Genomic DNA, 72,089 nt, shown 5'->3' with positions numbered 1-72,089 from the left:
CATGTTCAGCTGGTTGTCAAGCAACACCCCCAGGTCCTTTTCCACCAAGCAGCTTTCTAGCCACTCTTCCTCAAACCTGTAGCATTGCCTGGGGTTATGTGACCCAAATGCAGGACCTGGCACTTAGCCTTGTTGAACCACATACAATTGGCCTCAGCCCAATGATCGAGGCAGTCCAGATCCCTCTGTGTGGCCTTCCCACTTTCCAGCAGATCAACACTCCCACCTAACTAGGTGTTGTCCAGAAACATACTAAGGGTGCACCCAATCCCCTTATCCAGATCATTGATAAAGATATGAAACAGAACTTGTCTGAATACTGAGCCCTGGGGAACACCACTCGTGACCTGTCACCAACTGGATTTGACTCCATTCACCACAACTCTTTGGGCCCAGCCATCCAGCCAATTCTCTACCCAGTGAAGAGTATGCCCATCCAAGACATGAGCTGCCAGCTTCTCCAGGAGAATGCTGTGGGAAACAGTGTCAAAGACTTTACTGAAGTCTAAGTACACAACAGCCACAGCCTTCCCCTCATCCACTAAGCAGGTCACCTTGCCATAGAAAGGAGATTAGGTTGGTCAAACAGGACCTGCCTCTCATAAACCCATGCTGATTGGGTCTGATTGCTTGGTTGTCTTGTATGTGCCACGTGATGGCACTCAAGATGATCTGTTCCATGACCTTCCCCAGCACCGAGGTCAGACTGACAGGCTTGTAATTGCCCAGATCCTCTTTTTGGCTCTTCTTGGAGATGGACGTCACATTTGCCAACTTCCGGTCAATCGGAACCTCCCTGGTTAACCAGGACTGCTGAGAAATAATGGAAAGTGGCTTAGTGATCACCTCTGCCATCTCTCTCAGTACCCTTGGATGGATCCCATCTGGTCCTATAGACTTGTGTGTGTCTAAGTGGTGTAGCAGGTCACTAACCATTTCCCCTTGGATTATTCGGGCTTCAATTATCAACAGATATTCCTCTTTCCTTGGCTACCAAACTTTACCTCCTAAATTTTTACTGCTGCTTAATGTCTTCACATAATAAATCATGGAACATACATCAATTACATTATTTTGTAAAGTATTTTGGTGAACTTTGTGCCTCCAGGTTTTATTCTACTTATATATCAAGAAAACAGAAATATCTGCAATACCTGGATACGAAACGTCCCAAAAATCAGGGTTCTTTACCCAGTGTGCATAAAAATGAGCCAAATTAGCATATAGAGATGAGATACTGTGTTTATTACAGAGTTGCACAAGTCTGGATGCTGGAATAAAGCCAGCATCCCAGCAAGAAAAGTAAAAGGCATTATGTACAAAATCTTATCACTACGTTCACACCCTCAGGACAAGTCCTAAGAGTCAATTGCTTACACATTTGCATATTGCATTACATAATCCTTTTAGCATATAATGAGGACAATCTTGAGATATGTGTTAAAGCAATACTCAACTAATTGTGCGGCCTTCAAAATGTCTAAAGCTGCAAGGTCAGTAGTGTCTGTAGTTTGTGATTAGGTGTTTTGCAAGCCACTCTTTGTTATATGAGCAGATCGACCTAAAACTGAAAGGATTTATATATCTTTAGGTTATCAATTGCAGACAGGATTCATTATTTTAAGAGAGGATAACAAACATATACAAGCCTCACAGAAACAGGCCCATAACAAATACTTTGTACCCACTCAGTCTGGATACAAAAAGATTCTTCCTTTATTATTTCGTACTTGACACATGCCACAAAATCAACCTCTGTCACTTCACAAGGGTCTGTGGCTTCCTTCCCCTCACTCTTACAACCACTTCCTTTTCACCTTTTCACAAATATTCACCTTCCTCCAAAATACAGAGAAGAAATCATGCTCCTAGTCAGCATTCCTCATGTTTAGGTCCAAATTATATTTAAATCTTGCTTTGGCTTTCTCTTCCTGGCTTGATTCCTTTTAGGATCCTGCCCAGTGCTCCATGCTACATTTGGATACCTGAGCTCCAGGTATTCCTGGTTCCCACAGATGTCAGGCATTTTCAGTACTGAGGTCAGCAGAGGTAGGAGCTTTACCCATGTTTTTCACCATATTTGGAAATTCCCTTTCACCTAAGTTGATATAGCCCATTTCCATCCCCTCTTTTTTACAATCCTTTATGAAAATGAAGCTTGTGGATCCCATCCTGCTGATACTCACCCCTTGTGCACAATGACACTACTGAAAAAAAACAGAGAATTAACAGGAGTTGAATTAAGCTGCATGATTCCATTGCACTGCTTTTCATTACTGCTTTTTTACAAGCTAGGTCACAGTCTTATCCTGCAAAGATTTATACGTTATTTGTGTTTATAATGAGTCAATAGTCTGAGTATGAATTCCCTTTGAATTTGGATTTAATATCAAGAATACGTTTTAAATAACCACCAGCAGATTTCTTATCTAAAAAAATGATTTAATTGCGCTTAAAAAATTATAAACATGTTTAAGTCCATTGTTAAAATAAGAAAGGATGATTAAATAATTAGCATTAAAAATATTCTAAAGGTCTTTCGGTAGCAGAAAAAAATCTTGTCTTTTCATGATGTTAAGGAATTTTCTTTTCCCTACGTTTCCCGTAGCAGAGACTCTGGCATGGTTTCCAGAAATTCTTCTAAAATAAATAATATATTTTCAAGGTACAGCATAAAGCAACTCAAGTTGGGTACCTCCTGAAGAGGGACCCTCAGTGAAAAAAACTTAGACAATTATATCCCCACAATCCAAGCCCCTACCCCTTGTGTGTCACTCTGGGCAAACTGCAAAATTAGAGCCTAGGGTCTCCCCGTTCTTCATCGGATCTCTTCATTTTTGTCAGGTGGGCCGTCAAATTTCTGACCTCAGTTGGTATTTCGCACTTGCAGCTGGAGAAAATAAGTTCTTGGTAACAGCCAAAACATTCTTCTCTTAGATGCCATTCTGTTCCTTTACTTATCTCCAGGGATGCAGCTCCCCTTATCTTCTAGCTTGAAGACACTGAGGCCTTTTTTACTTAAAGAAGCAGAAAGTTCAAAGGTTCACAGCTTACAGAAGTTATGCTAAGCAAACTTACTTATGCTAAGTGAATTCTATGTGAGCAGTTTCTAACCAAGTTCTATAAGGAGCAGTATACCAAATAATTAAATAATCTAAGGCAGTCTCTTCCCTAACAATGATTTTCTGTTATATCTGATCCAGGTAGGCATGCCTCCTTCAACTAACTGCTTGAGGCTGCTCAGGGGCAGGATGCATTCAGCCTTTTGCAGAGAGTGAATCACTTGGCACTGTTGTCAACCCCACAGGAAGTTATCACACCCTGACTGGTGAAAATATGACTCCACAATAAATGCATTATTATGTGCATATAATTCCTGTAGTTATCCTTTATGTTATATGCATAAATATACACAATGTTTACAATCTCTGCTGCCACAGCTGTCACTGGTAGGCCTCCCATGCCCCAGGCAGCCATCCTCATCTGTAGGAAGTTGGCCTTGTTCACCAGTACAATGATGAAGGAACGCATCCCATAGAAGAAAACATAGAGCACCTTGGGCAGCAGCAAGGGTACAGCCTGCCCAGAGCTCATGGTAAGCAGTGTCATGGGGGCAGGCAGAGTCCAACCCCAGGGAACAGAAATGCAACCAGAAAGGCCTTGGCCTAGCAGGAAGGGCTGCCTGCACAAGCAGCAGATGCCAGCTGATGCTGGCGGATGCTTCCTGGTGGCACGGGCGTGGTGATGGCTGAGCTTGGAGAAATTGCCCAGGGAGGTATTTGGCTCTGCTTCACAATGAGTTTAGCAGCAGCAGAGAAACCTTTGAGCTTTAAAAGCAGATTTAAAATGGTTTCCTACAGATGTTATTTTAATTAAGTTGCTGGATAATTATGTGAAGTCTAGGAGTTATTTGCTACATTTTTCTTCACACCTCCAAACTTTTAAAAGGTAATTTCCACAACACTGTTTTCCTTCTACTACATTTTGCCACCCATTGATTTTTTTTATGTACCCACAATCAATAATCTCAGCAAAGAATTTTTTCTCAAAATCTGGTACTATGGTTCAGTTTATTTTTAAACTAGCATGTGGTGGTCCTGACCAGAAGACCATTGTACACTGAAGGATTAGTGAACCACATAAAAGTTAACCTACTTAGGCCCAGGCCTATGCCATGCTGTACTGCATGTAAAGCTCGGTCTGTGTTGGGCTGTGCATATATATACATTGGCCACAGAATAAACTTAGCTTGTTGATTGTAACAGAGGAACCTGCAGGTAGCTCCCACTCAGTACTGCTAATTACATCACCTGTGTGACCTTGCCTTTATCTGAAAGTGCAGCAAGAAGCTCTTATGCAAACATCCTTCCTGTTTGATGGTAGAAATAGTGAACAGAGTTGTTATCTTGTAAGAAAATCCTAGAATAGCTCAAATGACCAAAATGGAGTAACCCTTCCATGGATGTGATCTACATGGCATGGGATCATAACAAACCAGCACCTCCTGGCACAAATCACCAGTCTCACCAGAAAAAAGTTCTCAGTTATGAGTAGATGGGAATTCCAGGATCTATAAGCACTCACATCGTGGAAATGGAGAAAAAAAAAATGCTGCAGATCTGTACTGAGTGTAAGGCAAGGTTTTAGTAACAGGGGGGCTGCAGGGTGGTCTCTTGAGAGAAGAGAGACCGGGGACTGCCCTGCACTGAACACAACCAGTTCCACATGGCTTGGCACTGGAACCTATCATAATAGGTACTTGCAAAGGATTAAAATACTGCATGGAATAAGTAATCATACTGACAATCGAGGGGGGGAATCCTGTATTTTTATATAGAGGGAAGAGAAAACTTTGGCAGGGGCACCCAGCACCAAGGACAGCTACACTCCACAGATTTGAGTATCCCGGACCTTTTTTCAAGAATTCATTAAAATGAAAGCAAATGTGGCAAGATATATGCGAGGGCAAAAAATCATGGACTCCACACAATCCAATGTGAATTCAAGCAAAGCCAATTTATTACAGAAACAAGCCTTCTTATATATGCAGTTATTTCCTGATCACACGTCCATGCTCCAAGTATGCATTAACTGACTGGATATTGTCTATGTTCATGAGCTGTCCACGTGCCCGAGTCTCACTGCTAATAGGTCTGTTGATTTACGTTGTGTTGCTGCCTTGTAGCTACTGAACTGTTTTACTTCCACAGCAGATCCCGTTTTCAGCTTTCCAAGGTGGTCTTGAAATTCCTTTGGGCCTGGCTACTTCAATAACAAATCTCCATCTAATAGAAACCCATCCAAAATTTCCCCTTTTTGTTCTTGAACCAGCCAGGCCTTGTTTACAGCGCGCTGAATCATCTTTGAAATACACTACAACATAATTACAATTACATATAATGCAGTTAAGCCTTACTTCATAAGATCAAACAACTACCCACCTATTCCCAAGCTTTTCAGCCATTTGTCAAACCCTAATTCTACTATGACAATCTTCTTGATGTGCTGTTTTAGTTTGTCTAAAACACTATGAATAGATTCAGAATGATCAGACAAGTTCATAACCATGACCTAGTGTTAAAAGTAAAAGATCTATAACTGTACGATTTTGTAGAGTAGCATGCCTAATACCATCAACATCTACTATTAATTTAGTATCTCAGAAGTTAGATTAGCCTGTTTAAAAGACCAATAGCTTAACTTTGATATGTCTCCTAAAGCTTTATCAACTGCTAGACTAGGGAGAAGGAGTGCAGTAGATACTATGGTAGGAACGTCTCATAATTTTACCTCATTTTTGCATTGACTATCTAAGTGTAATATCGCCCTTTTGACTCTCCTGCTGTTTGTTCAAATTGCCATTCTCCACAGAAGGTACACCACCTACTTGCTAATAGGTTTCTAGATCACCAGGTCTGTGAGCATCTATAACACTGAATTAGGATCCACATTTTACATCTGAAACAGTCCTCACAACTTATCTCCCTCCTGTCCGTCTGCATCCACTGAATCTTTGTTGTCTTTATTCAGTCATGGCTTGACCCATTTCGCGGGAATCCACTTCGATCCTTGGCCTGTAATGACACAAGCATAACCCTTTCCCCAAGTTATTAAGTGGAAAGGACCTTCCCATTCAGCTGTAACACCATTGTGCACTTTGACCTGACACTGATTTTACCTAAGGTCTGTCAGATGGCCTTTTAAACTTGTTCCATGGCGAATCATAGGTGGAATATCGAACCCTTTGAGGAGGTGTAAAAAGTTCAAAACATACAATGTTTTGCTCAGTCTGTCATATGGAGTAGTGCAGTCACTTCCCCCTTTTTGGTTTTTTTTTTTTTAAAACAAAAAACAGTTCGGAATCAGATACGTGCGTTGGACCTTGACTATGTGCTCAGAATCACAAATCAAATTTAGAGGTTCCTCCTTAAAAAGCTCTAAGTAATGTAAAGCTGCACCAAGTTCTGTTGATTGGGTTGAACCTTCAATAATTTTTACAGAATGATGCCAATTGTTATCTTCACACCAGACCACTACAGCTTTATGGGACTTCCCAGAACCATCAACAAAAACTGTGCAAGTATTTAGGATCAGACCATACAAGTATGGTCTGTGACCTGATGTTAAAGACTTGCAGGTTCTGCAGCAATTTACATTTAGGCATGCCAAAAACTGTGCTGTTAAGAAAATCAGCTAGTGCAATTTACAAAGACATAGATTACAAATAAAAAAATCAGAATCAAATTTCACAAATGGTACATATATGACAAAAGGATCATGGCCTATTAAGACTTAAATTAATTCCCTGCATTTCTTGATCAGAGTAACAATCGGTATATCAGTCTGTTAGCATTCTCATCATACCGTCCCACAATAGCCACAGGTTGTTTCTGTGTTGTAGCTATAAATAGACAAATCTGCAAGTCCAATTGAATGCAGTTAGCTTGTAAGGTTTTAATAGATTTATTCATCAAAGTTTCTAACTCCATTTTAGCTGTCATATTTATTGGATATTGTTTTCCCTTACCGGAAAGTCCTGTTTCAGGTCTATCAGTGTAGTGTTGGCTTTATCAAAACATTGTCTGCCAATACTAATGGAAACACAGCATTCAAAATTTCCTTGGAGATTTCTCACTTGAAGCAAGCAGATCTGCACCCTCCAAGCAGCTTCTTATAGGACATACAACTAAACAGAATTCTCAGAAAACATTATTTGAACTTACAATTTACTTAACAAATCTTGACCCAAGAGAGGTATAGGGCTTTATGGCAAATACAAGAATTCATGTATTAAAACTTTGTTCCAAATTTGGCATTCTATTGGTTTCAAAAAAGAGCCTTTCTTTCGTTCTCTCCCATGACCTCAAAAACTAGCACAGTGAATTTACTAAGAAGTCTCTTATGACTAGTTACCACAGAGTAAGCCAATTAAAAAAATTTTTAGTTTAATTTCCCAGTTTCATTAGAACTACAGATCTGCTAGGGATGCTTTTAAATTTCACCCTCAGATTGCTCCATTCAGTATTACAACATCGCTGCAGTGGAGGGGAGACAAAACCCTCCCTTTTGCCGCTTTAAAAGCGGACAACCAGGTTTTTCCATTTTTTTTTTTTCTTTCTCTTCTTGCTGCAGTTTAGATATAGCCAAGGCCACACAGCTGGCATAGTTGCTGGTACGAAGTAGGAAACTCTGGCAAACTCCTCAGTTACAATGAGTTGAGTTTATCTTGCAGCTTGACACAGGCCTGAAATTGATGTTCAATCACAGGCCTGGGATATTTTGCTTTTTTGTTATGATACAGTTCTATAGGTGTCTTCAAGCCTAGACAACATGATTTCACATTTTTCTTCTGGAGTTATACATTTGCTGTTTCTTCTTTCTTCTTGTTCTTTTAGCAGCATCATTTTATCTAAGTATGGCAGTGGCCCTAAAGGCATTTGCTTTGATAGAGCTGTCTCAATAAGGTGTTTAACAAGTCCTCGGACACACCATATGATGCAGCATGCTATAGAAATTAGTGCTTCTGCTACTATGATTAAAGAAGTAAAACCAGATACTAAAATTTTTTTCCATTTTCCAAACCAAGATTCTAACAATCCCATGAGTGGTCTTTCTATACCTGAATTATGAGCCAATTCTTCTGCTAAAGTTGTGAGTCCTTGCAAAGCTGTGGTTACACATACATCACCTTTTTCTGCCACCATCAGATCTAGAACCATATTATTTTCCCATGCCATTCTACTAGTAGCATCTAATTGTTCGGTGATTCCTTTAACTGCTTGTCTAGTATAACTTATAAATAAATGTTATTTATCCAGTCTACGTTCTTGTTTATAGTTACCTACCAAAACAAAAAGGACTCAAAACCCGCAGCTACTTGATTTCTTGCTTTGTGTTCCTTGGGGACCCCTCTGGGGACCCCAATCTAATTGAAATAAACTCTGTCATCAAAGGAAAACCCTAAACTCCTTTTTCTGTTGCCCTGATGAATCACAGTGTTCAAATGCCAGGGTAAAAGGAATTGCCAATTGTACAATGTCACAGGTACCTTCCCAGTGGGGGATAAAATGGAATGAAGTGTCATCTTCCCACAGTACCACCAAAGATCCACTCAAGAAGCATTTGAGGACATATGAGGACCAACTTCCTGTGTCTCTACACACCTACACATGTTCCTAGGAACTTGGTATCATTCCTGCCCCATCATGAGAGACAGGCAGCATGATTTCCAATTATTCCTGAAAATGCCATGGGAATTTTGATATTTTTCCCCGCAAGGTTGGAAATAGCAGGGAAAGAGTATGACACGATTTATTTCCCCATGCCGTAGAGTCTTGGTATAAGGCTAAGATGCACTCCAACCCCTGTCAATCTTCGCTCCATCCCAGAGGGAAGGGTACCACTTGGGCCACAGGCCTTTCTGGTGCACAGGCACAGCAATTGCTTTGCACCATATATTTGATCCATTCTACCCAGGCATTTGTATCTCCATATATTTTGAACCTTCCCAGGGCATCTTTCTACTAATGTCTATTCGTGATCCATAAACCCCACTTCCTGAATCATCTGCTCCCTATATTGTAATTAGCAAAGGGTTGCACTGCAGGGACTCACATCCCGGGAGAGATCGTCCTTTAGATAGGGTAATTTTTCTTTTCAACTCTATAACCATTCATTGCTCACTGTCCATCCCCTAAACTCTGTGGTCCAGATAACACTGTACCAGGAGGGGCAATGAGAGACAACAACAAAAACTGTGCATTTATTTATATCATCCTTAGAGTCAGTCCCTGTGGACACGTGTTTGTTTTCATAACTCAATTCTCTTTAGCTCTGTACATCCCCACAATTAAGGATCTGGCAATCATCTACTCAAATTGTTAAGGAACCTTTAGTTTCAGTGATGTTTATGTTAAGTAACCCATTTGTAAATTCTACATAATACAGGATTAATAATCCCCAATAGTTCCATTTCATTTTCATCTCTGTATCTTTAGTTGAAGGGGGTCATTGGTTGTCAGTACTTGCCACTCTTCACTGTCCTTTGGAGGTTCGATTTGCTCTTTAATCCATGTGTAATGAGTCCACCCTTTCTCAGTTGGTCGTACCGCTGTCTTGGTGATCAGCAGAACTTGAAATGCTCCTTCCCAATCTTGCTGAAGCTTAGTTTCTTTCCAGGATTTGACCAGGACCCAGTTTCCAGGCTGAAACTTGTGAGCTGCAAACTCTAAAGGCAGAGTTTGTGCCAGAAGCCCTTGATGCCTGAGAGAAGATAGAAAAGACAACCCGAGTATACAGTTTTTGAGAAACAAATCCTTAGTTTCAAACTGTGGAGGTCCATCCATTATTTCACTTTTGCTACCACTGCCGCCACGGCAGTGCTCAGGGGGAAAGCTTCTCCCCACCTGGTAAGGTGATCAACCAGCACTAGTATGTATTTAATTCGACCAGCTACAGGTAAATCAACTTGAATATTTTGAAAGAGTTGTAAACTTGGACTCCGCCCTCCTGCAGGCTGCTTTTTAAGTCCCTTTTTATTTATTCTTGTAGAAACCACCCATCTTTCACAAATTTGCTTGGCTATAGAATGAATTCCAGTACTATGTCACACATTGCTTGTGTTCCCCAATAACTCTCCTGATGTAAAATGGCTAATACCTCCCTCATGATTTGCTTATTTAACATTTCTCTACCATCTGGGAGTACCCATTTCCCACTCTGTTCCCTGGCTCCTAATTCTTGGAGGACTTCTTTTTATTTTTCATCAAAAACGGGAATTTCCTGCGGGGCCAGGACCTCAAGGGTGAGATAACTTACAGTTATTACTTCAGGTTTTAAGGTTGCTTCTCAGGCCATTTCATCTGATAACCAATTTCCCCTGACACAAAAGGAGTTTCCCCTCTGATGTCCATTAACATGTACTACAGCCACTTCTATTGGTGACATCAGATTACGTAACACTTGTCCAACTAGTTCTTCACGAACCAATTCTTTCCCTTTGCTGTTAATTAGACCCCATACTTCCCAGATTTTCCCAAAGGTGTGCACTACTCCAAATGCATATCTAAAATCATTACAGATGGTACCTTCTTTTCCTTCTTCATTTGCAGTGCCTGATTGACAGCTTATAGCTGGCATGTTTGAGCTGCCCAGGCAACCTTCCCGTTTCTTATTTCACCACACACACCTTCAATGATGGCACACCCATTGTGTCTTTTCCCCTGAATTACCCTTGAAGACCCATCTATGAAGAGTTGCAGCCCATTGTCATCTCTCCATAGAAAAGCAGCAGGGTTTAATTTCCTGCTTGCTTCCACCAGAAGAGCAGTTACTGCTGCAGTTTGCACACACTCTGGTCAACCTGGGTCTAAGAGCTTAGATAAGTGTGCCACTGGCTGTCACTTCCCCCCCAGCCCACTTGCTGGTGGAGCAGTGTGAGAGGCAGAACAAGCCTCCACTCTGTGCAAGCATTGCTCAAAAATAACAAAAACATCTCTTTATTATCAACACTGTTTTTAGCACAAATCAAAAAACATAGTCCCATACTAGGTACCACAAAGAAAATTAACTCCACCCTGGCCAAAACCAACACAAACTTCCAGGTAATATAACAGCTTTCAAACTTTATCCTTGCCACCCCCCAGGCAATAACTGTGTTTCCACACCCAGAGCCTGTAAAAGATTTCTCTCTAATAAATAAGCTAGGGAATCTTCCACTAATATATTCCTTCCCCATACACTTTTAATTCTTACTGTCACAAATAGGAATTTATTTATAATTGTCTCTCCTTCCCCCCTGCTACCCCATTTATTACAACTCTTTCTTCAGTTTTAGATCTTCTTAGGGTAGAATTTAGAAGGGATAGGGTAGCTTCCATTTTTACTAAAAACTAGACCACATTACCTCCTACTTTACCAATTATATGCCCTTTTTGCGATTTAAACAAGTTTCCCCTGCCAAAAAAAAAAAAAAAAGAAACAGCAAAAACATTTTCAGCCCCTCTGATTTTACAAAGTGTATTGAGTTTTCTTCCTTTAGTCATTTCTAACAGTTGCCATCCTAGGGGTAAATATCCCAGATTTCCACAATAATAGCATTCCATTTTCTCTCATTCTCTCACTTTTATCACCGACTTCAGTCTAAATCTTCTGCGGTTTTTTTCCCTTCCAATCTTTATCTTTCACTTGCAAATTCCTAGCTAAAGCTGCTGCTAACAAATCAATTTCCTTCAACTTTTCACTTCTCTTCCCGACCATCATACACAAACATGACCACACTCAGAATTTTTGCAAATTCTTCCTGCCAACCTGGCACATGCTCTCTGAAGTACTTCCGTAGATGCACAAACACACTTTCTACCAGTTCATTACAAAGCCTTCCAAAAAATCTTCCTCAGTCAGTGCTCCTCTGGCTTCTGTCTACATTCCTGCACTTCAGTTCAATTTACCCTTATCTCCTCAAAGGCTTGAAAGCTTTTATCAGATTTTTAACCACTGTTTGGCAATTATCTCTGTTTGTTTGATTATTATAATCTCAATTAGAATCACCTTGGGGCCAGACAGTTTCCCCCTGAAATAAATAACTTATGCTTTTTCTATGGATTAAAAAAAAACGTTTAATCCAATTCCTTGTATTCCTTAAACATGTGTTCATTAGAGCATAAGCAAAACAGTGCTGGGTGCGCGGGGGATTCACTCCGCCCAACACGCACACCTTTTAACAATAAGAAGTGTGCTTAAATACAGTAACGTATTACATATTCATAATGACCCCAGGAATGCCTATACATATTCATAAAGTGAGTCTCAGATAACCATTTCCATAGTCCCCTCCTTGACCCTCCCCTGTTTCGCCTGCGCAGTGTCACTTGGTGATTTTGAGGAGGGGTCTTTGGATGAAGGCTCCTTCAGCTTCATCACAGTGAACTTTTTACCTTTGGCTCATTATGTTGAGTTGACTGGGACCCAAGCTGCCAAGTCGATTGAAACCAGACTGGCGCCCCCTTTTACTGTAAATCTTCGTTATCTTGTCTCCTCAAATTTACAGCTAGGTGCAGTAAAACTTCTTATCTTGGCATTCAATGGGGTTTTGTTTTTCTTAACATAAGTTTACATAAAGCTCTAAACTAAGCATTTATTGTGTGGCTAAGCCTTAAAGTGTTAGTTCCTTAGTAGACACCCATTATATGTTTAGTTAACCCTTAAAATGTTAGTTCCCTCTGTCAATATAACTTCATAAACAAGTTTCATAACTTTTTACATAGAACTTAACCACCTTTTCCTTTTTCCAGGTTCAGAGCCCGTGCCTCATTTGGTTATATCTGTAAACATTAAACATTTCAGCACGAATCACAACTGCATTTCTCACAATTCCCCCTTTTTCTTTTTATCCTATTGGTTTGTGCTTTGGCTTCAAAGTTAGCTAGCACTTGCCTAGCGGTGGCTAGGTCCAGTTTGGTGTTATCTTTTAAAATCATTAATTTATACCCCATTCTTTTTGTTGCCATTTCAGGATCTATAGGCATGCCTGAGAATTGTATGCCTTGGACTACTGAATGTATTAACCGAATAAAGCACGGGATCATACATGGCACAAACAGTAAACCCCGAAATGCACATACTATCATGAACTCTCTTTTCTTCCACCAAGCTACCATTTTGAGACCAATATCCATGAGGTGGACCTGGGTACCAAGTGGGAGGAATGGAGGTATTTGATGAATTTGCCCGCAACACTAACTTACAAGGGGTTCGTCCAAGGTATTCAGTCATTTGAGATCCCCCACATATCCAGCATGAGGTGACATTTAATTCCTGGGCTATCTTTTCCATAAGATCTATAAACAGGTTTTTCCCTACTGTTGGTAATTGTAATCCCTTGTCTTTTTGCCTTATTTCTTCATGCCAATCACTGCTTTTCTGTACCAATTTCTGTTTCTCTTGATTTCTTTTTAATTCCTGAGTGTCACTCTTAACTAACTCCTCCTTATACTGATCTTGCACTCCCCCTCCATCTGAATAACCCCACATACCAGCTTGTGTAAAACAGATACTCTGTTCTCCCCTAGGGCAGGAGACAGAGCCTACACCAAGTCCACCTTTCCCTAGGTTAGTTGCTACCCATAATTTCTGCCCTTGGATTTCACACTTCTCCAATTTCATTCTATCATAACATCCAGAGTTAATATGAGCGTGATAGTTTAGAACATATTGGGTTAGTCTTCCTATTCTCACACGCTCGTAGCACTTGGTACAGGGATTAGCCAGGCTAAGTTGGGAACAATAAGTCGCCACTCCTAGCAAGAGGATCAGGTCCGGGTTTCTACACCCTCTGCCTCTCTGGTCTACCAGGTTGCAGCCGGCAGCCGAGTTCGTCATCTTCTCGGCAGCAAGGGTAGTGTCCCCGCCTTTCCTATTTTTGCCGTTAGCGTGGCGACTTCTTATCGTTTCCCAACTCTTGGTCTTCACTTCCTAGGAACAACAGGAGCAACACAGAATTTGATTTCTCTTTCTACACTCTGTTCTTCTCATCACTGGTGGACTCTCTAAATTCTCATTCACCCCTTCAGTAAATACCTCCCACCATTCCTTGCTATTCTTTTTCTGTTCTTCCAGTGATGACTAGAATCCTCAACCTAGCTCTGGTTTCCTTATCTTCTATTCTTAGACATTTATTACGCAATCCTGTTGGTAAGTTCCCTTTGTGGATATGCTTATACCACAGTCCAATTACAACCTAAACATCGAATATAAAAAGAGAATTACATATATAACTTGGTTCAACACATTTAACTATTAAACCATTCTCATTTTCATTTATACTGGCCATTCACATTAATACTACTAATAGTAGTTACATCACCGATCCCGTGTCAACTTCAATTTCAGTTCCCCCGGTTCCTGATTACTTTCCAGGTTCTTTCGACCATCAGTGGTCCTTTAACTCGAGAGACATGTGTCCATCCTTTCTCTGCAGTCCAAACAGCTGTTTCTGTAGTTAACAAAACAAGAAAAAGGCCCCTCCCATCATGGAGTTGGAGTTTCTTCTTTCCAGGTTTTAATTAGTATTGCCCCCATATCTACCAAAAATTCTACTTGTTTTGTTCTTTTGGGTTTCTTCTTATCAATGCGGTAAGCACCACCCAGGCTGGTCACCCATAAGGACTAAAAGGTGATTGTGAAAAATATAGTTTTCCAGGTTGCACCTCGGTTACCCTCCATGGTGTTTCACAGGCTTTCTTCACTCTAGAATGATGAATCCAGGCATTCTGTTCTCTAATATTGGTAGCAGTGAAGGATATCAGGAGGTCTTGAAACGGACCTTCCTATTATGATTCCAAAGTTCTCTGCAAAAGACTTCGCATACACATAAATAAAATGTGGCCCTCTATCAGAGGATGTAACAGCTGGAACTCCAAACCTTGGTGTTATTTCATGTATCAATGTTCTAGTCACCTCCTAAACTTTTGCTGTCACAGTATCACAGTATCACAGTATGTTTGGGATTGGAAGGGACCTCAAAAGATCATCTAGTCCAATCCCCCTGCTGGAGCAGGAACGCCTAGGTGAGGTCGCACAGGAATGTGGCAGGGAATGCTTCTGGCCAACCTGAAAAAGTGTCAGTTAATACCAACAAATATCGGTACCCCCCTTTTCCTGGGAGTTGTGAAAACTCAATTTGCCATTGTGGTCCAGGCCCATTCCCCTTCCCCATTTGACCCATTTCTAGCTTGGGCATATTTTTGGGATTGGTCTGGAGGCAAAGATCACACTGCTGTCACCTGTTTTACAGTGATATACAAATTTCTAGCTCCTGTTTCCCTAATCAAATGTTTGCATAGTGGTTCTACTCCCCAAAATCCTTTCTTATGTTCTTGTCTTATTAAAGGCCAAACTAGATGAAAGGGGACAATAAGTTTTCCCTGGCTGGGTGTGAACCCACCCTTCCTTATGATATGATTCCTCTAAATCTATGACGAGTTTTGATTCTCTTTAGTATACTCTGGCTTACCTTTTAAAGAGACCTGCCCGCCAAGGACCAGAGCACTTTCTGTTTTTACCTTTTGCTTAACCTTTTGTTTTGCCTCTCTGTTCGCCAGCCTTTTTTGATTCCGAGCTCACTTTCTGGTGTGCCTTAACATGCATGATTGCCATTTTCTTAGGAAGTTGAACTGCTTCCAGTAGTTTCAATATCTCCTCCACACGTTTGATATATTTGCCTTGAGAGTTCAAAAGTCCCTTTTCTTTCCAAATTGCTCTGTGCACATGCACAACCCTCACGGTTAGCTGCTTCCGTCCATAAACCAGTTTTCAGAGTTTCTTTTAGATCTGGTCGATTGGATTATGTTGCTTCGATGGTCTCCAGGGAGTCATGAGGAACTGGTTCTCCAAAGTTACCACTGAGGAAAGAAGCTGGGTTGACAATGTTAGTGACAATAATTTCTATGTCATCTTGTTAGACACTGTGTGGGATACTAGCACAGTCATTTTCTGACCCATGGTGAATCTCCAGGCCTCCTGTATATTCAGTACCCCTGCAGCAACTGCCCACAAGCATCCAGGCCACCCCTTTGCAGTTGCGTCTAACTGTTCGGAGAAATAGGCCACTGCCTGTCAATATGGGCCAAGATCCTGTGCCAACATACCCAAGGCTATTCCCTGTTTCTTGTGAAAGAATAGGAAAAATGGTTTACTCACATGTGGGAGTCCTAGAGCAGGGGCCGACGTCAAAGCCTTTTTAAGTTCTTTAAAGGCTCATGTGGCTTCCTTATTCCATTGCAGGTGTTTCTGGTCCATAGGGTCCAGGTCACGCAGTCTCCTTGGTTCTAGTAGCGATTAAAATGTCATCCACATATTGTAGCATCTGTCCCTCATCAGACAGGGCTTCCCAGGATTCAAAATCTTTAGCAAGTTGATTTCCAAATATTGTCGGGCTATTCGTGAATCTTTGTGGCAACACCGTCCATGTGAGCTGGGTTTTACATTTATTTTTAGGGTTCTCTCATTCAAATGCAAATATTGTCTGGCTAGCTTCATGGAAAGGGAGGCAAAAGAAAGCATCTTTTAAATCTAAAACAATAAACCAAGTCAAATTAGGTGTTAATACTCTCAGAAGGGTGTATGGGTCTGCTACCACTGGGTAGAGGTCCTCAGTTATTTTGTTTATAGCTCATAAGTCCTGAACCACCCAATATGACCCCTCTGGCTTGTGGACAGGCAACATAGGGGTGTTATAACTGGACTCACACTCCTTTAATAACCCTATTTGCAGGAATTTCTCTATTACTGGCCAAATTCCTACTTCTGAACCTGGGTCAGAAGGTGGATATCTGAGGGGAAATCCAGGTGCTCTGTACACGTTACACACAACCAAGCAGCCCAGCAGGAACGGGCCAGGCGGCGACTGCCCCCCCCCCCCCCCCCGCTTCATCCCCCGCGGGCGGTGAGCCCGGAGGAGAGGAGCTGCAGCTCCAGCCCCAGCAGCCGTCGCTCTCCCCCCCGCCTTTTTTCACCGCTTTAGCAGGCAGTCAGTTTTTCACTGTTTTTTTTTCTTCTCGCCGCAGTTTATCAAGGGGAAGCTGCCGGGCATAGGCTTGGGCTCCTCTTGCCCCTTTTCTCTCTTCATTTAATTCCTGCGACTATAATCTTTATATGCAATTTCAATTAGCTGAGCAATAGTTACATCCCTCAGCTCCTACCTTTTGTAATTTCTTACAGATGTCAATAAACAGCATATTAAGCATCAATCCCTTACATTAATTTTAGATCCAAATCAGTCTATCCACAGATCAACACTAACTGCAATACAGCTAAACCAGAATTTCACATTCAAATCACTTCCCCCACTTATTTAGTCTCATGTGTACAGATGCATCTTAAGGGGGAGTAAGGTGGTACTTTAATAATGGAACCAGTTCTCATTTTGTAATTATCTCCCCAAACAAATTCTTTTGGTACCAAACATAAACATACAAACTAAAATACCGAGCTCGGACACGCAAACCAAATACCAAGTTCAAATATGCAAACAGATCACAATTACACTTCTTCAAGACAATATCTCAATTTTAGCATTGCACCTTTGAACCGCTTACTGCTCAGCCAGGTGGAGGCATCGCTGGGTCTCCCTGATAAAACAGGTCAGTGCGCGCTGGAGCCCAATCGGCACCCACCTCCCCGCCGCCACACCAAGCTGGACTGGGGAAGGCTTTTATTAGCGTCTCATCTGGTGTGATACAACTGTTATCCCAAAACCAGGATACTTTACTTGGTGTGCATACAAAAGAGTTAAATTTAGTACACCAAGATGAGACACAGTCTATCACAGAGCTGCGCAAGTCTGAATGCCAGAATAAAACTAGCATGCTAGAAAGAAAAGTAACAGCTGTTAGACACAAAATCTTATCATCACATTCACACAGTAAACAACTGAATTACTCACGATCTTCTGTATAATCATAAAATATACATTTTTGGGTCAACGGATTCTCATGATTTAGCAGTCTGTGAACTTACTGTATCATATAACAGGCAAAGACTTACCAAACTATAATATGCTTAAACAGATATCTATAAAGAAAACAGGTTAATAAGGAAAAGCATCTTGCAGACTTGAGCAAGTTTTCTGTGACCTGTGTGTTATCAGTTAATTCTCTCCCAGTTTGTTGAAGTTCAAACCGTTCCACCTGTAAAACTCTCTGTAATGATTTAATGATCTCTTGTAGGGATTTATTTTGCCCTGCTCTTCTCGCCTTAAAAACATTAATTGCAACAAAGTATTATACTTAAAGCTTCTATCCTCCGGCCACTTTTCCCAATCATTTAACTTATGTAGCAGCCAACACTGATTTCAATATTTAACAAGATCATCTTTTCTCCTATTTCCAAGTGCTGTCCTATGTTTTAAAACACCTCCCAATACCGATTTCTTAGGAACACGACTGAAAACAGTCATTCCTGACCCCATCTCGTAAGTAAAAACCATGAGGGAGGGAGGGAGGGAAGAAAGCACAGGGCTCCTTGCAGTGTGAATGGAAAAAGTGGGGAGAAAGTTTACTTATGGTGTACTTATAAAATCAATACCAGAAAGAAACAACTGTAACAAGAACAAGTAAAACAAATAACTCACATTCCTGACAAGCTGCTTGATTTTCAGAGACAATACACAGAAGCATGTAACACGTGCTGTAAAACTCGCATATAACACTTTGATAGCAAACATTAGCATTCTCTACTGCTAATTTCAACACTAGTGCGTCCTTAGCTTCTAAATTTTCAACCTGCTTATTGATGGCCTCTTGAAGATGGTCAATAAATTGCATGTAATTCTCATTGGGACCCTGTTTACTAGTTGTAAATGATTTGGCTGCTTTGTCGGTTTCAGGCACCTTTATCATAGCTTAATATGCAAGATCTGTTGACTGCCTCAGGATTTCAGAAACTAATAGTACCTGTAATTGTGATGTGCCAATTATAACCCAAGTCTCCAGGCGCACCCCCTTTCCCATCATGATCAGCATGACCGCATTGCCAACTGTTGGATTCATTCGCTATTAACTGATCTAATCTTTCACACAGTTCTTTTGTCCAGTTCTTATCCGGTGACTCCTTCTGCTCTCTCATGGAAGTTGGAGGGTTAAAAGGCAGTAAAGGCGGATACAAATTGGTAAAAAGACTGATAGTACACTTGTTTAAGATTTCAGCATTCTCAGCTTTCACAGGTTCTTTGAGTAAGTCGTCTGATTCTGATCCTTTGGACTTCTTGTTCTCACCAGGGTTGGGTAATAGTATAGGAGGCCATCTGCTCTGCATTTTTCCTCCTCCCGCCCAGGACTGCTGAACCATTGGGGGTGCCGAAGGCACAGCAGGGGATGGAGTAGGGAGGGTATCAAAGACACAAACTGGGTAAGCTTCATAGCGATTTTCAGGTTTCTTCTCAGGCTGCAACGCTGCAAACATTCTGGCAGCAGCAGACCGTTCAGCCTTAAAATCTTTTAAGGTAGTAATTTTAAACTTCCATGTAGTTGCTAATGATTTAGCTTCTTTATCTCCATTGCTGACCTTATCCCATAATTTCTGCCCTATGTCCTCCCAAAGTTCACGTTTAAAAGCCTTCTCGGTTTCTGTCAGGTAGCTGTTAGTTCTACACCAAACTAACAGTCTACGTATGTTACTTTCTTCATATTTCACCCCTCTCTTAGAGAGGATATGCGAGAGAAGACACTGTATTGCTTCTTCTTTAGATATATTCTACCTCATCTCCTCTTGCCCCCAGCTGCTTACCTCTTTGGGTGTCCGTTGCAATGATGTCCAATCCTCTATTCCTCTTCCATCACTTCCATAGCGATCAATCGGGAGGCACGCAGCCTGCAGACTATGTCCCAGTCACAGTCCAACCGCTCCGTCTCCAGCCGGTGTTGGAAAGTAAAATGTGGGAAAGCAAGATGTGTGGTTCAGCCACCTGGATGATAAAGGAAGATCAATATTAACATGACCATCCAGATGGTCAAAGACATAATACTAACATAACAATATATAAAGGGCCTTGGACAGATTAATTTGAAGCACGTTTCTCGTAATTGTAAAAAGTTATAGCCCAGACTCTTGAGAATGGTATCTCGGGCCGGATAATCACCCCCAAGTGCATGGGATGTGTGAATGTCCTTGGGCCTGGTCTGTGAATGAGTGGAAAAACAAGTGAGACAAATATCACATGAGTTTAGTGTGTTCTTAATAACAATTAGTGGAAAAACACCTTTTTGTAAACATCTTAGTCCAGGCCTGTACCTGTAAATCCTATAAATTGTCAATGGTGAATAAAGAAGGCAGCCTAGCCCTAGGTCAGCTCTCTGCTTGGCCAGGCTCTGCGCTCCTTCCTGAACAAGATCTCTGCCTCTGCGTGAATTTCTGTCTGCGTCCTGGTATGCGTCGTTCCTAATCGCCACAAGCCGGGGCTCGTTCCTTGCAAGAGTCGTCCCCTTGCCATAAATTCTCCTTGCGGATCACGTAGGGGTCACCACTTGCGAGGGCGAAAAATCATGGACTCCACACAATCCAATGTGAATTCAAGTGAAGCCAATTTATTACAGAAACAAGCCTCCTTATATATGCAGTTATTTCCTGATCACGCGTCCACGCTCCAAGCATGCATTAACTGATTGGATATTGTCTATGTTCACGAGTTGTCCACGTGCCCGAGTCTCACTGCTAATAGGTCTGTTGATTTACGTCGTGTTGCTGCCTCGTAGCTGCTGAACTGTTTTACTTCCACAGCAGATCCTGTTTTCAGCTTTCCAAGGTGGCCTTGAAATTCCTTTGGGCCTGGCCTAGTTCAATAACAAATCTCCATCTAATAGAAACTCATCCGCAGATATGGTATTACCTGTACGATAATTTCCTTTGGTTTATACTATCTTTTGTAGAAAGTGTATATAAAAGCCTAGAATAAAATACCAATAGCACAGGAAACTAAGTACTTACACAAATACTCACAAGTATGTGAATACAGAGTCCTTAACAAAAATGAGCAACCATCAGGCAACCTAAGGTGTAGTCATTACCACTTAAAAGAATTAATCCTGTCTGTAGTTGTTAACCTAAAGATCACAGAATCACAGAAGCACAGAGTGTTAGGGATTGGAAGGGACCTCAAGAGATCATCTAGTCCAATCCCCCTGCCAGAGCAGGAACACCTAGATGAGGCTACACAGGAATGTGTCCAGGTGGGTTTTGAATGTCTCCAGAGCAGGAGACTCCACAACCTCCCTGGGCAGCCTGTTCCAGTGCTCTGTTACCCTCACTGAGAAGAAGTTTCTTCTCAAATTTAAGTGGAACCTCTTGTGTTCCAGTTTGAACCCATTATAACCTTGTCCTATCGTTGGTTGTCACCGAGAAGAGCCTGGCTCCATCCTCCTGACACTCACCCTTTAGATATTTATAAACATTAATGAGGTCACCCCTTAGTCTCATCCAAACTAAAGAGACCCAGCTTTCAGTTTTAGGTCAGTCTGCTCCTCTAACAAAGATAAGAATGACTTGCAAAGCACCTAATCAGAAACTACAGAGACTATTGACTTTGTAGCTTTAGACATTCTGAAGCCCGCACAATTAGTTGAATCTTGTTTTAACACATATCTCAAGAGTGTTGGATAAAGTGTCCTTTAGATGAACATTGTTCATTACATGCTAAAATGATTATGTAACCAATATGCAAATATATAACCAATTGACTCTTTAGAACTTGCCATGAGTAGTGATAGGATTTTGTATATAATGGCTATTACTATTTTTTCTTGCATGCTGGCTTTATTCCAGCATCCAGTTTTGTGGAACTCTGTAATTAACAATATCTCATATCTGTGTGCTAAATTTGGCTCATTTGCGTGCACACTGGGTAAAGAATCCTGGTTTTGGGACAACAAAGTGAAGCTGCCAAATTAATGTATACTGTGATAAAGTTATAAAAGACGTACCCATCATTAACCAATTGACATGAGGTAAATACTTTCTGACCACCTGCAAAACGAGGGGATATTTTTCAAGTTTTAGATCCTTCTGCACGACAAGAGGGAGACAGAAGATTAAGTAATGCATTGTTTAGAAGCAGAGTGCTTAGCTTATATTTAACTAATAATTAATAGATGCATTCTTAAGAAACTAAACAATTAAAACTAACATCATCAATTATTTCTTAGTATAGATGTATTGTAAGTAAAAATTTTCAAAAATTGTAATGCATATGTAATAATTATGTGAATATAAGCAATGCAAGAGCATCCAGTCTTTGGAGTATGATCCCCACTGTTCCTCAGCGCTGATAAAATAAAGAATGCTGCTTAACAGTATAATTGAGTCTGTTGTTAAGTTTATTTCTCTGTTTCAAAAGGCGTGGCGCAGTAGTGAAAAACCTAGAAACAATCTTTTTGATGCATTTCTGCTGTCCCTCATTAGCAGTGACAGGACTGACTATCTGCACCAGAAAAGATGCAGTCCGATACCGGCCAGTAATATAGGGACAACTTTTAGCCAAGATAAGAAGTGACAGTTGCCCCTGCTTCCTGCAGAAATCCATCTCCCTCCTTGCAGGCTATCACGCGTACCATTTGCCCTGGAAGCCAGTTCTCTCTTCCTGTCATGTAGTCTGTTGTGATTGGCTGATTGGCAAGGTTTTCATCCTTATCAGTTGCAAAGTCCTAGTTTGTCTGCAGCTTCTTGATAGTGCATCAATTAGTGTGACTGACCATGTTTGTTTCTGATTGCTGTCTGTGTTAACACTAATTGGTCTAGTTTTATGACTTTGTGTTTGTCTCTCTCCCTTATCCTCCCAATTGAAAAAAAAAACAAAACAAAACATTCTCACACTCCACATATCCTTACCAATTAGTGCAACTGACAAGATTTGTTCTTATCAGGACCTCCCTTAACATGTATCTGTCAGGTTCGTCTCTATATGTTCTTGTTTATGGCTCCTTTGACCAGATACCCTTAAAGGAGCCTTCCATATATCCTTACAATGTGAATTGTGTTATGAAAATTCCCTTCCCTGACTATTATATCAATCAGTCTTTATATTATGCAAGTGTATTAACTTTGTGTCGTTTGTCCGTCTCAACCACGACAGACAAACGACAACTTTGTTAATGTATATATTAGTTCACATTATACACTGTAATGTGATGAGGTAGTGGAATTTTACTGGAGACTCTGGTACTGTCCATGCTTAAGTAAAACAAACTAAAGGACAGCCTGGCCCTGGAAATAAGGACTTTACTTCTTAGAAGCTTAGAGCTGTCCACAAAGGATAAAGGATATCCCTGGACAACCAAGGTAATGTCAGCATCCTAGCCCCTCTAACATGTCCTTGAAACCCTCTTGGCATTGTCTGGCATCATAGATAAGTAAATATGGGAAGACTAACTCCAGAGACATCTGGATGAGTAGAGAGATGAGTTTTTTCCCCTTGTCCTGCTGAGGAGGGGGAGTGAGAGAACGGGGCTGAATGGATGTCTATTAGCCAGCCAAGGTCAACCCACCACACCATTTCTAGATTAAAGCTGCTTCAAGAAGTTCTAGGCACTACTCCCTTACTTGTTTGGGCTGCCACATCACATCAGATCTAGTCTTTGTTTCAAAGGAATTCTCAAAGTTTTGGTCAGAGAACTACTAAAATTTGGTCTCTCAACATGCTTGAGAAGGTTAATTTATAATATGTCAAATTTCAACAAACAGGTAACATAAACACCTATATGTTCTGTGACATGTCAGAACCATAGGATTATAGAAATGAGGAAGAGAAGGATTAAGAATTACCAAACACCACTGAAGGGGAAATTAAAATTGTAACTGATCAGCAGTGGTAATTTGTGACCAAGGAATGATCTGGCACAGAAAGCAAGAATGCCCAACTGCAGAAGGGGTTAAACTGGCTGGAAGCAGGAATGCCAGAGACAGGAGGAGTCCCTGTAAGGGAGTGAAGTTTCCCTTGGTGATGAGGTAAGAAACAGCCACAGCACTGTCTTGTAGTAATTTTGGAATGCAAGTGCTCAGGGGTCACCTTTGGGCAGCAGAACTGGCTCTGGGGGATGAATCCAGTGCTGGGCCAAGGCACCCCATGCCTACACTCATGGGACCAGTACTGGTGCAAGTGTATATAAGGAATAGGCTAGCGATGCAACTTTGCAGACTCCTTGTAGAACTGCATATGGTCGTAGGACTGTCCGGTGTATTTTTCATTTTTTTTTCTAATTTATGCACGAATGTGTATTTAATTTGCCTCAAGGGGTAAAATAAAAATTCCCCAACATGGCACACATGTAAACTAAAGTTGAAAGTTAAATCAACTTTTTATTCAAAGCACCTATTGAAATGACAGCGCTTTTACTCTTCTGCTGTTGTCATGCCAAACTACAGCTTAATCTTATGAAGTATAGAACACTTCAATATTTCTTGTATGCAATCACTTTTTAATAAAACAAAAAGCAGTCTTCCACCTCAGGATTTTTACTTGTTTTTTTACCGATAAGTTGTTACTTACACAAAAGTACTTGAGCTGTCTGAATTTTTTCTACAGCTACATAGAATTCAGTGTATTGTCATAATGAAAGAAGTATTGTGCCAGTTGTCAAAAGCATTACAGTTGATTGGGAAAATCAGTTCTGTTGAATTAAGTTATGACTTGGATCTGCAACTGTGCCTTGTGAAACACCACTCACAAGCAATTCAGAGTTATGACTCACAAGTACAACGGATTCATGCTCAAGGCTTATTTTGGGATCAGACTATTTGTATGCAGCCAACTGAACAGTCAAAAGCATGTAACTGAGAATTTCTAAACCCATACCCATGAATTGCCAGGTAGTTTTACATTGGCTAAGAAGCCTGAAATGACTACGAAGTGTTTCATTTTTTTAATCCCAAAAGACCAACACCAAAATAATGAAGACATTATTTTAAACAAACTGGGTTAATACAATTTTCTACCACAACAGGTATCAATTATCAGAGAAAATAACAATTGCAGTTTCTGCTGTAGAATTAGACTACTTTTCTGAAACAGTTGTATGCATTTAGTCAGTCTATATCAAGTAATTTAACAATTTTTTTCTTCTCAAGAAAGAGGGAAAGTCTGAATTCTTATCTGAATTTCCTGACCTGCGATGAGAGGGAGGAGTTAAGAGCAAGCAGCTCAGTAAATATGACTTGTTAACATCCCTTAAAGTAGTAGCTCAACTAAAGAGTTTATCCAATTTGGATTCAAAATTTCCGTAGCATATTAGGAATCTCTGGTTGCCTTCCAAGTAAAATACAGAAAGAGATCACCATGAGACAATGGTATTTGAAAGTACACAGTACTCATGAGGTGTCAAGATGCCTAGTATGTTTCATTTATTTGGGAAATATATGAAATCACACAGTTAGCATACATACTCAAAACTACCTTTGGAAGCCTGTTTTCTGGTTATATATTAAATACTTTTTTTGCCATGCTTAATTGATAGCTGTGCTACAGTTAGTGAACAAAAAAATTGGCATGTTATCCTGAAGTAAAGTAATAAGGTGGCTTTATGTACAGCAAGTATGGAGGCTTCTATTTGCTAATAATCATATAAGAGCAATACTTTAAAACTTAGTGTTTGCTAATAGGAGATCTAAAATAGTTTATTACAAATCAGTCTACCCTGTCAGTATCCCCTTTATTAACAAAAGCAAGTGACAAATCATTAAGGGGTCCAAAAATATCTAAAAAACCATTACCAATTCTTTACCTTTGTCTAGACTTTGCAAGGCTAATCATTTTCAGATAAACCCAACAATGTGCAAAAGTTCCTAACATCATACATTAGGAATAACAAGTGCTACTTAAACCAAGAGATTCTGCTGAGATCAAATAAAAAAACATAAAATAGCAAAGTCAAGTCTCATATCTTGAGCAGTCACAGTGAAGATCCTGAACTATCTTAAAATTTCCTGCATGAAGCAGTTTCTTCCCTTCTACGAGTTGACATATCTAAGCTTTGCTTTCTGCCTTAGTGATAATAGGTAAAAATATACTGACATTAGAAAACTTGGTTCCATTGCTGCTTACAGTATCTTCAGACCTACCACTTAATATAGTTTTGCTTAAACAGTGAGATAAATACTTTCCCTTTTCTCAACCTTCTTTAGCCACATGTACCATTCTGCTAGCCATACACACTGTGCTCAGCAAGTGCTTCCTGTGAAAACTGTTTCAAATAAATGAGTTAACCTTGCAAAAATCTAGCTTCACACAACATGAAGTTTGTCCACCCTGCATTATGCAATTCTATATTTACAAGATATTTAAACTTTACATTTGTCTTTTACCTTACAAAAAGTGCAACTCTCTTACCCCATGTTACGAGGCGACAACATTCTTCATAAATTCTACAGAACAGCAGCCTATAATAAGTAAATAAGGTGCTTAGATTATGCCCAGGATCTAACTGGTTAAGGACTACCAAGCGCCACCATTTTGTAAAGGCAGACTCCATTCCTGTGCTACTGTCACAGTGGTGCCACAGCTAGGTTTGCAAGCTCAATAAGAGCCAATGCACCATGCATGCGTTCATGCTGTTCCTGGAGGCGTCGGTGAGCAGCTGAATGACCGCTATTTTTCTCTTCGTCATCCTCTTCATCAGATTGAAGATATCCCATTGGGTCCTTCTGTTCCTGATCCATTTTCTGGATTGTTTTACTTTTCAAAGTGGGAGCACGCTGTTCTCTAGACTCCCAGTATCTACAAGATCAGAGGTGGAGAATGCTTTTAAATTATGTACAGTTTATGTAAGAACTACCATTCAAAGCTAGCAAAGACCTTCCAAGTATTGTCTTGCACATGACTAATCATTGCATTTGTTTTTTCTTTTTTCAGCCCTTTTACAGCACTATTTAAACTGTCAGAAGTTTCCTTTATTCAGCATTTCAAGGGCAGAAGTGCTCAAGAAATATCTGATCTTCACACAGATCTTTCTGCTACGGTTTTCCCACCAGTCAGTTCTACCCCTGTGCATATACAATTGTCATTCCTTACATAAATGCAAATTCAGCAGTATGACTGCAGCACTAACTAAAATGGTATTAGCAGGTGTTGTTCAAGCAAAGGGAAGCATTTGAGCAGAGAAGGAAAAACAGATGAGAAAGCCTCATGAGGAACTTCGTCTTAAACAGGAGTCAGCACTTAAAAAGCAAGACTGGGTTGAATCATACTAAAGGAACAGCTAGGGTTTGTTTACTGATTTTCTCTTTTTTATTAATCCTGAAGAATAAAACACTTTATCAGGCTACTCTGTGTTATAAGTTTAGAAATAGATCACACCAACAGTAAACTTACTTCGCTAGCCACTCAGCTGCAGCTTTATTGTCAGATGTCTGTTTTTTAATCAGTCTAACTGTGAGTTCTTCCCTCTTCAGCCGAGCATTTGGGTGTTTGGGGCAATGACGGTTTGCATGTGTGAATCTGCTTAAACAGCCTTAAAAACATAAAATAACAATGGAGAATACATTAAGGAAAGCAGTCAATTGGCATGTTAGCATAACATCTGTGGGATGAAGATGTTCCTGAATCCAACCTTCCTTACACCACAAAAATCTGGATTCAGTTGAAAACAGCATGCTAATCGCAAGGCCCATAACATGCCCAATCATTTTATGCATTGGTATCAACTGATACAATTACTGATAACCTGGCTTATATGCATGCATTTTTTCTGTCTAAATTTGTGTGATTATGCACAGATTCTGTGTGGCTTCTCCGTTCCCTAGAAGCTCCTCTAAAATTAAGATCCAAAGCTTTTATAGATCACTGCCACATGAGCATCCATACATTCCCAGTACTAGACTGACACTAATTCTGAAAGCCACAAGTTATTCTCTGAGAGCTCACCATTCTCTGAACAGACAAAAGGCTTTTCTCCTGTGTGAAGACGCTGGTGAGTTTTGAGTTGCCCACTCTGAACAAAGGCTTTCCCACAGTCTGGGTAGTCACACAAATAAGGTCTTTCACCTTTAAAAACAAAACAAAAAAAAAAACAACCAGCCAACCAAAAAACACAGAAAAGCACTCACCCCTCTCCCAAACCAAACCCACAACCACAGACACAGATTTATGAAAGCTGAATATAGAAAAGTCATGCTATCCAGTGGTGGTCCTTGGCTTAAGACTTGCACTCATACTTGCATCTACCCAGAAAGCTTTAGTGTACTGGAGAGTAGAAATGCACTTTTATCCCAAATGGATGTTTAAAGTATGTATTAAATGCTACTGGATAATACATTTTTCCCCCAGAAAAATAAAAAAAATATTTTTGCCTTATCATATTACTAATCTTGCACATTATTTAAATAATCTGTACTCAGGTCAGCTTCTGGTGTGTTGAAGTACAAGATAATTCAAGAAGGCATAAAAATGATGGGTTGACAGCCGTTCAGAAAAATCATGGGCTTTGCTTTATCCCCCCTTCCAAGAGAAGACTGAACGTTCCTCCCGGTCACTGTCCAGATTTTTTTTTGGACTGCAGTAGGAATTTGAGTGAGGCAGACAGAGCACTACAGCAACTGCAAATAAGATGCCTCCTTGTCAAGGAGTCACCCTTAGTTCTGTTCATTTTGTTATGTGAGAAAGCAGCAAGCAATGTTACACACTGATCTCCTTTGAAAACTTCTGCTTCATCATGTAAGCAGATGCGTGAACTTAGAAGTGACCAGGTTTCCAGAAAGTCTACAGTTTTGTAGTTCTGCAGTTAGAAAGGGCAGTTCCAGAGAAGAGAAGAATTTGACAATATTTTCCCTTTGAGCAGTGCATCCTACCTTTCAGAGACTATCATAAAAGACTGAGGGCTTAGAGAGTTTTGTTTGTTTAAGAACTTTTTTTTGGTCATAAAATTTTTCTAAAGCACTGAAATAAGTCCTAGAACTGATACTTGTAATTAGATAGAATGAAACATACAGAGTATACTGTATAGATAGCATCTTATAGTATAGGTAAAACAAAGTAAAGGCAAACAATTCCAGTTGCAAACAGATACATTTTATCATTAATATAAACTGAACCAGGGTAAAATAACTGAGATTATTGATATAGGGATGTATAAAGTTGCAGAAGTATCTTATTAGAGAGTTTTACTAGACTATTTGAAAAAAAGTTGTCATGAATAAATGGAGGTAGGAAGAGACTAGACTCCAGACGAGAATTTAGGCAAATCATCATAAACGACTTCCCCATGCAAATTTCAACAAGAGGAATGGGGATAGTGGGTATTTCCTCTCTGTCTCTCAAGAGAGTATGTTTGGGTAGCAAGTTTGCAAAGGTGTGCCATGCCACCACTCCTCAGAAAGGACAACTTAAAGAAGGTAACACTAAGTCAGAAGAGTAACACCAAGGTGTGTTCTGCTCAATTAAGTATTCCATGTTTAATACACAAGTTCAACACCTAATTCAAGCAACTGAAATGAAAACATCTTTTGACCAAAAGGCATGAAGAATCTGGTGTTTAATATTAGTATCCACAGACTTGTCTTATTTGAGTCAGAAAAAGAGACAAAAGGAGACAAGGCTTTATGAGCCTACAAGAGTTCATACTTTATTGCAAAATACAGTCTTGTTGGAACATGAAGAAACAAAAAGTGTATTTACTTGGTATAAAAACAGCATCTCCCTTTCAGTTCAAGCTCAGTTGGACATCAAATAAATTGTCACTACATTCTAACTTAAGAGTTGTCTTCTAGAGCTGCTTTATATATATAGTTCAGGAAATTAAAGTGACCACTTCCACCCAAGAAAATGAGTTATAAATGAGGAAACGGTAAGGGAGACAAGTGGACAATGATTTTAAGCATTTGAACTCTTTTCTCAACATTTAAGATACACTTCTAATGTATGACACGGTCCAAGTTATCAGCTACTTTTTAAGATACTTTTTCCTCTTATATCTACGCTTCAGGACCTGGGGGTGTTGGTAGACAGTCAACTGAATATGAGCTGGCAGTGTGCCCAAGTGGCCAAGAAGGCCAACAGCATCCTGGTTTGTTTCATAAATAGTGTGGCCAGAAGGACTAGGGAGGTGATCATCTCGACAGTGGTGAGGCCGCACCTCAAATACTGTGTTCAGTTTTGGGCCCCTCACTACAAGAAAGACATTGAGGTGCTGGAACATGTTCAAAGAAGAGCAACAAAGATGGTAAAGGGTCTAGAGAACAAGTCTTAGGAGGAGCGGCTGAGGGAACTGGGGCTGTTTAGCCTGGAGAAAAGGAGGCTGAGGGGAGACCTTATCACTCTCTACAACTCTCTACAACTACCTGAAAGGAGATTGTGGCACAGAGGTCTCTTTTCCCAAGTAACAAGTGATAGGACGAGAGGAAACAGCCTCAAGTTGCACCAGGGGAGGTTTAGATTGGATGTTAGGAAAAATTTCTTCACGGAAAGGGTTGTCAGGCATTGGAACAGGCTGCCCAGGAAAGTGGTTGAGTCACCATCCCTGGAAGTATTTAAAAGATGTGTAGATGTGGTGCTTAGGGACATGGTTTAGAGGTGGACTTGGTAGTGTTAGGTTTATGGTTGGCCTCGATCTTAAGGGTCTTTTCCAACCTAAATGATACTGTGATTCTATGATTCAATTACCGTGTAAAAACTACACAAAAGAAGAAGCAAACAGAAATCACAAAAGAGGTAGCCAGAATGAAAAATACTACCAAGTACAGAACATCAAGCTCAGGAAAATTTTTTCCTCTTATTAAGGAAGTCTGACAACAGTAGATAAAATATTTACACTATGCTTTTACTATTAAAGCCCAAATTACTGCTACGGTTACCCTGTGACAGAAATAGTTACAGAAAGAGTTTCCTTTGATTGCACTAAGAAGCCCTGGGAGAAGTCCTGATTTTAACAATTACAATAAGATATTAATGGGTTGACGGTTTTTTTTTTGCCTTCCCAACTGCTTCATAAGTGTTTGTCAGCTACTCACGTCTTCCTTTTAATCTCCTCACTTACCAGTATGAATTCGTTTGTGTGCCTGTAGTGATTTCTCTCGTGGAAACACCCTGTTGCAGATATTGCAACGTATTCTGCTAGAGGAATGCTCTCCTTCATTTATTAGGTCACGAACTGTGTCTGCTCTTGGTCGGCCACGTCTTATCCCATCCTGTATTAAAATAATTAAGAAACTGAAGTGCCATATTGTGGGGGACTATGGTGAGTCCGTGGATTCCCTGACGGAGGGTAGGGGAACAGAGATTAGCCTTGAAGATATTAAGGTGTACCTGTGAGAAAGAAGGGAGTAAAAGAGTAACATTGATGATAGCAAAATTAGCCAATGATATGTTACTATTGCAGCCTGTAACCAATAGCAAAAAGACACTTGAGCTGGTAAAGACTATATAAAAAAGTGTTTGTGGCAATAAATGGAGACTGCTGTTTGTACTTAAGAACTTGGTCTATGTCGTTTGTCTGTATCAACCGCGACACCATACTTTTCCATGTAAGTGATTTAGCAAAGAACATCCCCCCTCCCCCAAAACAAACAAACCCACAACACAATCCACAAGCAACCACACACACAGTATTCTTACATAAGCTCAACAAAATGGAAGGATCTGCTAAAATAATACATAGGAAACCACAAGTATTAAAAAAAAAAAAAAAAATAGAACAAGAAAAAAAAGACACTAGAACTCATTTAGAATTACCCCAAAAAGTTATTTTACAGAGCTATAATGTAGATATATCCAAAGATGGGTAAAACAGCAAAACTATGCGAACCAAGTCCAAGCCTATCCAACAATATAGCTTATATTATCACAGGAGTCATCAAATAGCAGTTTAGGGGAGGGTGGTTTTGTGTGGAGGGTGCGTGCACAGGATATGAGGTGTGTGTAGCATGGTGTGTGTGGTATGTGTGAGGTGTATGGTGTGTGTGTGTGTGATTCATGGTGTGTGCATGGGGTGCATGTGTGCATGGGGGTGTAGTGTGTGGGGTGGATGTCATGGGTAGTGTGGTGGGCAAGAGCAGTGTGGGAGTGTAGCGTGTGTGGTGCATGGTTCTGTGGGTGGGTGCAGGTGTCACGTGGTGTGTGTGGGAGTGTGAGGTAGGAGATGCATGCATGCATGGTGCGTGGTGAGGTACACATGTGCATGTGTGGTGTGTGTACATGGGGTGTGTGGGGTGCATTTGTGGGGTACATCAGGATTAGATAGGGAGTGGGGATGTGTGCATATGGGGGCTTTGGGAGGCATCTGTGGTTTGCATCTGTGTGGTTGTTTTTTTCTTGTTGTTGATGGTGGTGGTGTTTTTCTTGTTTTGTGGGTTTGTTTTGTTTTGTTTTGTTTTTGTTCGGTTGGTTTGTGTGTGTGTGTGTGTGTTTTGCTTTTTGGTTGTTTTTTTTCCTCCACTCCAGGGTCCTGAGTCATCTGTATTTTTTTTCATTCTGCAATTTTGGGTCATCAGGGGTTTTTTTCATTCCATGACTTTGGGTTGTTGAGGATTTTTTTGGTTACAAGCTTTTGGGTTTCCAGGTTTGTTTGTTTATTTTTTTATTTTGGTTCCCACTTTTTGGGTCATCTGAGTTGTGTGTTGTCAGGGGTCTTGAGTTGGTTGGGGTTTTATTCTTTCTGAGGTCTTGCATTGTTTGTGGTGATTGATTCCAATGTTTTGTGTTGCTTGGGTTTTTTTTGTTTATTTTTTAGTTCTGGGGATTTGGGTTGTTTGGGGTGTCCAACTGTGGGGATTTGGGTTGTTTGGGTATTTTTCAGTTCTGGTGGTTTAATTTTGGAGTTCTAGTGTCTGTTTTGTTTTGTTTTTTTCTGGAGAGGGGTCTTATTTGAGTCTGGGTTTTTTTGGGGGGGGAGATCTTGGGTTCTTGTATTTTGAGGCTTTTGGATTCTTGGGCTTTGGGATTTTGCAGTTCTGGGGTTTCTGGGGTCTTGAGGTCATTTGCTTCCAGGCTTCTGGGCTGTCCACGTTACTTTTTGCTTCCAGCCTTTTGGGTTGTAGGGATTGGGGTTTCCTTTGGTTCCTGGCTTTTCTTTTGGTTCCAGCCTTTTGGAGCATCTGCTGGTTTTTGTTCTGGGCTTTTGCGTCATCTGTGGTGTTTTGTGTTTTTTTTTTTTTTGTTTAGTTCCGGGTTTTTGGGGCATCTGTGTTTTTTTTCATTCTGTGGCTTTTGAGGAATCCGTGGGTATATATATACACATATATATTTTTTTTCATTCTGGGGCTTTGGTTTTGTGGTTGGTTAACCTTGGCTGATGAAAAGCTCATGGGTCAAGATAAGGACAGGGAGATTGCTCTTTCCTCCTCATAGTGTTCCCCTGCTCCAGTGTGGGGTCCCTCCCATGGGATACAGTCCTTCACAAACTGCTCCTGTCAGCAGCTGTCCCCACAATCAATTCAAGTCACGGGAAGCCAACGCTAGCAGCAGTGGCAGCAGCAGTTGCCATGTGCTGATAGGAGCGCAAGGCTTCTGAGATTTCTAGGGGTGTCTGAGGGTGTTTCTGGGCCCCTGACTGTGTGTGTTGGAGGGACTGGCCAGCTGGCAATAAGTCTCACGAGAAAGGCAGACGAGTTGGGCATTGCCGGTGGTCCCTGCAGCCAGTTCAAGCCAGGCGAAGCTGCATATAGCTGGCCCCTAGGGAGCACCAACAACCAGGGCGTGCAAACAGGGATCGGTGTCTGTTGGGAGCTGCATCAGCAGTTCTCGCAGGAGAACTCTGCCAGTTATCAGGCTGCTGCCTGCTCTGCTCACCCACAGGCTTAGGCTGCAGCCTCGATAGTCACCCTGGCTAGCTGGTGGCTATGCAAGTCTGCCCATCAGCTTAAGATCTCCAGGGAATTAGAAGGGTTTATTAGGCAGTGCTTTGAGGTTGTTGGAAGCATAGTGGTAGTAGAGACAAGGCAAGGGCTGCACTCCACAGCTGACAGGAATCAGCTACCTAGCCTGGGATGAGTGGAGGAAGTTGCTGTCCAGGTGGAAGGCTGAAAAAGTGCACCCCACCTCCTGGGTAGAGAAGCATGCAAGTTCCACCTGTGCAAGGTGTGCTCTGGTGGAGTCACTTCAGGCAGCAGATGGAAGAGCTGCAGGAGGAAGTCAACAGGGGCCCATGTGATCTTCTCCTCTGTTTTGCCAGTCAGGGATAGAGGTGCAGGCAGAAGCTGACCCATCGTGCAGATCAGTACCTGGCTTTGAGGCTGGTGTCATTGCCCCAGGGCTTTGCTTTCTATGATTGTGGGACTTGCCTATTGGGGAGAGACAGGATCCACCTATCTAGAAGAGACAGGGGAATCTTTGCTAGCAGATTGGCTGACTTAATGAATTATGTTTTAAACTAACTTAGGGGGTGGGGTCCACAACTGTGACACCTGTACATCCATAAGCAACAGGGTGGATGAGCACACCTACCAGAGTAGTGCGGAACGCTTCCCAACCCTCTCCAAAGGCAAGAACCCTAAGTCCAGCCACCTCAAGTGCATGTATACCAATGCAAGTAGTCAGGGCAACAAACAGGAGGAACTGGAGCTCTGTGCCCAGTCTAAGAGTTGTGATATCAAAGGAGTCACAGAAACTTGGTGGGAAAACTCTGTATTGGGTTTGCATGGCAAGGTTTTGGTAGCAGGAGCGCTACAGGGGTGGCTTCTGTGAGAAGCTGCTAGAAGCTTCCTCCATGTCTGATAGAGCAAATGGCAGCCAGCTCCAAGACAAACCTGCTGCTGACTAAAGCTGAGCCAATCAGTGACAGCGGTAGACCCTCTGTGATAACATATTTAAGAAGGGGGAAAAAACTGCTGCACAACAGCAACTGGAAGAGAGGAAAGAGAATATTTGAGAGAAACTCTGCAGACACCAAAGTCAGTGAAGAAGGAGAGGGAGGAAGTGCTGCAGGAGCCAGAGGAGCATATTTCCCTGCAGCCTGTGGTGAAGACCATGGTGAAGTAGGTTGTCCCCCTGAAGCCCATGGAGGTTAATGGTGGAGCAGATATCTACCTGCAGCCAGTGGAGGACTGTGGGAAAGAAAAGATGTGGGAAAGCAAGATGTGCAGTTCCAGCCACCTGGATGATAAAGGAATACTAACATGACCATCTGGATGGTCAAAGAAGAAATAGTACTAACATAATTAGATCATAGCAACTAGTCAAAATACAAAGGGCCTTGGACAGGTCGTGCTGAAGTACGTTTCTCATAATTGTAAAGAGTGATAGCCCAGACTCGTGAGTATGATATCTCAGGCCAGATAACCGTCCCCAAGTACATGTGATGTGTGAATGTCATTGGGCCTGGTCTGTGAATGAGTGGGAACATAACTGAAACAGACATAACATGAGTGTGATGTGTTTTTAATAACAATTATTGATAAAACATCTTAGTCCAGGCCCGTATCTGTAAATCCTATAAATGGTCAATGGCTAATAAAGAGGGCCTCAGCCTGTCTCAGCTCTCTGCTCTGCCCGGCTCTGCGCTCCTTCCTGAACAAGATCTCTGCCTGTGTGTGCATCTTTGCGTCCCGGTGTGCGTCGTTCCTCATTGCAGCAGAGGACCCCATGACAGACCAGGTGGATGTGCTGGAAGGAGGCTGTGACCCCATGGGAAGTCCTCACTGGAGCAGGATCCTGGCAAGACCTGTGACTCTGTGGGGAAAGGAGCCCACAGTGGAGCAGGTTTCCTGGCAGGACTAGTTACCCCATGGGAGACCCATGCTGGAGCAGTCCATTCCTGAAGGACTGCACCCCATGGAAAGGGCAAGTGGAAAGGACCCACACTGGAGAAGTTTGTGGAGGACTGGTTCCCATGGGAGGGACCCCACGCTGGAGAAGAGCAAGAATATGAGGAGGAAAGAGTGGCAGAGACAACATGTGATGAACTGACCCTAAGCCCCATTCCCTGTCCCCCTGCGCTGCTCAGGGGGAGGATGTAGAGAAAATAGGAGTGAAGCTGAGCTCAGGAAGAAGGGATGGGTGGAGGGAAGGTGTTTTAAAATTTGGTTTTATTTCTCATTAACCTACTCTGATTCAATTGGCAATAAATTAAATTAATTTTCCCTGAGTCGAGTCTGTTTTGCCCTGATGGTAATTGCTGAGTGATCTCCCTGTCCTTATCTTGATCCACGAGCCTTTCATCATATTTTTCTCCTCCTGTCCAGCCGAGGAGGGGGATTGATAGAGTGTCTTGGTAGACACCTTGCATGCAATTGAGGTCAACCCCCTAGAGTCCTTTTTGGTGCCCAACATGGGGCACAAACTCATGACCCTGAGATTAAGAGTCTCCTGCTCTACTGACTAATCTAGCCAGGCTAGAGAAAGCTCACAAGCTTTCCTAGGCCTTGTGGGATTCTGGAGAATGCATATTCCAGGTTATAGTCAGCTTGTGAGCCCTCTCTATTGAGTGACCTGAAAGAGCTACTATTTTGAGTGGGGCCATGAGCAACAACAAGTCTTTGAGCAGATCAAACAGAAGATAGCTCATGTGGTAGCTCTCGGGCCTGTCTGGACAGGACCAGCTGTGCAAAATGTACTCTATACTGCAGCCAGGGAACATGGTCTCACCTGGAGCCTCTGGCAGAAAACACCAGGAAAAACCTGAGGTTGACCATTAGGGTTTTGGATCCAGGGGTATCAGGGATCAGAAGCCCACTACACCCCTACTAGCAGCATAGGAGGGGGTTCAAGATGCTTCAGAAGTTGTTGATACAGAAATATATCTCCTCTTAGCACCATGATTGCCTGTGCTACACTGGATGTTCAAAGGAAACGTCCCCTCTATGCATCATGCAACCAGTGCCACACGAAGTGGATAGCACTGATCACACAACAAGCTCAACTGGGGAACCGCAAGTGCCCAGGAATCATGGACTGGCCAGATGGCAGAGGTTTTGGAGCATTGCCTGAGGAGGTGGCTTGTACCCAAGAGGCACTGTCGTACAATGAATTATCAGAATATGAAAGGCATTGTGCTTTGTTTACTGATGGATCCTGTCATGTTGTGGGAAACTATCAGAAGTGTAAAGGTGCTGTGTGGAGTCCCATATGACAAGTCATTGAAGCCACTGAAGGAGAAGGTAAGTCAAATCAGTCTGCAGAAGTTGAAAGCCATCCAACTAGCCCTAGAGACTGTTGAACGAGAAAAGTGACCAGTACTCTATATTGACTCCTGGATGGTTGCTAATGCCCTATGGGTGTGGCTACAGCAATGGAAGAAGGCCAATTGGCAGTGCAGGGCTAAACCCATCTGGGCTGCTACACTGTGGCAGGACATCGCTGCTCAGGTAGAAAACACTCTAAAGGTATACCATGTAGATGCTCACATGCCCAAAAGCCACGCCACTGAAGACCATTGAAACAATGAACAGATAGACAAGGCTGTCAAAATTGAAGTATCTATGGCAGATGCATTCTCCCCAACTGCTGACCCACAGAAACTTCTAGGCTGATTGACAACTATGGTCATGCATACACTCATTGGTCAACAGACAAGGCCTTTGACCAATGAGACACCTTGGTTTAGAGAAGTTTCTGGACAACTACCATAAGTGACCACAGCTCAGATTCAACTAAGGTATGAATGGAGCCTGCTGAAGACCCCCTTTGAGTTGATCTTCCTTGGAACAGTGGGTATGCAGTCGAAGACTCTCGTCCTTAGAATGGCCATCTAAGGAACATTCCCTGGGGACTGAGATACCTTACCGACCTGATAAGCGATATGGGAACCCATGAGAGTCCTCACTTTGACACAAAGTGAGAAGATGTGCATTTTGAATAATTATTCTAGTTTTGGGATCTAATCCCCTTGAGATTTGAGTCAGTTGTGTAGTAATTAAACTCCTAACTGGTATCCGAACCTGTGTTGTATAATGTTATCAGAGTTCTGAATAATTTTGGATAAACCCCATTTTTAGTTTGTTTCTGTTCAACAGTTCTGGTTAGAATAAAGTCTGTTTGGAGCTTATTGCCTGCCTGAATTGACTTTTAGGATCCCTCTGTGACAGTAGCTCAGGTAGACCTGGACTGGGAGCATAAGGGTGAGCTATTTGTAGCTCAATGGGCCCATGAAACATCAGAACATCTAGGGAGAGATGCAACATATAGATGGGCTCGTGATTGAGGGGTGGACCTGACCATGGAGGCCATTACACAGGTAATGTGAAGGTGAAACGTGCTGCAATGAAGAGAGCCACACGAGTAAAGTCTCCCTGGAACAGAGGGCGGTGGCTGGGTTGTCGATATGGTGAGGCCTGGTGTGCTGGTTTGACTGAAAATGAGTTAATTTTCTTCATACAGTTAGAAACCTTTCTTTTTCATAGCTAGCATGGCCATTATTTGGTCTTTGTTTGAGAACAAGAAGATAACACCCCAGGACAGAGTTAATGTTTTTAATTGCCCTGGTCTGAGAGCCAAGGACATTCTGAGCGCTCTGCCCACAGGTGTGAGGCATCGAGGAAGGGGGGCATAGATGGGGCAGACCAGGCCTTGACTGACATCCAGACTGATCAATAAGAGTATTCCATCCCATTAGAGTCATGCTTCATATTTAAGGAAAGTCGGGATCTCGGTCTCTCTCTCATGTTCTCTTGGCCTTCTTCGCTCTTTTTGTTGGAGCTGGGGGGGTTCTGTTCGGGACCTTTGTTAGTTCAGCCTTTTGTCACCCTGATGTTTTGCAGAGATCTCTGGGCCTTTCTGCCTTTTTCCTTTTTTGCTCTCTCCGGGATCAGCTGTTGGGACCAGGTGCTGTTTCCTGGGACTGGCTGCTTGATGTGGATGGAGTTCGTGAGGAATTGCATTGAGTATCTTTTATTTTATATTCTGTTTCTGTTTTACATACATATTTACTAGTAGTGTGTTAGTATTTTCTTATTTTATTAAACTGTGTTTATCTCAATCCAAGTTTCTCCCTTCCCTTTTGATTCTCTCCCCTATTGGGGGAGGGGGGGTGAGCAAGTAGCTATTGTGGTTGTATTACTAGCTTGGGTTAAACTACAACACCTGGCAAATTGACTATATTGGATCACCGCCACGAACACCCCAAGGCAAGTGCTACATACTCGCCATGGTGGAAGCAACTACCAGTTGGCTAGAAACATATCCTGTAAACCATGCCACTGCCTGAAACACCATCTTAGGCCTTGAAAGGCAAATTTTGTGGTGACATGGTATCCCAGAAAGAATCAAGTCAGACAATGGGACTCATTTCCAAAATAACCTCATAAACTCTTGGGCTAAGAAACATGGCACTGAGTGGGTATATCACACATACCCTATCACCCACAAACCTCCAGAAAGATTGAATTATATAATGGACTGCTAAAAACTGTCAAGAGCACTGGGCAATGGGGCATGGAAGCCCTGGGATATAATTTAGCAGAAGCCACTTGGCTGGTTAACACCAGAGGATCTGCTGTCCATCCTGGTTCTGCCCAAACAAAGCCCCTACATACTGTAGGAGGACATAAGGTCCCTGTAGTATACATAGGGAAGTGGCTGGGGAAGGCAGTATGGATTGCTCCTCCCTTGCAAAAAGGCAAAACCATTCACGGGATTGTTTTCGCTCAAAGACCTGGGTGTACTTAGTGTGTAATGCAGAAGGATGGGGAGACTCGGTGTGTTCCTCAAGGATATTTAACCTTGGGGGAAAAATAATTTGTGATGAGTTGTATGTTAAAGGAAGTAATGTAGCAGGAACAATCTGAACCAACAAAGAGCGAGTTTTGCAAGGAACTGGGCAAGTGCAATGATGACCCAAACCAAGCCGGTGCTGGTGCCCAACAATTGAACATGCTGCTTCTCCTGTCCTGAGTGCTCATCTTGACAAATGGGGCCCAAGTCATAGCCTGTTCTTATGAACATTTGGAGGAGTGGAGGAAGCCCATGAAATGGGAGAATAGTATCTATCTGTTAAAGGACAGGGGTTAATGAGAATGTATAAATCTGAATGTTGGGTATAAAGATGGTTTAAGTATACGTTGTGTTGGTAAGAGGGGATTTCAGTAACGAGAATTCAATACAATAGGATGGTTAGAAGATATATATGTATTAAAGGTGCTGTTAACACACCAGTGTTTTGGCACTGATGAATGAGGTGGGTGCCCTGGTGGCAGAAGACACAGAGAAGGCAGAATTGCTGAATGCCGCCTTTGTCTCTGTCTACTCCGCTGGAGGATGTCCTGGGGAACCCTGTACCCCTGAGACCCCGGATGAAGCCAGGTCAATGGAGGAGTTTGCTTTAGTCGATGAGGACTGGGTTAGGGAACAATTAAGTAGTCTGGACGTCCATAAATCCATGGGTCCAGATGGGATGCATCCGCGGGTGCTGAGGGAGCTGGCTGAAGTCATTGCTAGACCGCTATCCATCATTTTTGCCAAGTCTTGGGAAACGGGAGAGGTGCCCGAGGATTGGAGGAAAGCAAATGTCACTCCAGTCTTTAAAAAGGGCAAGAAGGAGGACCCGGGTAATTATAGACCGGTCAGCCTCACCTCTGTCCCTGGGAAAGTAATGGAACAGCTTATCCTTGGTGCCATCTCAAGGCACATCAGGGATAAGAGGGTCATTAGGGGCAGTCAGCATGGCTTTACCAAGGGTAAGTCATGCTTGACCAACCTCATAGCCTTTTATGAGAATGTAACAAGGTGGATGGATGATGGCAGAGCGGTGGATGTGGTCTACCTTGACTTCAGTAAAGCCTTTGACACAGTCCCTCACAGCATCCTCACAGCTAAATTGAGGAGGTGTGGTCTCGACAATAGAGTAGTGAGGTGGGTTGCAAACTGGCTTAAAGAGAGAAGCCAGAGAGTGGTGGTCAATGGTGCGGAGTCCAGTTGGAGGCCAGTATCTAGTGGAGTGCCTCAGGGGTCAGTACTGGGGCCAATATTATTCAATATATTCATTAATGATTTAGACGAGGGAATTGAGTGTACTATCAGCAAGTTTGCTGATGACACTAAGCTGGGAGGAGTGGCTGACACGCCAGAAGGCTGTGCCGCCATCCAGCGGGACCTGGACAGGCTGGAGAGTTGGGCGGGGGATAATCTGATGGAATTTAACAAGGGAAAGTGTAGAGTCCTGCATCTGGGCAGGAACAATCCCAAGTTCCAGTATAGGTTGGGGCATGACCTATTAGAGAGCAGTGTAGGGGAAAGGGACCTGGGGGTCCTGGTGGACAACAGGATGACCATGAGCCAGCACTGTGCCCTTGTGGCCAGGAAGGCTAATGGCATCCTTGGGTGTATTACAAGGGGGGTGGTCAGTAGATCGAGAGAGGTCCTCCTTCCCCTCTACTCCGCCCTGGTGAGACCCCATCTGGAATATTGTGTCCAGTTCTGGGCCCCTCAGTTCAAGAAGGACAGGGAACTGCTGGAGAGGGTCCAGCGTAGAGCAACAAAGATGATTAAGGGAGTGGAGCATCTCCCTTATGAAGAAAGGCTGAGGGAGCTGGGGCTCTTTAGTTTGGAGAAGAGGAGACTGAGGGGTGACCTTATTAATGTTTATAAATATATAAAGGGTGAGTGCCATGAGGATGGAGTCAGGCTCTTCTCAGTGGCAAACAATGATAGGACAAGGGGCAACGGGATCAAGCTGGAACACAAGAGGTTCCACTTAAATTTGAGAAAGAACTTCTTCTCAGTGAGGGTAACAGAGCACTGGAACAGGCTACCCAGGGAGGTTGTGGAGTCTCCTTCCCTGGAGACATTCAAAGCCCGCCTGGACACATTCCTGTGCGACCTCACCTAGGCGTTCCTGCTCCAGCAGGGGGATTGGACTAGATGATCTTTTGAGGTCCCTTCCAATCCCAAACATACTGTGATACTGTGATACTGTGATACTGCTGAACAGTGCTCACACAGCATCAAGGCTGTCTTTTCAACATTCCCTCTGTTGAGCACTGATGAGGATCATGGCTGAAAACATTGTGACTAGTTCAGCCAGAAGAAGACACATTCAGAGCAGGAGGCACTGCGATCTGCACATCAACGATGAGCTAATGAGCCACAGATCAGGCTGGCTGATCAACAGGAGATGGAGGATGTACTGGAGGGCACATAGCCCCATCTCCTGATATGCCCAGTTTGGCAAACAAAGGGGAAAAGTCGAGACCCCTTTATCATGGCCCAGGGCTTGTAAAAACTTGTTGATCTTCTGCAGTCACCATTTCCCCCTGGATTTCTGCATGACACAAGGCGGAGACCCTCAACGTGGCCCAGGACTTGTCCAGACTTGTCCCTCTTTCGCAATCACCGCTTTTGCCCCCCCCCCAGACTTTCCTCTGCTCTGGGAGTTATAAAAAGCCCAGCTAAAACAGCACGGTAGTGGGGGAATACCAGTCTCACGAAGGGAACATCAGCTTCACCAGGGCCTACCAGTCTTCACCAAGGGAATACCAGCTCGGCCTCACCAAGAGAATACCAGCACCCTGAGGACCCTCACTCTGAACCAGACATTGGAGGACGCTGCGCTCCTGACCCCAGCATCCTCGCCGTGGAACACCAAGGCCACACATCATCGTACAAGTCCTGTCATCCACACTGCGGGGCCGTAAGAGACTGGATCCCTCACTCTTTTCTTTCTTCCTTTCTCTCTGCTCTTTCCTTCTCTCCTTTTTTCTATACCCCCACTTCTCTGTCTCTCCTTCAGTATATATATATATTACTCTCTTTCTTTCTCCCTTATACCTTAGGTTTTTTTTCCTTCCCTACCACTCTCTTTCTCTCTTTCCCTTTTGAACATATAAGGATAACACCATCTTTAAGCTTTGCTGTTGATTTCTGGTTAAATTTCATATTATAGCTGTTGATGGTTGCCAATATATCGCTCGTAGTAGGACTTTCGCTGTTAACGTGTTGATAAGTTCTGTTATGCTTTTGCCAAGTCATCATTTGCTGTAACCAATATTCCAACAAGTACTTTTAGTAAAACTCACAACTGAATTGGACCCCGGAGGTGATAGTCTGTCATTCACTTCACATAACCGCGCAGAATTAATCCAGAGTTAACTCACACCTGGTCTCCCCTGTTGAGCCAGGGCGCGTGTCGCGTCTAGAGTTAACTCATCCCTCATCCCATCTGTTGGGATGGGACACCCTCTCCCTACCTCCAAAACCCAGTAGTCTAGGCATGGGCAAGATCTTGGGAGGGGATATAGCCAGGACTGCTGACCCAAACAGACCAAAGGGATATTCCATACAATATGACATCTGCTCAGCTATAAAAGCTAAGAAAAGGAGGAGGGGGGGCGGGCATTCATTATTATGACATTTGTCTTCTGGAGCAGCTGCTATGCATACTGAAGACCTACTTCCCAGGAAGTGGCTGGACATCACCTGCAGATGGGAAGAATAAATCTTTTGTTTGTAATTGTGGTGAAGGGATGAGGGGTGGATTGTGTATAATTTGTCCACTTTAGTTTGGTGTTCTGATGGTGTTATTTTTATTTTGGTGTGGGGAATTATTTTTGCTGCTGTGAGTGAAGTTTGTGCGATGAATGTGGATTTTAATGATAATTCTTAAATACGTAATCCACAGAGGCAAGGAGTGGAATGGTGGAATGCGTGGCAAGGTTTTGATAGCAGGGGGGCTACAGGGGTGGCTTCTGTGAGAAGCTGCTAGAAGCTTCCCCTAATGCTAGCCAGCTCCAAGATGGAGTCTTGCCACTGGCCAAGACTGAGCCAATCAGCAATGGTTGTAAGCGCCTCTGTGATAACATATTTAAAAAGGGGGAAAAACAACTACGCAATGCCAACAGCAACGGAAAGAGGAGTGACAACATGTGAGAGAAACAACTCTACAGACACCAAGGTCAGTGAAGAAGGAGGGGGAGGAGGTGGTCCAGGCTTCAGAGCAGATTCCCCTGCAGCCTGTGGTGAAGACCGTGCTGAGGCAGGTTGTCCCCCTGCAGCCCATGGAGATTAACAGTGGAGCAGATATCTACCTGCAGCCCATGGAGGACCCCATGTCAGAACAGGTGGATGCACCCAAAGGAGACTGTGACCCTGTGGGGGACCCATGCTGGAGCAGTCCTTTCCTGAAGGACTGCACCCCATGGAAAGGACCCACGCTGGAGCAGTTCTTGAAGGACTGCAGTCTGTGGGAAGGACTCATGTTGGAGAAGTTCGTAGAGGACTGTCTCCCATGGGAGGGACCCCATGCTGGAGAAGGGGAAGAGCATGAGGAGTCCACTCCTGAGGAAGAAGAAGTGGCAGAGACAATGTGTGATGAACTGACCGCAACCCCCATTCCCTGTCCCCCTGTGCTGCTCAGGGGGAGAAGGCAGAGAAAACTGGGAGTGAAGTTGAGCCCAGGAAGAAGGGAAGGGTGGGGAGGAAGGTGTTTCAAGATTTGGTTTTAATTTCTCATTACTCTGATTTGATTGGCATTAAATTAAATTAATTTTCCCCAAGTTGAGTCTATTTTGCCCATGACAGTAACTGGTGAGTGATCTCTCCCTGTCCTTATCTCAACCCACGAGCGTTTTGTTATATTTTCTCTCCCTTGTCCAGATGAGGAGAGGGAGCAATAGAGAGGCTTTGGTGGGCACCTGGCATCCAGCCAGGGTCAACACAATATACCCCGTCACAGAACAGGGAAGCATAACAGCACACAGAGCACTGTCTATAAAATCAAGCAGTTATAAGACCTAAGTGGGGAACTTGGACCTCAACTGCTGCTGGACAGTGAGACCTGTGAATCCATGGGATGCCTCCACCATCATCCATTTCCTCCGAGGACTGAATGAGTGACTTGCATTCTTTTATATGATTTTCAAGTCTAGATTATAACTATTATTTTGATACCGTCATAATTCTGCCAAGGATCCCTAAAAGAACCTGTCTGCCCCCTTAGTGTTGGGTGATAGTGTTGGTGGTTTTTGTTTTGGTGCATTTGGATATTTTTTCTTTGGTTCAGTGTTTGGGGGGCTGTTTGGCGTGGCTTTGTTTTGGCATGGACTGGGGGATTTTTGGTTTGATGGTTGAGAAGGGTGGGTTTGGCATGTTTTGGGGGGTTAATATTGGGTTTAGGGCTTTTGAAGGGTTGAGGTTTCGGAGTTTTTTGTTCTGGTGGTTAGAGGTGGGGTTTGGTGTGGTTTTGTTTTGGTATGTCTTGAGGTTTTTTGGTTCAGTAATTCAGAGGCTAGGTTTTACACATTTTTGTTTTGGCTAATTTTTTTTGGAGCAGTTTTTGGAGGTTTGGTACAAATTTGGGAGGTTTTCAGAGTTTTTCATGAGGTTTATGGTTTTTTTAATGTTTTGACGGCTGAGAGGATTTGTTTTGGCACTTTTTACTTTTGACATGGTTTGGGATTTTTTGGAGGTTATGTGGTTTAAGGAGATAGCTTTGGCACATTTTTCTTTCGGTGTGCTTTGGGTTTTTTTGGTTCAGTGGCTCAGGGGGTTTTTTTGGCACATTTTGAGGGATTTTTGGTTTGCTTGTTGAATGGAGCAGAGTTTGGCATGTTGTAGTTTTGGTGTGTTTTGGGATGTTTCTTGGTTGGGGAGGCTGGCCTTAGTGTCTTCTACATTTGGTGCATTTTGGGGGACTAGGTTTGGCATGTTTTTAATTTGACACATTTTAGGTGTGGGGTTTTTTTTGTTTGGTGCACTGGGTGGCTGAGTTTAGCATGTTTTTTAATTTGGCCTGCTTTGGGAGATTTTTCTGGGGTTCGGAGGGCTGGGTTGGTGCACTATTTCATGTAGTGCATTTTGGGGAAGGAGGTTGCCTTCCCAGGGTTCAAGGGGCTGGGTTTGGCATATCTTTTTGTGTGGCATGTTTTAGAATGGGGTTGCTTTCTTGAGGTTCAGGAGGCTGGTTTTGGCACTTTTTTATGTGGCTTGTTGGGGAGGGGAGGAGGTGTTCTTCCCAAAGTTTGGGGGGCTAGATTTGGCATGCTTTCTCATGTGGCGCATTTTGGGGAGTGTGGTTGTCTTCTCAGGGTTTGGCAGGGGCTGGGTTTGGTGCGTCTTTTTGTGTGGCATGTTTGGGAGGGAAGTTGCCTACTCAGGATTCAGGGGGCTGGGGTTGGCATCTTTATTCATGACAAGTTTTTCTTTTGGGGGTGGGGGTGTTGTCTTCTCAGTGTTCAAGAGGCTAGGTTTGGAGCATCATTTTGTGTGACATGTTTTGGGGAGAGGGATTCCTTTACAGGATTCCAAGGACTGGGTTTGGTGTGTTGTTTAGTGTAGCACATTTTGTGGGGGGCTTGCCTTCTTGGGGTTTGGGAGGTTAGGTGTGACTAGTCTTTTCATTTGCTGCATTTTAGTTGTGTGGGTTTTTTTGTTGGTGGTTTTTTGTGGTTTTTTGTTTGTTTTGGGGTGGGTTTTTTCGTTGTTTTTTTTTTTTTTTTTCCATTTCAGTGATTCGGGAGGCTGGTTTTGGCATGCTTTCTACTGTGGCACATTTTGGGGTGGGAGGTTGCATTCTCAGGGTTTGGGGGGCTGGGGTTGACACACTTTTCCATGTGATGCATTTTCAGTGGTGGGGTTGCCACCTCAGGGTTTGATGGGCTAGGAATGGTGCTTTTTCATGTGGTTTGATTAGGCAGGGGCGGGTCCTTCCGGGATTTTGGGGGGCTATATTTGGTGCACTTTATTGTGTGGTGCATTTTGGATAGGAGTTGCTTTCTAGGGGGTTTGGGGAACTTGGTTTGGCACACTATGTTTTGGGGTGGAAGGTTGCCTTCATGGGGTTTGGGGGGGGGGGGGGCTGGGCTTGATGCAACTTTTCACATGGCATGTTTTGGGGGGGTTGCCTTACTGTGGTTCGGAGAGCAGGGTTTGATGCACTTTTTCATGTGGGGCATTTTGGGGCAGGAGGTTGCCTTCTCGAGATTTGGGGGGCTATATTTGGAGCATCTTTTTCTGTGGCGTGTTTTTGGGAGTGGTTGCCTTCTTGGGGTTTGAGGGGCTTTTTCCTGTGGCACGTTTTGGAGCAGAAGGTAGCCTTGTCATTGAGGGGAGTGGATTGGGCATGCTTTCTCGTGTCGAATATTTTTGGGTGGAAGTTTGCATTCTCGGGGTTCAGGGGGCTGCGTTTGTTGTATTTTTTCAGGTAGTGTGTTGTGAAGCCCTTGGTTGTGTGAGAAATGCAGTTGTGATTCATGCTGAAATGTTTAATGTTTACAGATATAACTAAATGAGGCACGGGCTCTGAACCTGGAAAAAGGAAAAGGTGGTTAAGTTCTATGTAAAAAGTTATGAAACTTGTTTATGAAGTTATATTGACAGAGGGAACTAACATTTTAAGGGTTAACTAAACATATAATGGGTGCCTACTAACGAACTAACACTTTAAGGCTTAGCCACACAATAAATGCTTAGTTTAGAGCTTTATGTAAACTTATGTTAAGAAAAACAAAACCCCATTGAATGCCAAGATAAGAAGTTTTACTGCACCTAGCTGTAAACTTGAGGAGACAAGATAACGAAGATTTACAGCAAAAGGGGGCGCCAGTCTGGTTTCAATCGACTTGGCAGCTTGGGTCCCAGTCAATTCAACATAATGAGCCAAAGGTAAAAAGTTCACTGTGATGAAGCTGAAGGAGCCTTCATCCAAAGACCCCTCCTCAAAATCACCAAGTGACACTGCGCAGGCGAAACAGGGGAAGGTCAAGGAGGGGACTATGGAAATGGTTATCTGAGACTCACTTTATGAATATGTATAGGCATTCCTGGGGTCATTATGAATATGTAATACCTTACTGTATTTAAGACACTTCTTATTGTTAAAAAGTGTGCGTGTTGGGCGGAGTGAATCCCCCGCGCACCCAGTGCTGTTTTGCTTATGCTCTAATGAACACGTGTTTAAAGAATACAATTAAGGAATTGGAATAAACATTGTTTATCCATAGAAAAAGCGTAAGTTATTTATTTCAATTGTGTTCTCAGGGTTCAGGAGGCTGGTCCTGGGCGTGCTTTTTCATGTGGCGCTTTTTTGGGCAGGAGGTTGCCTTCTTGGGGTTTAGGGGCTGCATTTAGAGTGCTTTTTCCTGTTGCATGTTTTTTCAGTAGGGGGTGTTGCCTTTTAAGGGTTTGGTGGTCTGGGGTTGGTGCACTTTTTCATGTGACACATCCTGGGGCTGAGTGTGCCTTCCTAAGATTTTTAGAGGGCTGTATTTGCTGCACTTTTTTTTGTGTAGTTGGTTATGGTGCAGGTGGTTGTCTTCTTGGGGTTTGGGAGGGGGGCTGGGTTTGGCATTTTTTTTCCTGTGAGTTTTGTGGGAGTTGCCTTCTCAGGATTCAGGGGGCTGGGGTTGGCACATCTTTTTGCATGGCACGTTCTAGAGGTGAAGATGCCTTTTTGGGATTGGGGGGGCTGGGTTTGGCATTTTTTCTGTGTAGCACATTTTGGGGGGAGCTGGAGCATTTTTTTCATGGTGCTTTTTGGGGAGGGAGATTGTTGCCTTGGGGTTTGAAAGGCTGGGTTTGGAGCATCTTCTCGTGCTATGCATTTTGGGGAGAGGGTTTGATATTCAGGATTTGGAGGGCTTTCTTTGGTACATTTTCTTTTAGTGTGGCATATTTTGATGGCGGTACTTTCTTGGGGTTTGGGGGCTTGGGTTGGTGTGCTTTTCCATGTTGCACAATTAGGGGGTGGAATGACAACACAAGGATGGGGAGGGTGAGGGGAGGAAGAGATGGGAATGGCATGCTTTTTCACATGGTACAGTTTGGGGAGAGTGTTTTGTCTTCTTGGGGTTGAAGGGGCTGGGGGGTGTGTACTTTTTCCATGCGGTGCATTTTAGGGTAGTTGCCTCTTCATGGTTCAGGGTTTGGCACACTTTTTTGTGTGGTGTGTTTTGAGAGGGTTGCCTTCTCCCAGTTCATGAGGCCAGATTGGAGCATTTTTCTTTCAGGTCATTTTGTGGATTTTCTGGTTCTGTGGTTGAGGGAAGCTTTTGTGTTTAGAGGGGTAGGTTTATTGGGTTGAGGGGTATATTGGATGGGTCTAAGTTTTGGAGGTGGGTTTGGCCTTTTTACAGGGGGTTGGGATGTTTTGTTGGGGTTTTGGCAGGGTTGAGGGATTTGGGGCAGGAGGGGTTGGGGCAGTTGTAATTTGTGGGTTTTCTGCATTTAGGTATGATTTACCAGTTTTGGGAGTCCTGAAGTTTTTTGGAGGCAGGTGTTGGTTTGTGGTGGGTTCTATGGACTGGAGGGTTTCAGGGTTTGGGGTTTTTTGAGGGGTTGTGGGTTCGAGTTTTTTGTTTTTGAGACAGGGAGTTTTTAGTGTATGGTCGGTTTTGATGTTTTGAGGGGTTTGGAGGGCTGTCAGTGCGTTGATGCCCGGCCGCTGGCGGGTTGTCATCCCTCTGCAGCTGGCTCCGCCCCCATCCCACCCCTTGGGGACCGTCAAGGGCGGCTAGCCACTTTCCCCTCCCCCCCTCCGCCCCCCCATGTGGTTGGCCGCGCCGTAGTGTCATCAGAAGTGACTTCAATTAGCCAGGAGAAGCAAGACGCTGAGAATAGGGAAAGAATGCTCGGCGCGTCACCCTTTAACTTTGCGTCTCTGCCCTTCCGTAGTGAGGCTTCTTACCACCCCACCGACTCCGGGCTGCACGCACAGGGGCAGCGGAGTTCACCCCATCGCACCCGGCTGTTTGGCCTGTCCCGGCCACACTTACCTTGAGGTGGCTGCCGCTGCTACTGGTGCCTGGGCTACCCGCCTCTTCTTCCCCACTGCAGGCTCTGGCTGGCCCCCCCTGAGGCTGTTGGACGAATGAAGGGGTGGCGGAGCCACCCGGGCTAAAAGTCACATTGTGGGCGTTCTCTCCCCAGCGCCAGGGGTAAACCATGAAGTCGCTGAAGCCGGGGCTGATGGGGACGGCCGGGGGGAGTGCTGGCTCCTCATCTCTCCCTCGGGAGAGCAGTTTGATCGAGGTGGTTTTGATAACGGAAACCAGGACGCGCTTCGGGGAGTCCTGGCAAAAAGTCACCAAGGGACCCGACGGTGGTCTCTCCACCATCGCCACCACTTCGCAGACACCAGCGCAGAAGAGGGAGCGGGGAAGCTCCACAATGGCTCAGCTCCCCTTTCCCAGTCTACGTCCCAGGGCAAGGAAGGCATAGAAATCCTGCAATCACCACCATTTGTCACTCCCCAGCTGTTTATCGCCAGGGATGGCGACTCCTCTCGGGGCCTCACCCCCCTTTCCCAGCAACCACCGTCGCAAAATCTGTGACGGCTACAGTCTCCCCACACCTTTCTGAAGCGGCGCTGGTCCCCACTTGTAGTCCCAGTCCTGGTGACTCTTGAGGAAGAGCTACTCTTGCACAACCCAGGCCGAACCCGAGATTTTCCCGCGTTACATTTCGCGCCTGGGCGTAACCGATCACCGAACCAGGCGCTGACGTCACGGAGCAACAGTTCCCGCTCACCAACCACTTTGCCCTGTGGGCGGGAACAGACCGGAACTCGGCTTCACAAATGTCGCTCTATGGGCCAGGCGCCAGGCCGACCGGTAGAATTTGAAACTGACTGGGCTAGTGGACTGCTGGGGGTGTTTTGCCTCACTATAACTCATTTCCTCTGAGGAGGCACAGCTTGGCTGTTGATTGGCCTGCCACGGTGGGCGGGCGAGTGAGGAGGGGCTTGTTCATCTGCTTGGCGCGCGTTTTTGTTTCGCCGTTTGGGCGCTCAGTGAACCAGCTCTGGCGCACTTGGCTCTGGACGCGGTGCGTCACGTGTGGGGTTTAAAGGGTCAGCCACCGCTCGGGTATTCGATGCTTGTCATGCAGAAGAGATGCTAGAAAGCGCCCAGAAGGCACTGAGATTTCATTGCCTGTGTGGATTTGTGCCCTATCGCAGAGGGCTTCTGCTGCAACTCCGTCTCTAGAGGCGGGGAGTAGTTGAGGACTGCACATAGCAACGGGAGGAGCGGGGGAAAGTCGCCACCGGGACGTGCTACTGCCATGACCGAGATGTGTTTAGGGCGGGAGACCCGGAACGGGCGCTATGGAGGCTGCGGCAGCGCGATCATTGTGGTACGCGGTGGCCGTTGTGGGGCGCTGCAGCGGCAAGCGCGAGGTCGCGCCTTTAAGGACGCAGAGCAGGGAGATTGGAGCCGCTCGTGGGCTCCTGTGGGCTGCTGCCTCCCTGCGATATCGGGATATCGCTGGGGGGGTCCAGAACGCATGGAGAAATACCTGTTTAGGTACTAGACTCTAATAGTGATAAGCCACGCTGAATCGCCAGCTCTGCTCCTGCACGCACATGTTTAAATAATCTACAGCTCCGTCCAATTGCTTGATCATACACTAACAGGGAGTCCAATTAGTCTAATGCTGTTTTGTGGTGATTGGTATGAAAGCCAAGGCACTAATTGTAATATGACTTGCTTAGAAGAATGAACACTACCTGAGTCTATGAGCTTTTACCTTGGCATTGATGTGACCTGAAGACCCAACCTAAGCCAGCTCTTACCTGCTGAGAACACCCCATACTGACAATAAAACAATAAGAAATTTGCCTTAAAAAACCAAACAATCGAAAAACCCAAACAAAACAAACAAACAGGCATATAACCATAGCCATCTACACCACCTGCATGGGGGAAGAGCATATGGATTAAAAGAGCAAGAGTAATTGATTAACCCACCCTGTAACATGAGTGATTTGATTAGGCTGCACAACTGAACTGTAGCATATAAACCCTGCTTTCCTCTGTATCAGGGTCCTCCATGCATTAGGCTGGGGCAATGCTATATGAGATAATAAATTCTCTTGGTAATTCTATGCTAAGCATCCTTATCACCCTCCTTGCCCAGCAAAGAACTTTTACATTGGTCATACACAGTCCATACAGGACTGTTTTATAAGCTTCCAGCTAGACAGCCTGACCTATACTACCAACGTTACCACTGAGTATGGCACCACTATTCACAAAAGTTTATGAAATCAATAGGAGTTATGTGCCAAATAATTATACAGATCTAGCTCCAGATTGCCATTGCTTTATGAGCTCTAACCAGTCTGTGAGTCAGAAAGTTTGAGGTTTATCTAATACATTTTATTCAAAGTTTCTAAAAGTTATTAATTTTAGTATTTAGTAATTAGTTATTCAAAAAACCCAAACAGTAAACTGGGATTTGTATCAGCATTTATTTGGTCCACGTGAGAAAAAAAACCATGCAGCTGAATGATGAAAGACTTGGTAATAAAGAGGAATAATTTGAAAATACAGTGGCATACACTGATTTGGCTTTATCTGGTAAAATCGTGAAATATATGTTGTATGTTTGATTTTAAAATTTCAGAGTAACCCCAGTGCCTCATTTACTAAATCCTTAAAAAATATTTGAAATTAGGAAGGCTTTGGCTTTATCAAATACAGCAGTACTTAATTTATTTTATGTTGTGTTTCTGCATTTCTTAAAGCAGTACACCTCACTAATATAATGTATTTCTTTTGGCATTTGCTTCAGTCCTTTAAAATGAAGATCACTAGTACTAGTAAAGTAATATTCTACTTTTTATGTAAGTAGCTCACCTGAGCCCAGCTACTGAATGCTCCAGAAGGAAGCAAACAGAATGAGATAATCATGTCCATAATGCAGATGAATTGACATCCTTTCCTGTGAAGGCAATGGAAGAATAGCAATTAATATGTAGGGCCCTGATACAGAGGAACAATAAGAAATTCTCTCCCTGTACTTGGCACTGGTGAGGCCACACCTCAAATACTGTGTTCAGTTTTGGACCCCACACTACAAGAAAGACATTCAGATGCTGGAGTGTGTCCAAACAAAAGCAATGAAGCTGGTGAAGGGTCTAGAGAACAAGTCTTATGAGGAGTGGCTGAAGGAACTGGGGTTGTTTAGCCTGGAGAAAAGGCAGCTGAGGGGAGACCTTATCTCTCTCTACAACTACCTGAAAGGAGGTTGTTGTGACGTTGGTGTTGGTCTCTTCCCAAGTAGCAAGTGATAGGACAAGAGGAAATGGCCTCAAGTTGCACCAGGGGAGGTTTAGATTGGATATTAGGAAAAATTTTTTCACTGAAAGGGTTATCAAGAATGGGAACAGGCTACCCAGGGAAGTGGTGGAGTGTGACGGATGCAGTCATCCCTTCTCCCCAACTAAACCAGCAGCAGTTTGGTACAGACTCCAAAGGAGGTAAAGGCCTGAGTTGTAGCCAGGCCAAGAACTCCTTTTAGGAAACCTACAAGGAAGCAGAATGGCACACTTAACACCAATAAGTTGTGGATGCAAGAGGTCTTGTGCATACCTGTCCCACTGTATGCAATTTGACTATGAGTCAACCACTTTATTCCATAAATATGACAGCCTGGGTGAGCTTACTTTGAGCTCTCTCTGCTAAAGAAGCGTGGCTGTATGACAATGATCTTTTACTACTCACAGATTGCTGGATGAGCTCAATTTAAATTTTATATTAACGATTTAGCTGAAGTAAATGCATTTTAAATAGAATGAATCACTTAGAATTACAAGGCCATGTGATTTTTAATATACTGTCTGACTCACATTACTTAGTAAGCTAAATTTTCTGAAATCTTAAGCTGTGTGTTGTAAAGTTCTACTCATATTCACCAAACTTGCATCTACTTAATGAAAACAAAAGCAGTTACAGAACATCATGGACACCTGCAAAATAAGGCCTGTTTTGCACTTTGCTGAACAAATAGGATTCATTCAGACAAAACTACACCTTCAAGGCTGGCACGAAGCAGCTACAGACTATAAAAAATGTCTAAAGCTAAGCAAAACAAAGGCTTGTCTGAGGTCAATGAAAGGATCCAATGTGAAGCAACAAGATCCCAGACTCAAATATTACTATTTGACTGAATCATGATGTGAGGGATGGGTAAATAATCTGTAAGGGTATAAATACCCAGGGACATCTATGGTTGGCTGGGATCTCTGAGAAGGCACCCATCTCGAGCCAACCCTGCTACTGTATTACTCCATTAAATTATTAATTTCTGTGGACTTTGGTGCCTGAGACCTTGCTTTGAGGATCCAGACTTCAGAGCAACCTGACACCAGGGCCCTAGAGGGGAGGTAAGCAGATTGAGATGCAAAATGATGAAACTTTGAAATCCTAGCCAAGCGCTATGAAGAATCGGGTGTGCACATATAATCCTTTGGCCTTAAACACATATTATCCCTTACCTGTTTTCCCTTACCCTCTATGTTTCTTAGATATGAATTGTTGATCAAGTCTGGGGCTAAATTTGGATCTAGCTGCACCAAGGCTCCTCTCTGAGAAGGAGTTTAGAAAGCAAGGGGATCCATTCTGACCCTTGTGACTCAACGGGAGGGCCTCCCTCTACCCATTTACCCTTACCTGTTTTCCCTTACCCTTTATGTCTCTTAGACATTAACCGTTGATCAAGTGTAAACACTGCTCTGCGGCAAGCAGGATCCTAAATCACTCATCTGCGACATGGAGTCACCATCCCTGGAGGTATTTAAAAGATGTGTGGATGTGGTGCTTAGGGACATGGTTTAGTGGTGGACTTGGCAGTGTTAGGTTTACAGTTACACTTCATCATAGAATCATTTTGGTTGGAAAAGACCTTTAAGATCATCGAGCCAGTCCAAGCCATGAGCAGCCAGTTTCTTCAGGAGAAGGGCTAACGATTGTGAGACTTCTCCCAGCTGCCTGCAGAATATTTCATCTGCCTCTTCATCTTGGTTGGGTGGTCTGTAACAGACTCCCAACATATCTGCCTTGTTGGCCTTCCCCCTGATTCTTACCCATAAACACTCAACCCTATCATCACCATAATTAATCTCTAGACAGTCAAAACACTCCACAACATACAGGGCTACCCCACCACCTCTCCTTCCTTGCCTATCCCTTCTGAAGAGTTTATAGCCATCCATTGCAGCACTCCAGTTGTGTACCTTTCCTCATCATTCGACTTCCCCAGGAAACTTCCTAGCCTGGTAGGGCTCTCAGACTACTAACCATTACTGTTCTTTCATGTGGTTAGCAATGAGGTTGTGACCCATAATCCAAGAGCAAATAAAAGAGACTTCAGGGCCTTGAGATGGTTGGTGAGGGAATCAAGAGCACAGGTTATTTTCTTCTCTCTTCTTCTAGTTATGAGCAGTGACATTAGAAGAAACAGACAGGTGTACACTATTAATACAAGGCTCTGTGGTTGGTGTCACTGCCACAATTTGCTTTGTTGATAATGGGATGCCTACATGGCACCGGGTTTGCTGCTGTGGGATGGAGTTCACCTTACACATTATGGGAAGAGGGTCTTTGCACACAAGCTAGCAGGGATCATTGACAGGGCTTTAAACTAGGTATGATGGGGGAAAGGGATGTAATCAGGCTCACCTGTGACATGCTGTGGGATGAGACACCAAGCATAGAGGGACAAGGTGAAGCTTGCTCTAAACTGGGGGGCGGGGTCCAAAGTGGTGATGCTCACACAATCATGTCCAACTGGGGAACATGCCAGACCAACCAGGGCAGCGACAAATATTCCTTAGCTGTCTCCCAAGATGAGAACCAGAGGGCCAACCACCTCAAGGGTACACATGGCTGTGGTGGATCTTTCTGCACCCCTCATGAGAAACCCACATGCTTGAGTACTTCCCTGAAGTGTCTGTACACCAACGCGCATAGCATGGAGAATAAACAGGAAGAATTAGAGATCTATGCATGTTCACAGGGCTATGATCTCATTGCTATTATGGAGACATGATGGGACAGTTCACATGACTGGGATGTTGTCATGGAAGGCTATGTAGATTTTTAGAAAGACAGGCCAGCAAGGTGAGGTGGAGGAGTTGCACTTCATGTGAGAGAACAACTCAAATGTCTTGAACTCTGCTTAGGGGGGATGACAAGCGAGTTGAATCCTTATGGGTAAAAATTAAGGGACAAGCCAACAAGGGGGACACTGTTGTGAGTGTTTACTACAGGCCACCTGATCAGGAGGAGGAAGTTGATGAGGCTTTCTACAGACAGCTGGAAGTAGCCTCATGATCACATGCCCTGGTTCTCCTGGGAGACTTCAATCACCCTGACATCTGCTGGGTGGGCAACACAGCTCAGCATGCACGGTCCAGGAGGTTCCTACAGATCACTGGTGACAACTTTTTGACACAGATGGTGGAGGAGCCAACGAGGAGAGGTGTGCTGCTGGACCTTGTCCTAACAAACCGAGAAGAAATGGTTGGAGATGTCACGGTTGGGGTCAGCCTCTGCTGCAGCGATCATGAGATGCTGGAGTTAAGGATCTTGTGTGGAGGGAGCAGGACAATAAGTAGGACTGAAACCATGGACTTGAGCAGGGCAAACTTTGGCCTCTTCAAGGTCCTGCTTGGAAGAATCCCATGGGTTAGGGGTCTAGAGGCTAGGGTGGTCCAAGAGAACTGGCTAATATTCAGGCTCAAGACGGATGCATCCCTATGAGCAAGAAATCAAGTAAAGGGAGTAAGAGGCCAGCATGGATGAGTAAAGATCTCCAGTCAAAACTCAGGTGAAAGAAGGATGCTTATGTAATGTGGAAAAAGGGACAGACTGCTGTGGGAATGGCAGGACATGCAGTTCCAGCCACCTGGATGATAAAGGAAGATCAATACTAACATGACCATCTAGATGAATAATGCTAACATGATTAAATCACAGCAATTAATCAAAACATAAAGGGCCTTGGACAGGTTATACAGAAGTATGTTTTTATAAGTGTAAGGAGTGATAGCTCAGGCCAGTGAGAATGATATTTCGGTTCAGAAAGTGCCCCCCTGTGTATGATGTGTTAATGTTGGGCCTGGACCTGTGTGTTTGGAATAACATTTTTTGAAAAAATCATCCTGTTTAACCTCTTGGTCCAGGCCCATATATGTAAAGCTATAAATTGTAAAGCTATAAATTGAGAAAGGCTAATTAAAGAAAGCTCAGCTCGGCTCAGCTCTGCCTGGCTGTGCTCTCACTGCGTGTGTGTCTGCATCTGCACATGTGTTGTTCTCATTCACCGCAGACCACCTGGGAGGAATATAAAGAGGCTGTTAGAGTATGCAGGGATGTGGTGAGGAAGGCCAAGCTCCACTTGGAAGCAAATCTGGCCAGGGATGTCAAGGACAACAAGAAGGACTTCCTCAAGTATATCAGCAGCAAAAGGAAGGTTAGGGAAAATGTAGGTCCACTGCTGAGTGAGGAGGGTACCCTGGTGACAGATGATACAGAGAAGGCAGAGTTACTGAATGTTTTCTTCATTTCTGCCTTTATGGCTAAAACTGGCCCTCAGGTATTTCAGACCCTAGAGATAGGAGAGAAAGTCTGGAGAAAGGAATGCTTTTATTGGTTGAAGAGGATCAGGTTAGAGATCGTTTAGACAAACTGGACATCCACAAATCCATGTGCCCTGATGGGATGCACCCACGAGTGCTGAGAGAGTTGGCAGATGTTATTGCTAAGCCACTCTCCATCATCTTTGAAAGGTCTTGGAGAACAGGAGAGGTGCCTGAGGACTGGAAGAAAGCCAACATCACTCATCTTCGAAAAGGGCAAGAAGGAGGACCCAGGCCAGTCAGCTAAAGGACACTTTATCCAACAGTCTTGAGATATATGTTAAAGCAAAACTCAACTAATTGTGTGGGCTTCCAAATGTCTAAAGCTGCAAGGTCAATCTCTCTGATTAGGCGTTTTGCAAGTCACCCTTATTTTTGTCAGACTGACCTAAAACTGAAAGGATTTATGTATCTTTAGCAATTGCAGACTGGATTCATTCTTTTAAGTGATAATGACAACACACTCATACACATTTATATATATATTTTATGTAGTGTTGAAAATAATGTAACATTGACTCATTGTCATGGTGTCAACAGTTGAATGTGAAACATGGTTATCTTTGTAGAACAAGTACCTTTTAATCACTGAGTAACAATCAGGGAATTAGAGCTCTTCTCTTTTAGTAATACATGCTGGGCAATTGCTAAACAAGTTTGTATGGGGGGGAAACTTTTGACTGGAAGCATTAATAATTGCTACACTTAGGTTCTATTACTTAGAACCTAATTTATAATGCATTAAATCTTCAGCTAATAAGAGAAGACAATAAGCTGCTGTCTGCTTTTGGCAAAGGTAGCTCTGTCTCGATGTGTACAGTAGTTAGAATTTGAATTAAATATATTAAGACTTTTGTATTAGGTAATGAATCAGATGGATAACTTTGCTGAAAGGTAAAAATAGCAGAGGAAAAAAGGTATAGGTTTATTTTTGGTTTCTTCCAGCCAGAAGTAAAAATGCGATATTCTAATCCAGGAATTCTGTGCTTTTTAGCAGGGAGTTGTTTGATATTTCTTGATACTTATGGATTGAAAGCTGGTTTTGGGAAGTGTTTAGTATTTCAGATTAATGTAGCATTATTGCAAGGACCTTGTTCTTTTTGTGGATCTAGCAAAGACTCTAGGGTTTGAAAGCCCCAGCTATCATGGAAAAGTAAAATCTAGTAATCTTTTCAGTGATGTTTCCACTGAAGTGGAAGAAGAACCCAGGCTGGAAAATGTCTGATCAGTGAGGGAGGAGGGAATGAACTCTGAAAATAAGGAAAGAAAAACATTAGACAGTAGTTCACTTTTTTAAATTTTTTTTTTTTTAACTTAGTGTGAAGACGGACAAAAAGCATGAACTTGAAGAAAAAAATGACTGCTGATTACCTTTTGTTAAAATCTCAGCAACTGTTTCTTCACATCTAGCAAATGTAGGCTGATAAAGAACTATTACTAATATTTGGTATTATTTGAGAAGCATATGTGAGGAGTGTATTCTGGCACTGGTTTATGTTTCCAGTCATATGAGGCTGAAAAGCCTTAATTGTCTGCTTACTCTGTAGCATAAAGGTGGGGCATGTGTCCAATGCCACTTTGTCTCCTGAGGGTGTAATCATAACTGATGAGGGGATACAAGTTACTTATGGATTAAAAAAAAGTGGTTGGGAGGGAGCATGGCTGCTGCTACCTAGACCATGGTGGGAATTATGTGGATGTCACCTCAACAGGGCTCATCCCTAGGTTCTGCTTTAATAAAAGAATCAAAGTTCCTTCTTCTACTATGTTTAATATGGAATAGTAGTTACAGCTCAAGCTGGGTGCCTCTGAAGAAGGGCCCTGCCTGTCAATTATTACCAGATTTTATAGTTTCTATAGGTCACTTGATTTCCTAATAGCACTTCTGCTCATCCAGCCCTCTTCATGGAGTCTGGGGTCTTCTCTTCTGATTCGCTCTTGCTGTCTCCAGGCTTCCTTTTGTCTGTGTCTTGAGACATTTCCTTTTCTTTTGTTACAGAACATCCTGTAGTTACAGTTTTACTTACACTTCCTTACCTACCGGTTACATTTCCACAGATAAAAACAAAGGTTAAAGTACAACTCATGCAGCCTAAGCTTTCATTTACTTTAGTCACTAGTGCTAATCTCTGGCACAAATTACTCTCTTGATACACAGCAACTGACACTGAATCTTTGCATGTGAAAACAGACCTTGGCAGGAATTTGGAGCTTCCTCTGCTGTATGATGTGTAGCCCTGCAGAAAGTGGTGCCAGCTGTAAGTGTAAGCAGGGAGCTGAGGGATGTACAGGTGCTGTTTGGAAAGGAAGCTTGTCTCCCCTGCTTGTCTGGAGCAGGCCTGCATGCCACCAGCAATGTATTTGGAAAGCTGCTGCATGTGGACAGCAGAACCTTTTCTGTTTTCCTGCAGAGAAATTGTAGCAGAAGACTCTACAAAAGGCTCTGGACATGTGAAGACAGAAGGACAAAGGCCTCCTACCTATCAATAGTAGCAAGTAAAAATTCAGTCCTAGAAACATGAAATTTAGAGAAGAGCACTGAAAGATTAATCTGGTTACATCAGAACTCAAACTTGGGCAGAAACTCAGGTGGATTTAGTGGGGAAACTGAAGGAGGGGTGATGAGGAGGCTGAGCCCTTCCACTGAGAAGGAAACCAAGGGAATGCCTGGCTGTCCTTCAAGAGGGATGGTATCAAAGTACTGATGGAGGAAAGAGCAAGTCCACCAGGGTAAGAATTGGTCTGCTTCAGTATTTGTCTTGTAGTGATCTTCCCACTATTGGCAACAATCACTATGGGTTTTCTTACGTTAATAATAACTGCTGCCAAGGTGGTTTAACCTGAGCTAGCAATATAACCATGATAGCCACTCGCTCGCTCCCCACCCCCTCTCACCCCCAAATAGGGGAGAGAATCAAAAGGGAAGGGAGAAACTTGTGGACTGAGATAAACACAGTTTAATAAAATAACACTAATATACTGCGAGGGTGAAAAATCATGGACTCCACACAATCCAATATGAATTCAAGCAAAGCCATTTATTACAGAAACAAGCCTCCTTATATATGCAGTTATTTCCTGATCACGCGTCCACGCTCCAAGCATGCATTAACTGATTGGATATTGTCCATGGTCACGAGCTGTCCATGCGCCCGAGTCTCACTGCTATTTTTCAGGGTGCTGTTTTTCAGCCTTCGGGCTGGCCTTGAGATTCCTTTGGCTAGTTCAGAAATAAATCTCTATCTAACAGAAACCCATCCACACAACAACCTCAAGAAAATACCTCAAATCTCCCACAATATACTACTACCACTAATCTATATAGAATGGAAATAGAATATAAAATAAAATATACTCAGTGCAATTACTTATGAAATCTGTCTGCACCAAGCAGCTAGTCCCAGGAAGAGAGCACTCATCCTGAAAAGCTGATCCCGAAGAGAGAAGACAGAAAAAGGCAGAAAGGCCCAGAGACCCTCTGCAAAATGGCAGGATGGCAAAAGGCCTAAATAAAGAAACTCCTGAACAAAACTCTCACAAACAGGCCTCCATCCTGGCTCAGACACAACTCCATTCCAACTCCAATACTAGCTGGAAGATCCTGACTCTCCTTAAATATGAAGCATGATGCTAATGGGATGGAATATTCTTATTGATCAGTCTGGATGTTAGTCAAGGTCTGCCCCCCTTCCTAGCTGCCTCACACCTGTGAGCAGAGAGCTCAGAGAAGTCCTTGGCTCCCAGACACCAGCAATTAAAAACATTAACTCTGTCCTGGGGTGTTATCTTCTTGTTCTCAAACTAAATCCAGACAGTGACTGTGCTAGCTACAAAAAAGAAAGGTTTCTAACTGCATGAAGGAAAATTAACTCCTTTTCTGTCAAACCAGTGCATATACTTAAGGCTATGTGGTAACAGATGAAATCCAAGGGATATACAGCTATAAATTTCAAGTTAGTAGACATGGATACATCACTGAGAAATAAGCTTTCAGGTTTGAAAATGTGAAAACTGATAGGAACAAAATGCTGCCAGTTTCAAGACAGTCTTGTAGTGAAAGAAAACTTAAGTTCTGATTCCTCTAAAAATATGCTATTCTTTAATAGATACAAGCTGTAATTTTTAAAGTGTTAAAAACATTTATTTTGTAATAGTTCATTTCAGCTATACCTCTGTCGAAGGTTAAGATTGCAGGGTGACAATCAAACCCTGGCAATCAAACCTCCTCTCCCCCCCACTTCCCCCTTTTGCTCCTCCCTCTCCCCCCTTCCCACTCAGAACAGGCGATCGGGAGGGAAAGAAGGACAGAGAGAAGAGAGTTGGAAAAGTTAAAGATGTTTTACTAATGCTACTAATAAGAATAGAGAAAATAATACAAAATATACAAAACCAATCTTGAAAGTCTCAGCAACTGCAGAGCCAGCACCCAAAGTCCTGGATTAGACTCTGTAGCCAACCGGAGCTGGATTCAGTCTCTCACTAGGCCTCAGTTCGCAGGGACAACCAGCAAAGTCCTCTCCTAATGTCAGCCATGAGGAAAAAGGGAAAAGGCAAAAAAGGGACGAGATCCTCGTGATCTCCCACTTTTATATGAAGTATTCACGTGAATGGAATGTTATACACCATTGGTCAGTCTCTCGGTCACCAGTTTCTCGTTGCCCCTCTCGTGAGATGTCCATCCGTGCTTATCAATAAGTTTGCATTCCATTGCTATGTTTATCAAAACATGTGTCTGGTTCTCCAGGAAAATGCAGCTAATATGAAGGCTTTAGCTGACAGGCAAAAATTCACTAAAAGAGAAACTTGTTTTTTAACAAAACCAGGACAACCTCCCACTGAGTTCATTACCAATTTCAGTGGTTCTGTAATCTTATTTTCCATTTTCTGTGCACTGTACCCACTAATGTCTCAAAGGAAGCTAAAAAAATAGTGACATGCAATGTTATTAAATGTACTAGTAAAACTTGGACAGACTTATTACCTTTTATTTATGGTAATATCAAGTGTTTCGCCGAAAACACTTGAAGATAGGAAAAGAAACTAATAACATTTCACTATGATAGCATTGCTTTAAATGGTAAACTTTTTCCTCCTCTTTACAATCATACCAGATTTAAAGCAATTACAGCTGGTTAAGAGCCATTGGTTGTGAACAACTAAAAGTCTGTTACTATTGAAAACAAGTAAGTGGCTTTTAGTTAGGCAAAAAAAAAAAGCCCACAACCCTTGAAACTGAAGCATGCTTACTATGTACTCAATACTGCAGCTTCATGAAAAGCTTTATGCAGAATAAGGAACAGTGACTTAACATTAGAGTACCAATATTATATTAGTTTCAGTCTCATCTGGAGACTTGAGCCCACTCTGAATGAGCAACACAGATTCAGGTATTTAAAAGCTCCACCATCTTTTCACACTTCTGGTGATCAGCAGCTAAGTGATTGCCATCACATTTTATATACATGCAACCTCTCTTTATAACAGAGAGGGTAGGTATTTACACCTGCATCTGACTGTACACAGATTTTTATTGGATTTGTTTGAGGAAATGCTTAGCAAATTATGAAGTTATCAGGCATGTTGGCAGTTCATTTTATTCTACAGCTATGGAGGAGGAGATTATTTTTAATCTTTCCTTAGTCTTCTTATTTAAACTGCATCAAATCCCTCCTAGTGATATCCCTTTCATTCCTGAATATCCTCTTCACCACTGGTTGCATATTTGAAAGTTAATGCAGTACTGTTTAGTCCTTGGGATGGATTGGCTGCTAAAATGATAAAACATACATTTGAGAAAAAAATTAAAGATGTATTCAAAGTAGTATTTCGAGAAAACATTTCGGACAAAGTAAAATAAACAAATGATACTTCAAAGAAAACCAGCAGTATAATTTGTAAAGAAAGCACAAACGGGTGTGATTACAGACAATATTAAAAAAATTGTTTCATACAGAAAAGCAAGAAGACTCAAAGTATAATACCATAATTTCATTAAGTGTATTTGCTGTAAAGCATTCCTTTTCCTTCTCTCCTTTACCTCTCTGATACAGACTGTAGGAAAAACAGTAAAGTTGTTTTTTAAGCTAGATTTAGATTACATATAGACAAAGCTCTGAAATGCTGCAGGCAATTTTCAGTTAAACAAAGAAGTCTGCTTTAAAATTCCCAGCAAGGCAAAAGCATACTAGATTATTAAAGCATATCCCTCTTTCTTGGCTTTATGATATACTGATCTGGTTAAAAGGAAGCTACACAATACCATTTTTATACTATATTTTTTTTGTAATAACTTGATCTCCATTCCTTTCAGTATACCCTTGCAAAACCAGAATAAAGTATTTAGCTGTAAATGGCTGTTTTGGCTGAAGATAAGAATAATTTAATTCTGAGTATACGTATTTTTATTTTTTTTTTTAGTGTCCTGGTTTAAAACAAGACCAGTTCTCTTTCAGTTAATTTTCCTTTCAGCTAAGTTCTTCTAAGTAACTGCACTTTTCTGAAGTTGGCTGCATGTTTTTCAGATACTGTTTGCTCTGGAGCTGATAACAGTAGCAATGGTATGCAGAAGAGGCTCAGGTTTAGCCTTATTGCTACGGCAATTTTGCATGTCCCGTAAGTGAGAGGGGCATATTTGCAAGGAGGGGCGGACAGAACAGGTGACCAAAATTGACCAACTAAGTATTCCATCCCATACACATCACACACCGTATAAAAGTGGTAGATCAACTAATCTCACTCTGTTTGACCATGGCTGGCATCTGAAGAGGACTCTGCTATTTCTGCTTGTGATCTTAGGCCTAGTTCCAGGCCCTGCATCCCTGAATCCAGTTCCAGTTTAGCACTGAGTCCAGCCCAGGACTTCCAGTACCTGCCCTGCAGCCGTTGGAGAAACACCAGCTCCAGGGTCTACCACAAGCCACTGCTGGGCAACGCTGGGAAATTCAAGATTGGTTTTGTATATTTTGTATTATTTTCTCTATTTATTAGTAGCATTAGTAAAGCATTTTTAACTTTACAATTTGTAAGTCGCTCTCCCTTTTCCTCCTGTTACCTTTCCTTAGTGGGGAGGGAGGGGGGTTAACAGAGAGCCTCTGCCATGTTTTATTGTCACCTTGCAGTAAATGGTGACATTTAGTAAAGCATGCATTTCAGGAAAAGATTTAAAAATATATATATTCTTATATGAATCAAAAGGTATTTCTATATCTGTTGAAAATTCTCTGACTAGTCTATTCTTGCAGGCTGCTATTAAATATACTATTATATTTCCATCATCCAGTAGAGAAGACTTCTCATAACTTCTGCTACCTTCAAAAGATGAGGACAGGGGGAAGAAAAGCCCTGTGGGGAAGAAACTGCAAAAGGACTTGGAAACTTTGGCACTGTTTATAAATCAAGTCACAACTATTTTTTAATGTTACTTGCCACTTTTTATTCTTCCTAACAAAAATAAGTCTCTTCAGCACCAATAGATCTATTAAAAAGTTTTTCACTATAAGCACAAGACAAATTCTTGATATTTGTAACCACCGGAAACTGCTTGAAAATTGTTTTATGCCACTTAAAGTAGGTCTTAAATTTAACTGGCATTTGCCAGTTTAGTATAATTTTTCTATAGTGTATGGATGTCTGCACACATGAAAGGAAGACAAAACCAAGAAGGGAACAGTGGTGTTTATATTCTCCTAAACTAGTACTGCAAAGCTAGACTCTCAGGCTCATCTTTGATAATACCTGGGATGTAGGACAGGATTTGGCTGGCATCAGCAAAACTCCCAGCACTTATCAATTGATAAAAGGAAACGTGCTGGAGCTTGTTGGTCACAGACCCTGGTGACGAAAAGCAGAAACAGTACTTAAAGACAGGATGTGCTAAACCCTTTGTGTAGATAAGAATTACAAGTTACTAAGGTTGTCAAGAAGGAATTGCTGCTGCTGCTACACTGAGGAGAGTGCATTAATCAAGATAGCAACTGCCTAAACAAACATTAGCCAATCAGTAGGTATCTAGCAAGAATAACAAACCAATCACCGTGTGACGCGCTGTTTAGGATAGATATAAAATATGTTAGAAATTACAATAAAGTTGACATTTTGCTTGCATCAAGCTGTGTCCTGTCTCTCTATCGTGGCACTGGGAGATCTGTCCTACAGGGGCATGAACAAACACACACATGCATCTGCAGAAGCAACATAGTAGTGATATGGCCATATGCTTCCTAGCCAAAAAGTACTTTCGTCCTTGCACAAATCCATCCAAATTTAAAATTTCCTTAAGCTTTACAGAACAGGTTTAGTTCAGATTCTCAACCATTCTTCTTATTACAGTATCTCATATCAGTATACACATACACTTGACCTTTGCAATATCCACAGCCAGATTGTTCTTTTTCCTGCATTTCAGTTGTCCATCTAATTCCTCTTAGTTTGGACTTGAAGTACTAATACTTAATGATGTAAACAACTTTTCCTCCTCTCATTCCAGTCAGTGGTCTGGTAAAGAAAGATTTTTTATTACTTGAATACCTCATCTTCAGTAATTCTTACACTAGAAATCACTATAAAATTATAAGAGCTGAAAGATTCAGTAACATGAACAAATAACATGAGATTTAAAGTTCCAGATATTCTCAGTACATACCATAATAAAATTGTCATGGAGACACCCCAAAACAACTCCAAGCAAATGTAAGCTTAAACCAACTAATTCAGAACTGAAACTGAAACCAAAGAACAGAAACATGAAAGGCCTTCCTGTTTAATCTCATCTAGGTGTTCCTGCTCCTGCGGGGGGATTGGACTAGATGATCTTTCAAGGTCCCTTCCAATCCCTAACATTCTGTGATTCTGTGAAACCAATACAAGCTGGGAAGGAAGGGGTAATCCAAAATCAGTCAGCACTCTGGCAACATTTAATAAACTGCAGGTTTGATATACCATTTGGGGATATTATTACCATATGATCACACAAGAATAATGATCCACCATGTGCACACTCACTCAAAAGACAAGCCTTTCTCACTCAAGGGAATCCAGAAGAAATAATTACTTGCCCAGGGGCAGAGCAAGAGCTCACTCAAGCATATATCCAGGAGAAATAATCACTCATGAAAGAGAAGGTAAGGGGTCTCAGTCCTGGGAAGTCTCTTTGACAGCATCCCTGATCTAAGGGGAAGGCTTCGATCACAGTCCGGCTGCTCCAAGAAGACCACTCAAAGGGGTTCTTCAGTGGGGGCCCCATTTTATAGCCTGGTTGGATCTGACTGTGGTCATTATGAGCATGGTCCAGAAGCTTTTCTGGGCCTGGGGCACCTCATTGCTGAGGACCCTGTCTGTTGACCAAGATCTTGCCCCTCCTACTCCCCCAACCAAGGGGGTGTACATGACTGGAGTCATTGTGCCCTCAGAGGGGACGGACATGACGGTCAGCATTGACCAAGGTGTGTATGGGAGGACAACCACAGTGGGGCACAAAAGGTACTAAAGAGCCATCAACTGTCATATTGAAAGCTCTGGACCTTATCGGGGTGCGTTCAACTGCCACAAATATATATATAGATATCTTTACTAGTTTCGCATTGCTAGGAAGAGGAATTGAATTGTGGCAAAAGTCCATATGAGCAATGGGTACACCAACTCAAAGTATTTGTCTAATGAACAGTAACTGTATCTTTAAAGAGGGTAATTCTCAACTTTTTAAATTGTTTTTTTCTTGCAGCAGACATGGTAGCTCCTTTAGTAATGTCTGTACTGTCAGAAATACTAGGTTCAGAGGTTTTATTTTACTGAACACTGGACTGCAGAATTTCTTTGAAAAGAGTAAGAAGAAAGAAATATCATATAACCTGAAATTTTCTAGAAAAAAATGCTGAAAACAGGATGTCATGGTTGCAGCAGAGCTAACAAATATCAGACAGCTTTTCAAAAATCATTCTGAAAAGCAAACTGTTCTGCCTGAAGTATGTAGCCTTCTCTTGTCCTTGTAATAAGTATACTAATGTAAGTTGTTTCATTAAGGGCTTTTTTCTTTTCTTTCTTTTAAACTTTCAAAGATTCAAATAAATAATATTTTGAGATTTAAGTTTTGGAACACAAAAACATTAAAAAGCATATTTTAAGTTATTGCAGCAAAACAAAACAAAGGAGTAAATCTGAAGGATGCAACATAAGCAAATGTTATTTTCCAGACTGACATAAAAAGGATTAAAAAAAAATCCATTCATGAGGATCAGAGTCTAAATCTCCAACAATCAAAAATGAAATATTCCTGTGAAATACAGTAGGCTGGGAAAAACATTGAAAATGCTGGCATTTTGCTCTTACAGAGAAGAGCCACACTATACTTAAAGTCCATCTTCATAATCTAGTTGTGCTCAACAGCTTCTCTCAAAGAGCTCAGAGCAATGTACTATTTCCTAAACAGGCAGAGAAATCCTGGTGTTGCTCAGTGTCAACATATGATTGATGCACTCAACCCCCCCCTCCCCCCAAACCAGCAACAGGTTGGTACAGGCTCCAAAGGAGGTAAAGGCCTGAGCTGCAGCCAGGCCAAGAACTCCTTTTAGGAAACCCACAAGGAAGCAGAACAGCACACTGAACATAGATAAATTGTGGGTGCGAGGAGTCTCATGCATACCTTTCCCACTGTATGCAATTTGACTATGAGACAACCACTTAATTCTATAAATATGACAGCCTGGGTGAGCCTACTTTGAGGTCTCTCTGCCAGCCAACTGTAGCTGTAGGGCAATGATCTTTTACTAATCACAGATCACTGGATCAGTCCAATTCAAGTTTTATATTAATAATTTAGTTTAAGTAAATGTGTTTTAAAGAGAATGAATCACTTGGAATGATAAGGTCATATGATTTCTTTTTTTTAATATACGGTCTGCTTCACCTTACTTAGGAAGCTAAATTTTTTGAAATCTTAAGCTGTGTGTTGTAAAGTTCTACTCATATTCACCAAACTTGTATCTACTTAAGAAAAATACAGCAACTACAGACCATCATACGATGCCTCGGTTCTTTAATTTTGATATAACTGAATAAGTAATTTCAATTGGTTTTCCTGCTATATGATTGTAATGATTTATTGGCTAGACCTTAGGATTAGTATTGTGTGGAGATGCTTGCTTAGTTGAAACTTTGGTTGAAATTTAACTCTCCCCTGAAGGATAAAAAGTAAGATGAATGAGGAATTGAAAGTTTTGGTGGCCGAAGGATGGAAGATTGCCAAGTTTGAAACAAAGGGTATAGGAACTAGGGGAAAGGTAAAGGCATCAGGGGAGATTGCGACCTCCAACTCAAAAAATGCCCCCTACTCAGAAAAGCCCATTACTCACTGAGCCTGTGTAGAAGAATAAAAGTGGACTGTACCTTTAAACCGAAGCAAGGAAAGTTTAGACCAATAAAGTTTGAGTAGGTGTAAATATGTATAAGATGATAGGAGTGGTTAAAAATTGAAATGTAACTGAGTCTGCTTCTGGTGTGCTAGCTTTGTGAAGGATCGTCTAGCATCCTGTTCTGTGCAGAACTGTAAATAAAGCAAATACCTTGACCCTGTGTATGAATTGGTATCTGCACATCAGGTAACGATCCCACCTTTTGGGACAACACATTGACACCTGCAAGATAAGGCCTGTTTTGCACTTTCAGACAAAATAACATCTTCAAGGCCGTCACGAAGTGGCTATGAACTACGAACAATGTCTGCAGCTAAACAAAACAAGGGTCTGTCTGAAGACAGTGAAAGAATCCCAAGAGAAGCAAGAAGATCCCAGACTCAAATATTACTATTGGACTGAATCATTGTGTGAGGGGCAAGTAAATAGTCTGTAAGAGTATAATTACACTGGGACATCTATGCTTGGCACCTCTGCAAAGGCATCCAGCTCAAGCCGACCCTGCTGCTGTACTACTCCATTAAATTATTTATTTCTATGAACTTTGATGCCTGAGAGCTTACTTTGAGAGACCTAGGATCCAGACTAAATGGGAGGGCCTCCCTCTACCGTTTTGCCTCTCCTGTTCCCATATAAATCACTCTAAAACAACTCTCACCAGATTCTGTTTGGCATATTTCCTCCATGCAGTGAGTAATTGAGTGAACCTTGCCACTGAACTCTGTTAAGTCGCACTTTTCTTTAAGTGATCTAAGCACTGCTCTGCATCAAGCAGGACCCTAAATCACTCATCCATGACAAATTGGCATAGTTGGCAGGATGGTAGGTGATATCACTGATTACTTATAGAGGCATGGAGTGAGTCTGAGTCCCAAATTCTCAGAAGAATGGGCCTGTGATAATTGGCATGATTGGAAAGCTGTGGAGGAACAGCTAAAAGTGGCTAGGGGCTCTATAAAAGATGGAAAGGGAATTATTTGCAAAATGTTAAGCATCTGCCTTGAAGCTGCTTGTCAAGAGAAGAAAACCCTAAAGAGAAAAAAAACAAGATCTGAGGGAGGAAATAGAAGGTAGAAAAGCTGCTGAATTATTATTGTCCTTGATGATGATGATGATGATTAAGGGAGTGGAGCATCTCCCTTATGATGAAAGGCTGAGGGAGCTGGGTCTCTTTAGCTTGGAGGAGACTGAGGGGTGACCTCATTAATGTTTACAGATATATAAAGGGTGAGTGTCACGAGGATGGAGCCAGGCTCTTCTCGGTGACAACCAATGATAGGACAAGGGGTAATGGATACAAACTGGAACACAAAAGGTTCCACTTAAATTTGAGAAGAAACTTCTTCTCAGTGAGGGTGACAGAGCACTGGAACAGGCTGCCCAGGGAGGTTGTGGAGTCTCCTACTCTGGAGACATTCAAAACCTGCCTGGATTTCTTCCTGTGTAACCTCATCTAGGTGTTCCTGCTCCGACAGAGGGATTGGACTAGACGATCTTTTGAGGTCCCTTCCAATCCCTAACATTCTGTGATTCTGTGAAAACTGAGCAGCTTCAGAAACAGTTACAGGAAGAAAATGAGAAGAAACAAAAGTTAGAGGAAAAAATTGAAATAATACTTATGCGAGCTCCTCGATCCCCTGATATTCTACAGATTAGGAAATTGTGTCCCCAGAATAACGGGATGGAAATATATGGGATGACCTTGATGACAGCGAATCAGGGGAGGATGATTCTTTGTCTTTCTCAGATCCCCCTGAATATGAAGCCAGACCTATCATTAAAACAGAACAGTCTCAAGGACCTCAGGGTCATGCTTCATGATATCAAATTTGAATCACTCCCTGGAATCCAGTGGAACTGGCAAATTTACAAGAAAAATATGGCAGAAAACCAAGTCAAACCGTAACAGAATATTTGTGGCAAGTCTGCCTAAGTGGTGGTGACCAAATAATGCTGAATGGAAATTAAGAAAATGGCTTTTAGGGTCCAGGAATTTTCTTAAATTTAGGACCTGACCCAGCAAATGAATGCCACTCTATTACCATCCAAGTAGCTTATTGGACTGGTGGAATAGATGTTATAGTGCGGTGATTAGGAATGATGCATACCAGGACGCAGACAGAAATTCACGCAAAGGCATGTTCCTAAGAAATTAGTACTGGGAGGTGTTTTAGAACATAGGAAAGCACTTGGAAATATGAGGAAGGAAGATCTTGTGAAATACTGTAATTAATGGTGGCTGCTGTGTAAGTTCAATGATTGGGAAAAGTGTCCGGAGAATAGAACCTTGAAGTATAACACTTTGTTGTTTCTAAAGCGAGAAGAGCAGGACAAAAATAAAACTCTACAAGAGATCATTGAATCATTTCAGACAATTTTACATTTGGAATGGTCTGAACTTCAACAAGCTGGGAGAGAAGTAACTGATAACACACAAGTCATAGAAAACTTGCTGAACTCTGCAAGATACTTTTCCTTATTAACCTGTTTTCTTTGTAGGTATCTGTTTGAGAATATTAGAGTTTATTAAGGTCTTTGTCTGTTATATGGTACAGTAAGTTCATAGACTGTTAAATAATGAGAATCCATGGACTCAAAATGTGCGTTTTGTGATAATACAGAAGACCGTGAGCAATTCATTTCTTTTGTGCGTGAATGTGATGATAAGATTTTGTGTGTGACAGCTGTTACTTTTCTTTCTAGCATGCTAGCTTTATTCCAATATCCAGACTTGCGCAACTCTGTGATAGGCTGTGTCTCATCTCGATGTGCTGGATTTGGCTCTTTTGTATGCACACCAAGTAAAGAATCCTGGTTTTGGAATAATAGCTGTAGCACACCAGATGAGACACTAATAAGAGCCTTGCCCTGTCCAGCTTGCTGCAGCAGCGGGGGGGTGGGTGCCGATTGGGCTCCAGTGCGCACTGACCTGTTTTGTCAGGGAGACCCAGCGGTATCTCCGCCTGGCTGAGCAGTAAGCGGCCCAAAGGTGCAATGCTAAAATCAAGATATTGTCTTGAATTACTGTAACTGTGATCTGTCTACATATTTGAACTTGGTATTTGGTTTTCATATCTGAGCTCAGTATTTTAGTTTACATATATATATATATTTGATACCAAAAGAATTTTGTTTGGGGAGATAATTACAAAATGGGAACTGGTTCCGCTGCTAAAATACCACCTTGCTCCCCCTTAGGATGCATCCTTATACATTAGAGTAATTGCTCTTATTGTTATTTAATAATTTTGAGACTAGAAAAGAATTTAAGTAGTTAAACTCTGATTCACATTGAATTTATGTGCTAAATGCTATGATGGATGTGAACTCAGAGGAGGTTGTATGTAAAAGTTGTTAGAATATGACCTGATTTGGATCTAGGAAAATTAAAGTAATCGATTGATAGTTAATATGCTGTTTATTGACATCTGTA

At 42.5% G+C, this 72,089-nt stretch overlaps 1 protein-coding gene across 1 annotated transcript; it reads right to left on the bottom strand.

Moving 5' to 3' along the window:
• Window positions 1–24,420: 24,420 nt before the first annotated feature.
• On the bottom strand, window positions 24,421–50,273 carry LOC136114606 (zinc finger protein 367-like). The gene is made up of 5 exons (XM_065859996.1): window positions 49,603–50,273; window positions 31,008–31,158; window positions 27,902–28,021; window positions 27,350–27,488; window positions 24,421–26,755 (listed from the first exon to the last, which is right to left on the bottom strand). The coding sequence occupies exons 1-5, from the start codon at window positions 49,942–49,944 to the stop codon at window positions 26,524–26,526; spliced, it is 984 nt and encodes a 327-aa protein (XP_065716068.1). The 5' UTR covers window positions 49,945–50,273; the 3' UTR covers window positions 24,421–26,523.
• Window positions 50,274–72,089: the final 21,816 nt, after the last annotated feature.

The sequence above is a fragment of the Patagioenas fasciata genome, chromosome W, assembly GCF_037038585.1.
Source record: "Patagioenas fasciata isolate bPatFas1 chromosome W, bPatFas1.hap1, whole genome shotgun sequence".
NCBI classification, from domain to species: domain Eukaryota; kingdom Metazoa; phylum Chordata; class Aves; order Columbiformes; family Columbidae; genus Patagioenas; species Patagioenas fasciata.
This window is presented reverse-complemented; position numbering and strand designations above follow the sequence as displayed.

Coding starts and splice junctions, on each gene's coding strand:
- LOC136114606 (XM_065859996.1), bottom strand. CDS start 49,944: ATGGTGGAGAGACCACCGTCGGGTCCCTTGGTGACTTTTTGCCAGGAC. Junction 31,159..49,602: donor GCAGCGGCAGCCACCTCAAG/GTAAGTGTGGCC, acceptor ATTTTAATACAG/GATGGGATAAGACGTGGCCG. Junction 26,756..27,349: donor GCAGCTGAGTGGCTAGCGAA/GTAAGTTTACTG, acceptor CTGATCTTGTAG/ATACTGGGAGTCTAGAGAAC.